The 70,600-nt window shown below is 41.6% G+C and overlaps 6 protein-coding genes across 6 annotated transcripts in view; 5 read left to right on the top strand and 1 right to left on the bottom strand.

Annotated features, from left to right (window-relative positions):
- Nucleotides 1–8,635, bottom strand: part of e2f7 (E2F transcription factor 7) — a 9,748-nt gene extending 1,113 nt beyond the window's left edge. Inside the window, exons 1-12 of the mRNA XM_061080348.1 lie at nt 8,585–8,635; nt 7,950–8,054; nt 6,663–6,959; nt 6,028–6,187; nt 5,470–5,703; nt 4,542–4,697; nt 4,292–4,435; nt 3,986–4,159; nt 3,792–3,876; nt 2,136–2,477; nt 1,821–1,972; nt 1–305 (exon numbers count right to left, since the gene is read on the bottom strand). The exon at nt 1–305 is cut by the window's left edge and continues 93 nt beyond it. Coding sequence (XP_060936331.1) covers nt 1–305; nt 1,821–1,972; nt 2,136–2,477; nt 3,792–3,876; nt 3,986–4,159; nt 4,292–4,435; nt 4,542–4,697; nt 5,470–5,703; nt 6,028–6,187; nt 6,663–6,959; nt 7,950–8,045 — 2,145 coding nt within the window. The 5' untranslated portion in view covers nt 8,046–8,054; nt 8,585–8,635. The remainder of the gene's footprint in view (nt 306–1,820; nt 1,973–2,135; nt 2,478–3,791; nt 3,877–3,985; nt 4,160–4,291; nt 4,436–4,541; nt 4,698–5,469; nt 5,704–6,027; nt 6,188–6,662; nt 6,960–7,949; nt 8,055–8,584) is intronic.
- A 24,124-nt stretch (nt 8,636–32,759) lies between these two features.
- On the top strand, nt 32,760–34,298 carry LOC133012929 (fish-egg lectin-like). Its single transcript, XM_061080357.1, has 5 exons — nt 32,760–32,814; nt 32,978–33,214; nt 33,398–33,621; nt 33,720–33,847; nt 34,139–34,298. Exons 1-5 carry the CDS (start codon nt 32,760–32,762, stop codon nt 34,296–34,298), a joined length of 804 nt encoding a protein of 267 aa, XP_060936340.1.
- A 3,168-nt stretch (nt 34,299–37,466) lies between these two features.
- LOC133012913 (fish-egg lectin-like) lies at nt 37,467–39,629 on the top strand. Its single transcript, XM_061080356.1, has 5 exons — nt 37,467–37,530; nt 38,380–38,616; nt 38,795–39,018; nt 39,112–39,239; nt 39,488–39,629. The coding sequence occupies exons 1-5, from the start codon at nt 37,467–37,469 to the stop codon at nt 39,627–39,629; spliced, it is 795 nt and encodes a 264-aa protein (XP_060936339.1).
- Nucleotides 39,630–43,354: 3,725 nt separating this feature from the next.
- LOC133012897 (fish-egg lectin-like) lies at nt 43,355–45,008 on the top strand. The gene is made up of 5 exons (XM_061080355.1): nt 43,355–43,415; nt 43,587–43,823; nt 43,993–44,216; nt 44,315–44,442; nt 44,867–45,008. Exons 1-5 carry the CDS (start codon nt 43,361–43,363, stop codon nt 45,006–45,008), a joined length of 786 nt encoding a protein of 261 aa, XP_060936338.1. The 5' UTR covers nt 43,355–43,360.
- A 2,477-nt stretch (nt 45,009–47,485) lies between these two features.
- LOC133011842 (fish-egg lectin-like) lies at nt 47,486–49,261 on the top strand. The gene is made up of 5 exons (XM_061079758.1): nt 47,486–47,590; nt 47,693–47,929; nt 48,093–48,316; nt 48,407–48,531; nt 48,927–49,261. The coding sequence occupies exons 1-5, from the start codon at nt 47,536–47,538 to the stop codon at nt 49,066–49,068; spliced, it is 783 nt and encodes a 260-aa protein (XP_060935741.1). The 5' UTR covers nt 47,486–47,535; the 3' UTR covers nt 49,069–49,261.
- Nucleotides 49,262–52,976: 3,715 nt separating this feature from the next.
- LOC133012881 (uncharacterized) lies at nt 52,977–59,322 on the top strand. Its single transcript, XM_061080354.1, has 9 exons — nt 52,977–53,031; nt 53,134–53,370; nt 53,539–53,759; nt 53,850–53,977; nt 57,845–57,957; nt 58,093–58,329; nt 58,509–58,732; nt 58,823–58,950; nt 59,181–59,322. Exons 1-9 carry the CDS (start codon nt 52,977–52,979, stop codon nt 59,320–59,322), a joined length of 1,485 nt encoding a protein of 494 aa, XP_060936337.1.
- Nucleotides 59,323–70,600: the final 11,278 nt, after the last annotated feature.

Raw genomic sequence — 70,600 nt, 5'->3', positions numbered from 1 at the left:
CGGAGTGGACGGCGATGGAACCGGCGACCAGCTAATGTCTGGTGCGGCTGCCGGCGCCAGGCTGTAAGGCGCCGCCCCTACTGTAAAGTGGGCAGGTGACATCACTGCGGGTAGACTGAAGCTTAGTTTGGCGTGGCTGTCCGAGCCTTGCTGCTGTAGCCCGCCGGCCACCAGGGGGTAGTGGGAGAGGGCGGAGGAGGGCACCAGGACGTAGGGCAGCGCCAGGGTGGGAACACCGCCGGAAGGAAGTGCTAGACTGGCCGGGTTCTGGCCCGCAGAGAGGAAGAAGTTGAGGCTGTTCAGACCTGGAGACAGAGGAGGAGAAAATGTAAATAAAAGTGCTCCAAGGTTATGTTTTCATCTGTGTTTGTTGGAAGGATTACACTGAAACTACTCAACTGGTTTTCGGAAATTTCTTTCTTTTATATTATAGGACAGATCATTCATGGATCTTGATGAAAACAATCATGTTCAGGGTACTGATACTTTAGCGTCTTTGGCGGAAGTATGTTCTGTCCTTCTAGTTTTATCAATAAACTGACATGGTGATTAAATCAAGTCATGTGATAGAAGTCACATGACCTACAATGAGACAGGGTGATGGAATTCAAGTGCTCTTAGCACACAGGTGTCTTGATTCAGTGTTTGTCTCCTGTGAAGTGGATAATTTGTTCATATCTGAATGAATTTAAGTGAGTATTTACTTAATTCAGTGAAATTGCTGATTGTTGATCATCTCAGTATATGGTTAAACAAAGAGATAATCCAATCAACAATCGTTCTTCTCTTTTCATTGTAACTGATATCAACATATTGGTTTGTAGTTGTATATTTAGCGACAGAGTGGCTTAAATTACTCCTCTACCCATTGTAACATTTGTTCAAACTGAATTTGGCAGTTTCAGCAACTTTCACTCATTATAATCCTCATTGCTGGAAGGTCATGACCATTAGTGGGTGGGGAAAAAATCGATTCTGTTCAGTATCGCGTTGTTATTTTTTTTTTTTATTAAATATTTATTTACAATTATATATGTAACAGCCCCTGGCTGGCATAGCATGACGAGGAGAGTTTCAGAGTTTAAAAGATACCTAGTGTGTATGCGTAAAGGATGTTCTCCACTGCACGAGATATAGTAACGGCCCAGGAGCACTTTACATCTTAGCAGGTTGACCAACTCCTTTTTCTGAACAAAAATGCCAATATTCCCAAATTAATTTAACATTTTGGGTCATGACCTTGCAGGTCTCAATTTGATTGAAGCTCTAGGTTACTCTTATTTATATGATTGAGCTCAGTGTTCATGTGAGAGGTCTCCTATTCAGAAAATAATTACAAAGATCCTGTGTCCTGAATGTTCAAGGACAAAGTTTTTGCACTTCAGTTAATGTGTAGAAGACAATGTTGTTCACAGAATTAAATGTGACATTTGAAGTGAGTTGAGCAGTCTTTTTTTCCTCATTTTTTGTAATGCCTTTGAATAATATTGGGGACATGAATCGCAATAAATTGCAGAATCGCAATACTATTGAGTCGTGGCCCAAATATCGCAATACAATTGAATCGTCACATTTTTGCCAATTCCCACCCCTAATGACCATAGAAACCTGTTTACCACATATTCTTACAGTGTGTCAGCTTTAATACAATCTCTATAGGACAAGAACTCCAACTACTCCCTCAGGTTTATGATCATCTATGTACAAAGAGCACATTCGTAATGAAATTGTAATTTCCCTTACTTGGTCAAGTTTCATTTTAAGGAGGGCAGATTCCACCCCTTCCCAAAAGATCATAGTTTTCAAAAATCTGTATATACCTGCATTGTTGGGCACGTAGAGGTAGTGTGACGGTTGGGGGGGCTCACTGCTGCTGTCACAGAGACCCTCATCAGATGCTCTGCCGGGGCCTGTGGGGCGACTCGTTGAGGTTCTGGTGGAACGCTCCTCTGCTTCCCTCCGAGCTTCACCTCTCAGCTGGAAGGAAATTTTACATCACATACTTTAAATTAAAAATCCAATTCTGCATAACAGAACTTATTAATGCCGTGCAATCATATAAGTGCACTGAACCAACAATAATCCTGTTGTTCTCAGTGAACTTTAACAGAGAACCAAAACATATCAAGTTTCACCTCACCTTGTCACATTCCTCTAATCCAGACATTCCCTTCTTTTTCACCACTGCATCCTCCTCCTCCTCTCGTTCCTTCCTCCGCCTCTTCCTCCCTTCCTCAGACTCCAACCCGGGTGATCTCTGACCTTCGGGCATCTGGTGGGGCTTGTCTAACGGCCCATACAGCATCACCACCGACGGCTGCGACAGGCTGGGCAGGTAGGCCAAGCAGTGGGGAGAGGAGGTGGAGGTGAAGTGGTACTCGGGCTGGAGGGAAGGTGTCAGCCGGGTGGACTGGGTGGAGGACGGAGGTTGATGGCTGCTGTGGGTGTGAGGCTGCAATGCCAAACTGGGACGGTTACTGAGGAGAAACGAAGAAAAAAAGCCTGTTAAAGATTTTTTGGGAATATTATTTGACTTGATTGAGCAATGCAGGCTTCACCATCCAATACAGCGGTGGTTTAGGCTTAGGTCCCCATTTCTCTTATGTCTAAATGACAACTGGGTTAGAGCAACGGTTTCCACAGTTGAGGGAACAAGAGTTATGTCTTCTTTGTATTTACTGTGGCGTGTTTTTTCAAATGTGTTGGTATGTGACAGACTAAAATGCTCCCCTGGATTGAGATTGTTTTAGTCTTCAGCCATTTTAAAAACAAAATGTCTTTGTATGGCTGTAGCTTTAGTGCCTGCTTCCTCCAGTAAAATCCCAGGCTACTTCCCTGCAGCATTGCAGAGTTCCTGGTGGTGGAGATGGAAGCAGAAGCTCCTCTGATCTCTCTTGCTGATGTGCAGATTTCTAACTGTCCTGTGGGCTGCCACTGCCCCTGGTGGATTTTACCCAGCCCTTGTGTATTAAATATCCTCTTTCAACACTCACTTGCCTGTCTTATTTCCCTCCCCCCAAAAAACACTTAAGCAGCCACAGCCTTGGGCACTACTGTGTCTGAAGAAGCCAACATATACATTCATGAGACCATAACTATTCATATCCTCAGCAGCCAGCTCCTGTTACACGCAGCCTAAAGCTAAGCTCATCAGCCAATGCAAACATATGGAGTGTGTTGTGTTATGTATGAGCGATTGAGATTACTTCTCACCTTCTAATAACTAAAACAGTAGATAGCTATTAAAGCCTGATGTGAAAATGGAAACCGAGTTTATCCATTTGAAAGTAATTGTGGCGCCTCGCTCTGACAGCGGATACATTCTGAGATGAACCGTTTCTATAAACAGCTCCAGCACAGTTCCTTTCCTGACAAAGGTTAGAAATACTGTGTGCTGTAAATTCTTCGGCAGTTAATCTGAAGTGCACGATATAAATCTATACCAAGGGAAGGACAGGGCCATTACAGATCTGTGTGTGTGTGTGTGTTGTGGGCACCTAAATCTGTTTACACGGTCACATTCTGGGGACAAAAAGCTGGTCCTTTATGTAAATTGATACATTTTAAGGTGACGTGTGTCTTACGGTTAGGTAAAGTTTACGGTTAGGTTGGCAAGATATGTCCTCTGACGTCATGGACACTATGTGTGTATGTACTTGTACAGACATCCGAGTCTAGACAGTGAAGATATGGGTGAAGGTATGGGCTAGGAAATAAATCAGAGTAAGGATGCATTCTGTCAATGAGTGTCAAGCTAGGGTGTGTGTGTGTGTGTGTGTTTTCTAACTCACTCTGAGCTGTTTCCAAACTGCAGTCGACAAACTGCGTTGAGGCCTGCAGTCTTCCTGGAATAATCCACAGGCTGATTTGGCAGACCTGAGTTTTGAGAAATCAAGTTGTTTTATTAAACAGGAAAATACAAATGCTCAACTTTAAGTGACTTTTCTGTATTTCTGACTATATTGTAAAATTCAGCGCCTCTTACCCGATAGCTCTGGTCGTGGGCTGCTGGGGGCGGAGTTGACCAGCCGCTGAACGGTCACAGACCTTGGCGTGATGTTGAAGGAGGCGTGGCGTGCCATCTTGGCTCTTCTGAGGTCCTGCCCTGCTATTGGCTGTGTGGCGTCAGGAGTGACCGCTGCCATGTTGAAAGTACTTCCTAAAGGTTAAGGTCTGAGTTAGCATGACGGCAATAATGACCAACAGCAGGATGACAGTGATGTGAACTCAGGGGTATCTAAATTAATTAAATTTTTTCACGTGGATATCAGAACGTGACTTTGATTCTTACCGCCATTTCCAGAGTTGTTGAATTCAACCTGGCCGAGCCACTTGAAGGCCGGTTTCCTGCCTCTCTCCTCCCGGACATGCACCTTCTTTATGAGGCCCAGGCTGGTCAGGACATTGGCGATATCGTACAGTCGCCGCACCTTGGCTAAAGATACATGGAGGTTTGGTTAATACAAGAGACGGAAGGAGTCCTTATGCCACATTTCAGATTTCTGATCACTGCGCATGTTTGGTTATGTTGGATTTCTTACTTTTGTACTTGCTGTGACTGGACGAGTCTTGACTCTCCTCAATCAGGATCTTTGCTGCTGCATCCAGAGTGACAGTCTGAGTTTTGGAAACCAGGAACAGCATGACAAACTTCTGGCTCATGATCCGCAGAGACTTGTCTTTCCTGTTGCCACCAGCTGTGAACGACATGGGTGCATATAGTATGTAAGACCAGGCAATCAGGTAGAAGATTAACATTAATTCACCATGCAAAACCAACTCATTCCAGCAATAGAACGAACATATCAAACAATTGACTGCAAATAAGATCTCCATCGACTACCAAATACGAATATCTATTTGTTATCACCCATGAGCCTGACTTTTTATATTAACTTATCATACACACCCATAAGCAAAATAGAGACATGACGAAATCTTGAAGATGGCAGACGTAGTGGCAGTAAATACAACCACAGGAATATAAACATGAAATCTCACTATCAGACTTGTTAAAGCTCTATTGGTGATGTGATTAGACCTGAAATTATGGCCTTTATTAGAATTTTTATGATAAAAATATTGGATAATTTGTGTTGTTATAAAATGGTTTCCATCAGAGCCTCTTTAAAGGTTAGAGGCTGTAATGAGCTCATATTAAATTGCACCAGCTAAAACTGAATATCAGCAGCTATGCTATACTCACAGGAGGTGCACCATTATCTTGAGGTATGCTTTTTAATTGTTTCCATAGGAAATACAGAAACCTCAATCAAAGCAGGTATGCTAATGTATACGTGATCACATTCTGGGCCAAAGTAGAATGATTTGAAGTAATAAATCATGACATTATGAATGCCTAAATATAACAATCAAATCCAGTCACCAGGGTTTACCTTCACAAACTACCTTTTGTCAATAGTGACACTGTTATCAGGTCATTTAACGTTGTATAGGTCAGTCCATTACCGTTGCCAACGTCCCCTCCCTCATCCTCGCGCCCCGGCCCGGCCTCCCTGGGCTCTGCAGCCAGCTCCATCTGGAGGTGGTAGCCCTGCTGCCGGCCCCTCCGCTGCAGCTCCTCCAGCGTGGCCTCCAGCTGCTGGCGCCCATACCAGGTGTAGCTGTTTTTGGCGATGCGGCCGACGATGGTCAGAGACTCCAGCACGTTGACGATGTCATAAATACGCCGCCTTTCCACTCCTGACAGAGTGCAAGATGGGAAACATTAACTTAATTATGATCAAATTCCTCACTGAACAGTCAGTATTGCGATTAAAAATGAATAAAAGCCGCATTCTTGATTTAAATAGTGATGTGCATTTGAATCAAAGGGACCACCTTAGCAACCGCATCTAATTCCAATAACATAAAACCCTTATAACGCCCATGAAATGAACATTAGCTGCCTCCATTACCATTAAGCTCTGGTTAGTGTTCACAAACAGCACAGGAATGAGCAGGGACGAGACGCAGCCGCCAATCTCCCCTGTCAACACATTCTTTTGTTATGTTTCTGGCTCTTACCCAGACTGGTCGCCACCTCGTCCAGGGAGATCCAGATGGGGCTGTCAGGTGGTGGATAATCGGGGTAAAGGGCCAGGAACTTTTGGCACAGAAGACCCAGACTCTTCTGCTTCCTGCTCGGCTTTTTCTCGGCCTCATCCTCTTCATCCACAGCTTCAAACTGAACAGAAGAAACACAGATAAATATTGGGGATGATTCCTAAAATACATTTTGGTTACGCTTTGTGCATTCCCATTATCCTGTTACAGTAAGATAACACACATCTTAAATTTGATTTTCTGCAACAAGCCTCCAGGGGCTCACAGAATCAATTCTTAAAATCCATAGAAAGGTATTAAAACTGGAAAGATATTCACATTTCGGATTAAACTAACAACTGTAAAGCTTGGGGTGATTTAGGCTCCATCTGCTGCTTGTATACCAAATTACTCCATTGGTCATGGCTAAGAAATTGTAGTTGTACTTACAGGGTAAAAAGTGTTTACTCTTTCAAATATGGAAATTCTGGCTTCATTGGAGAGCATTTATCTAATTAAAACAATAACCGTGATAAACTTCTTCTCCTCAGTAAACTATCAAGAGTTAAGACAATATTAAAGTGGTTATTGATTTACTCTGGAGACATTTCACGTACTTGACAGGAGTCTTCCACCTCCATGTCCTCCGTCACGGTATCTGGACTCGCCGGCTTCTCCTTCTCGTTCTCGATGGGCCTGAACAGCACCTTCCTCATCTCTCGGTCCCTGATGTCCGGGCTCGCCGCGCTGATCAGCATCTTGAGATTGGCCGTGGGGGACCAGGGCTCGGCCAGGGCGCCGTGCTTGATGGGGGTGATGTGATGTGCCAGGTCACATGCGGCCCCTCTTCTGTGGGTCAGCAGGGGAGGGACGGAGGACTCTGGGGATCTCCTTCTCTCTGTGCAGATGTTTTCCTGTGACGGAGACAGATGTGTGGTTAAAAACAAACTCACCACATGGAAATTAGACTTGGAAAGAGGCCTAAATGTCCTCTGATAGCCTCCTCTGGAGCTGCATTGTATAGCGGCGTAATATTAGGATTATAAAAACCTTTATATTACAAGATAAACAGGGTTCCTTCACATTTTGACCAATGCATTTCCATGACTTTTCAATAACTTTAAACCAAAATTCCATGACCAAACATTTTGTGAAATCTCTGTGTATACATGAAAAGGTGACATTTTGTATTTAAGCTAATAATGAGAATTTCAGAGCATACAGTAAACCTCAAATCACACAAATGAATGAGAGACAATAGTTTGATTGAGGTCTTTGTCTGTTGTAACCCATAGCATGTACTTTTGTAGCCAAGCATGGTTGAATCTACACTTCCCTGTCATAGTGCTTTATCCTGCCTGCTTCCCCACCGAACTTTTCAATAAGTATGAGACCGTATGCCTGCTTATATTTTAAGCGTGTTTCTTTTAAAAGCATATAAAATTCAGCGTTAATGAACGACATGAAAATATGAATATAACAAATTTCCATGACTTCTCCAAAGCTGTTGGGATTATATTGTTTTCAGGCCTGGAAATACACATTTTACATTTCCATGACTTTTCCAGGTTTTGCATGACTGTAGGAACCCTGGATAAAAGTTTAAACTTTAGTAGAATAAAGTTGTCATCTCATTTAAAAGGCGGGTACCAGAAGTTCAGCCGGTTGCCTGTATATTAAATGAGGAATATTGAGCTTCTTGTTACGTGCCCTCCACCCCCCCTCATAACTGAGCCCACATCAGATAACCACTTGGGATGCCATCACACTCTCCAGCCTGACTCCTGCAGCTCGCCCTCGGTCGGGTGATCTGAAACCTGGCCACCGGTCCAGACGACCGGACCCTCACAGAACCCGAGGATCCAGCTGTAAACCACCTTTTTTTTTGGGGGGGGGGGGGTTACCTTCTGCTCGGCCCGGTCTCCCTCCTCCACCGTCACCACCGCGAAACTTTTCCTCGGACTGGTGAGGTCTCTCAGGGCGAGACATTCCGCTTCCATGGGGGAAACCTGTGGATCCACAAGAGAAGGGAAACAGCGAGGATGTGTAAGAAAGGTAAAAGCAAAGGCTGATCGGAGGACTGATACATTTGGCGGCGGCGGGGGAGTAGGGGGGGGTGGGGGGAGTTAAGGAAGTTTCAGTCTGGACAGAAAACGCGAAGAGGAGTGGGCAGCTGGATTTGGCGCAAAGAACATCGGCTAACTAGCCCTTAGCACGCTAGCACCTGGAACTAAGCTAACAACCAGTGTGTTTTACTTTGCAGTTTGGTTAGTAACTAACACAACTTTAGCCATTCCACTGGAGCAGATGTGAAGGACTCATTAGTGTGTGTGTGTGTGTGTGGGGGGGGGTCGCTGCCAGACATTAACACCCAGGTAAATAACGGGCTGTTACCCAAGATGGCTCGTCACCGCTGTGACACAACAGGCTCCACACTGGTTCCCACTGACACACTGGCACTGGGTTTATACTGAAATGAGCTGCTAACGGGACTAGCTCAGCTGACCAGACAGGAAACCGCTGGAGGGAAGAGCCTTACCTCGGTGCTCCCTGCTGAACGGACGCGTGTCTCCTGTGATGGCTCCGTGTCACACACTTGTCAGCACGTACAGTTCCTCCACACGGACATGTCCTGTAAGAAAGAAGCGGGTAGTCCTCCGTGTGTCCGGTCTTGTGGAGGTTGTGTCCTGCGGAGGGGACACTTGTGATCTGTCCTCTGCAGACAGCATCACCCGCTCAAGCTTGTTTTCTGGCGCTCTCCGGCGTCTGGCCCGCTCCGGCCAATCAGCGCCAGGGCAGTGGGCGGTGGCCGTCGGCTCCAGCCAATCGGCGTTGTTGTGCTCGGGTGCGCGCCTCGGCTTCGACCAATCAGCGTGAAAAGACACCACGCCCCCAAAGTGGTGTTGGCGGGGCAACAGGCGCGCTCCGTCCAGGATTCCGGGGGAAAACTTAAAAGAGTGGAGGAGGAGACAGAGGTGTCACTCTGCGGGTATTTTCCGGTGCAGGATCAGAAACGGGGGAAAAGCAGTTTTCAGAAGTTGTTTTTGAAAGCAATTCCACATATAATGCGCAATGATAAAACTATATGCTACATTTGAACATAATATACCGTAATATAACCACCACAGAAAGCTTTATAGATCAGAAACTGGGCTTTTCTTTAAATATGTAGTAATCTGAAAAACAATCCGACAAAGATAGTTCAAAAAAACATAACGGGTAATGTGTTTTTACTGATGCATATGGAATAACTATAATACTCAGGGCGATGCAGAAGGAAAGTAATATGTGAATAAAATCAGGTTGTAAGAATAAAGTCGTAATGTCATTTAACATCAGGATATCAAAAGTTCAGCCTGGTGTCTGCATTAAAGTAAGGAATATTTAGCATCTTGTTATGTTATGGTTTAGCCTATGTCTCACAAATAATGTAATACTTCATATTTTGGCAAATCAGCCTGTAACAAGTATCAGGACTTTGAAAGGATTGTGTAGTAAACTGTCTATTCCCCAAAAAACAAAGCCACACAGACCTGTGGAGGAGACTGTACATCATTGGTGACATGTGTGTGAGATTTAAAGAAGTTTCATAGTTCCACAATATGTTTTCACTTACGCATATGGAATAACTAATACTTTTGATATCACTTCACTTTGGGTGCGGAGAACGGGACGACAGACGGGGCCCTACATGTTCATGATTGTCTCTTGAAATCTTTAAAGTCGATAATTGTCCCCACATTAATGCTTTTAAGTCCATTCTGTTGGTCTTGGTGCAGATGAAGATGCAACAAAATGTTCCAACATAATATCCAAAAGAGGAGAGGGAAGAAATAGGGTATAAAAAATTCTTGAACTATTTCAGCCCACACTGGACTGTACTACCTACTTTTATTATTTGTGATTTCTAGCTATCATGCAAAATTCTATATTGAATGTTAGCCATGCTGACTTTCACTTTTAGAAAAGTAAAGATAGATTTATTCAAACGAGTGACTCCTTCTTCCTTAAGGAAGCTGTGTGTAACTTCCAGCTGAGGCCTGTCCCCTGCGTCCTCTCCCACAGTGACACCTTGAAACAGCACTGGGAATATAAATCTACCTTGAAGCTAATCACCGGGGCCTTTGTCTCCAGTATAATGCAGAATTAGCTCTGCGGCTGGAGCAGACAGATTGGAGGCCCCAGGGAGATGTGGGAGGGGGGTGTTAAAAGCAGTGGCGCTAATATCACCTGGTCCTCAGCGCGAAAACTTATGGTGGGTGGAAGAGAGTCGGGGGAGGGAGGGAGGGAGACCGACAGACAGACCCGCTCTGCGTGTAAACAGAGAGCCGCAGGTTTTGGCCCCAAATCCACCAAATCTCCCGCCAAATGTTATTTAGATCTGGAGGATTAGGGTTAGTATTCATATAAGATATCTGCGATTAACTTCAGGAGGCTTCATCCAGATTCCTTTCTTCATTGCATTGACTTCTAATTATACAATCCAATACCTTTTTATAATAAAACCAAATGTCCACTATAACCTCTGGGAAGGGGATGCCCCCCAAAAAAGGAGGAATAATTATGCAAGATGCTTTATTTTTTACTAGTGTAATTAGTATTCTAATGTTTTTGCTTGAGTTTCAGCTAATATTAACAATTTCGTACCCATGTTTAATAGTTTAATCTCTTTCAATGTATAATATATTATCAGAAACATGTTTTGCAGTTTAATTTTCATAATTCATTCTACTCATTTAATCTTTAAAATTACTATTTCTATCTGAAATGTAGCAGAGGAGAAATACAGAGGTGCAGGACAATTAAAGTTAAAACACTTTTGTAGTGCAGGTAAAGATTTCACATACTTTGTAAATGTATTTACTTTCCATGTCACAAAGTTTGTGTATCAATATTGTAAAAATGTCTAAGCACCTTTTAACCAGTTCATTTTTTGATTAATGTGAATCAGATCTTGATGGATTTGCAAATGGTGACATTAATTTCATTCTTTCATTCATAATCTATGCAGTCACAACACATTAATTCGAGCATCACATCCAACGAAACGGTGGCATCATGTATTGGAAATGTTTCAGTGCAGCACTTGTGAGCACGTTACTTTATGTTAATAGCTGGTGATCCCTCTGTGTGAGTCGTTATATGAGTGCATCAGAAAGGAGCAAAGAGATTCATGTTTACATTTTATTGAACCCTCACTGTTAAATCTAATCTGTTTGTCTTCGCTTTGCTTCTCTGTATTTGAGCTCATAAAGCCTTTGGTGTCATTACACTTCCCATTAGCCACTTAACTGACTGTTGGCCAAAAAGTACCCGCGTGTCGGATTAGAAACGAATAATATTAACCCAAACAGATACGCTTTTTGAACTTATTTTCAAGAGTTGCCTTTGGCATAGTAGGAACAGCCTGCATCTGCAAAATGTGACATATTTATAGTATGTAGGAGTCAGTTTCCATAGCATTGTTTTAATCTGCATGGTCCTCGATGCACAAGCCAAACCGACCTGCTGAGTGATCTCCTTTAAACACAGGCTGCTGTCTTAACACTGAGGAAAACACTCAGTCACACGCTCTCCACTCAGAATACACATCACTCACAGCCCAGTTTCTGGGTGCAGCATTTCTCCTGATGTTAGTGAGTAGGTTACTGATGTAAATGTAAATTACACTGCTGCCCAACATTTCACGTAATAAAGGAGACGAAAGGATAAACTTAAAAAGTTTATTTCCTTTTGATTATTGCATTAACTCAAGAATGTGTTACTGTATCAAAATCTTATAATTATAGTCTTTTCCGCATTACAGTCGCACGGTTGTTTAATGTATTAGTGAGGTTTGATTTTTTGGATAAAACACTTGTTGATACAGAGCAGGAAAAATAATCATCAGTTTGTCTTGTATGAATATCAGGCAATCTAGATTTTAATATTGATATTTGCCTCATTAATCAGAATAAAACCACATTATCCCATGAATTGAGAGGCCCTTTGATGATCTCCTGCCTGATGAGCAGGTCCTGCTGCTGCTGGTTTTATTCCCCCATTTAAAAAAACACCACTCTTGGATTATTAGCATACAGTGGCGACCCTCACCGGGTTAATCTTGCTCGGCTCTTCAGTTTGCAGTCTCTTCATTGTGTTTCTTCTCAACCTGAAGGTGCTGATCTACCTGTCTTGTTGCTTCTGTTATCACCATCATTTCCCCTATTAATACCATAGATAGTTTCTAATGCGTATTTGCTTATTTATTGTCAATAAGATAACAAACCGAACAGATGTGCGGTCCTTAATAAAACCAACAAAAGCAGGTATACACAAAGAATCCACAGCTACGACTTCTCATGTGTGTGTCTTCTGGTTTTACAGTCGGCTTATAACACAGAAGTTTGAAATTATAAGGTGAGATTAATAAGATAAGATAAAAATTCAGTTGTTACAGCAGCAGGCCGAAGATGATTTCTGTTGTGATTTGGCCCCATACAACTGACTTGACTCTGTGTGTTTGTTTGCGTGTGTGTTGTGTTTGTTTGTGTGTGCCGGGCATGTTGCGACTTGTCAGGTTGTTAGGGAGTCAGCTGAAGCTTCTTTGCCCCCCCCCAGCTGCTTTCACTGGTCTCTAACATTTGAATGGCACAACAGAGCTTTGTTGACTGCTCACCTCTGATAGGTCACTGACGCTTTGTGAGTCCTAAGATACCAATCTGTCAAACAGTGCTGGTGGCGGCTTTGACTGTTGATTTATTTTAACATGCGCTGGTTGTAGACCTCTGAACTGAATATCGGGTATTTTGAGTATTGGGTGTGGTGCACCTCCCAGACCACAACACAGGTCGGTATCACCACCAGTTCAGCTATATAAAGCTGATAGATGAATTATTCCTATTTAATTAATTCCAAGATGAACAGAAGGTTAGACGGCTGAAGGATAAATGGCATTGTTTATACAGCTCAGCTGTAACCATGGCAGTGGAGGAAGTATTTGCATCCTTCTCCTAGTAGAATTTATTAGACTCAGAAAATACACCATGATATTATAAGAAGTACAAGTCTTGAAGCCAAAATGTTAAGAATGGAAGAAGAATCATAAAAAAATCAATCAAAAGTAAAAATGTATATATCCAAGTATTTATATGCAGGCAAAATCTTTTATACCTTTTTTTAAATATTTAAATATTTTTGCTTTTGGTTTTTAAAAGAATAATTTACATGCTACAAATGTGATATATATCCTGTGTTAGTGTGTTACTATTACCATAGTCTTGTAGTTGAACTATCTTTACCAGTGTGACCAGAATTGTAATGTTGCTTGACATTGAGCTAATAACAATTTAATACACTGTTAAGTAGTTCAATCAGTATCAGTGCATCGTTATTTAATAGAAAACATGTGTTGGAATTGAATTTTCTTCATTTTTGTGAGCAGCAAATTAAAATACTTGTCAAGTACAGATTACACATGCGCAGAGTTCATGACTCGATGATTTCCACAACTAAAATTCATTCATGTTTGATGTGCGTAACAGAGGTTTATACACTAATGTGAAAGAGGGCACCAAGGGCCATCAGAGAATCACATTCTAGATTATTGTTTATGTATTCAAAAATATCTCAAACCATTTTTGTCAGACAATTAAAATGAATCCTAGAAAACACTCTTTAGACTGTTGTATGTTTTAAAGTTATAGAGCAGCAAGGATTCATGGTGATTGGATCTTGATCCTCCTTGCCTACATTTATACTCCCATGCAGTCACCGTAGCAACTGAAGTATAGCTTCACATCATGGGTCAGAGTTGAGAACGGGAGAGCACGTTGCTATGTTGGCAAACAACGTAAAGCACAACTCTGCCCCCCCACAGAGCATCAGTCAGGGTCATAGGTCACGATAATGTATATTTATAATTGTGACTCCAGTGCCTCTTTTGATTGTCTGACAGAACAAAAATGAATTTCCACACGGCTCATTGCTGTATGAGTAGTGTTTCAGTGTTGGCTGACTTTACCGGTACATAAGGCAGCAGATCAATAGGGAGGCAACTGAAAGAAAGTGGGGCCACAGGTCAGGAATACCTCACAGCCCATTTGAAAGGATGCTTGCTGCAGCAGACCGGGTTTGATATTCATGGGACGAGAAGCTCTCCAGGCCTAAGCAGCAACGTGAGCACACACATTTTTTTATTTTCTTACATCTGTAAACATCCAATTATTTTTTTTACTACACTTTTCTGAAACTGAAGCTGCACTCATCCGACAGAAAGTTGAATGAAGCGAGTCAATCTATTGAATGGGTTTTATGTCATGGACGTGGATGTTTGATCCCGAGTGTCTCCGCCCTCTTTCCTCTTTCTTGACCCTCCAAAGCTTGTTTTCTAATGTAGCAGACGGAAGATCAATAACTCCAAGAAGCTTTTGATGATGTTTTGATGTCGTGTTCCATTACTCGTAGACGGATACTTGATGAAATCAACTTGAAATGCTTTTGTATAGGTTTCAATGAAAAGGACGGCTGCTCATCTCTTCTCTTATTCAATCAACTTTGATTGATTGAATTAGATTATTCTTTCTTTCTAATTAAAAACAACAGGGCGGATATTTTCGGGGTATTTTGAAAATTCCTAAAATGTTCTATCGCGCTGATTAGCTGACTTGGTTTGTAGCCGGCCGACCAGTCAGGGCAGGCTTTATTATATGTATTGGATATTCTAATATACATATATATTGGTTAGTTAACAAACTGACATTATCAGACAGAAGCCTGACGAGCTCTCAGACAAACTGCTGAGACATAAAGAACATGTGAGTTTTACCTTGTTGCCCACAAGGTAACACAGATTGCTTTTGGGGCATCATTTACATTAATCTGGCATCATAGACAAACTTTGAACTTGTTAATGATGAAATGAAAAATGTAATTGTAGAGACATAGCGCACAGTACTTCTCAATACTGGTTTGTACTTACTGTACTATAGGGAAATAAATAGACCAGCTCGGATTTCCAATCTAAAACATTAAGTATTTGCGAAATGAGTTAACTCTTTCAGGTGATTTGGGCAAATTTTGTGCGGTGGTGCTTTGTACAAATGTCAATGCTTGACTTTTTTAGTGTTGTGACGTGTCACTGTCCCATGTGAAATGCTGTTAATGCACATAAAACACACACAAAACAAAAACTGAGATAATTGTTAATTAAATAAAGAGTAAAGTTGTCTTGATAATAATGATAAAAACTGATTTTGACATTGATTACCGTGGCAACAATCGAAGCTTTAATGCTTTAGAACCAGCCCTGAAATGACAGAAAATATAAATATGAGATGATGAAAAGATGAGAGGCCGCCCTGCTCTCCCCAGAAGAGAGTAACACACCCTTCTTTCAGCAAAGACAAACAAATCCCCCGTCCCTATCATTCACCCCCCCACCATAATTTCCACGCAGGACCTTATATCACCTAAAGCCAGCCTTTCATATCTAAAAAAAAAAAAAAGAAATGTAAATTGTCTCTCAAACCCCAAACAAGCCCCAAATGTAAATCTATTGATTGGACGTATTGTGAGAGGTAAACAAACACACTTTCTACACAACGGGGAGATGAGCATTGATTGGAGGGTGGTGGTGGAATGATTATCCCTCCGGTGTCACGGCAGCGCATTGAAAAAGATGCCGTGCAGAGGGAGGACAGGCACGGTGGGAGCTGTCCCTGTGACCACGGCTGACGGTAAAATGGGGGGGATGTAATTTCACCTTTTGTCTAGATATTTTGTTCCATCAAGCATAAAGGGGCGTCTGCACAAGCTCAACATCAGATGCTGCTGCTGCTGTCTATAAATTACACTCAAACTGTATAAGGAGGTACTAACCTATAATTATTAATTCGGAAAAATTCTGTAAATAAGCTTTTGTTGTTAGGAGAAAAAAAATACAAAACTCTAAATACCACAATGTTTCTATGGAAACCTCCATCTTCAAATTGCGGAATAACCTCAGTTATATTCATTTTTGGAGATGCAACCGTGTATTCCTGGCACTAGCATGTATTTCCCAGGAATAAAACTGTTGTGAGCTTTTACATTCATGGGCCTGATGCTTCCCTGATTGTTAGAAAGTCGTATAAACACACCCACATTGCAAATCACGGGAGACCACAAATGTTAGGTACGGCCACATTGGCACCAGATGCATTTTCACATCCATTTCTCTGACTGAAAACACCAAGAGGCTGGACGCCCGAGAGATGCTACATTCACACACACATGAATCATCACAGATAAATACCTCGGATGTGAAATAAACCTGTTTATATCTGAGAGGCGTCCTCCATCAAATGATTTGATCGGGATGATGCCGCTGCCGCATCCTCTCGTCCGCGGTGCGACGTGATTTGATTTCACCTGGCAAGCAAACGACATCGGAGGAAAACAATTTGGTGCAATTTTGGCGTCAAGCTGGCCAGCCAGCTGCTTGTTAGGGTTCATGTGTGCGATGTGCAGCTGATGGAGAGAGAGAGAGCTGGAAGCCTGCAGGACGCCAAACTCAACACATTTACTCAACATGGTCTCCATGCTGCATCCCAAACACCGGCAGCTGCTGCGGCGTGGTCCTGAAATGTGACATGACCAAGACAGAACTTACTACAATAAGACAGCACAGGATGATATATACAATGCAAACAAACAGCACCGCAGGAGATACAAAGTAAATACATTTGATTTGTGTATAAGAGAGGGTGTTTGGTTGTGTAGAATTGATGATTCACATTTGTTGACCTCATTAGCCTCGGGTGTTGACATATTTCTGTTATACCAATCAATTAGAAACTAATTTATTCTTAAATGTAGATTTTCTGAGGGCTGAAGGTTGCAATATGTGACCTATTGTGAACTATTCTGCCCTCTAGTGTTTATTGGTCATACAACTTTATGGATGGAAGCCTTTAAAAAGTTTTACTCAACCAATAGTTGAATAATCTCCTGACTAATCAAAACCTACAGGGAGGCATCAGGGTTCTGAGTTCTCCTGACGGGAATGGATCTATATTCTGATGCCAGTGAGGATGGACTAGAGGGGCCACTGTGACCCTTGACCTTCGTTCAAATTCAAATATAATGTTATATTGAAAATGAGATTCTACAGTATGTGTACGTACTTGTTATTGTTACACCTTGAGGACCTTTTCCAGCATAAACACGGACTTTGTCAAGACCAGAAGACCTCATGGGGACCAACGGGCTCTAATGAGGCAAAACATAATTTCTGAGCTCCTGGTTAAAGGGATAGTTCACGAAAAAATGAAAATTGTAGAGCCGGGTGAAGTGTTTGAGACAACAAAACACTTTTGATGTATAGAACTGAGAATAGCCGTTAATAACTCTAGTTTAGTGGCTCATTGTCATGTTAACCCTGCTCTACCAGTGACAGTCACCAGGGACTGTCGGTGTTGCAGGTATGAGACTGAAGAGCTTTCATTTAACACAGCTCAACTTGAATCCTTGCTCCTGTATGTTAACTAATGTAGATTAAAGCAGCAGTTAAAGCGTAGCTGATGAGGTAGCAGCTGCAGAGACACAAGTTCACACCAACACTTGGAAGCAGTTCTTCTTACTACTTAGAGGATTGTTCTAAATCAAGTGCTTTGTAAATAATACAAACTTTTATTTTGATGTGATGGATATATATATATATATATACATATATAGTTTTGGAAATTTGTGCAACTTGGTGTTGATATAATTGTCAATTGTCTGTTCATATGTTGGGTTGAAAAAAACGCATTGGCATGGTAAGCCTTTATTATTGTGGCATTTAAAGGCAACATCTATTCAAGAGAAGCAGCTATAGTCCAGGTTAAGATGTGTGCAAGGTTAAGATGCAAGGTTTTATTTCTGTTTTATTTGCGATCCACTGACACTTTAGTGTGTCAGGAGGAGGAGAGGAAATACAATTGCATCCCTTTCCCTTCAGAGGAGTCAGATTAGAGGTTGTTAGAATAAAATGAATATGTCGGTGATGCCTTGAGCCAATAAGGGCAAAGATCTGTTATCACAGAGATGGATCTCAGTCAGTGCAGTTGTCTGATTCAGAAAAAACTGCAGCCAGTTTATTCCCCGGTTCATTTCTAAATTACACTGAAGGATAAAAGTACATCAACATCCTACTGTGAGTTTGTCTTTGTTTTCATTGGCCTGTGTTTGTCTGAAGATGTTTGGATGGGACAGGGAAAAACAGGGGATGGATCTAGGATTGTTTGAAATATTTTTTTGTTTTGCGAGATGTTATGCTTTTCAACATTGTTCTCTCTATTTCATTTTTCAGGGAATAATTCATGTATCTTGATGAAAAACACATTTTTATGGGACTCGCAATTTAGTGCAGATCCAAATAGAAATCTAGAGCTAGTGAAAATACATGTACTTTCATTAGGGGACTGTTGAGCCTTTTGCAGAGGTTTGTACTCAGCCTCCGATGTAAAACCAGTTTGACATCTGAAGCTGAAGCACCACTGGGGGGCTCTCTCGCACACTTGCTCTCACCAATCTACTGCAAACCTGTCCGGTTTTCAAACTCAGTAAAGGTGGTTGTTTGGAACTTTGCTGTATATGTGTGACATTCTGTAGATGCAGTGTTAAGGAGGAGAAAACAAGCTGAGCCGACACCACAGAGTTGGGTTGAAACATGACACTGGAAAAGAAGCAGCAGCACTGAAGAAATCAGGCCATAAACTGTAGAGAACTGAGTGTTTGAAATCAGCAAGAAATGAGATCAGCTTATTCTTAGAATTAGAATGACACGGACTGATACGGTGCACTTAGCTGCACGCTACTTTATAAATGTCTTTATGCAGTAAAGTGAAGCCAAGATAATTAGACATTTTTAATGTGCACTAAAGTTGAAATGAACCCAAGCTGTGGCTTGGGAAGCAAATGTTTTATTTGTATGTTTTTTTAAAATTGTTTATCAGGTTCACAAGGTCAAGAACAGAGAACTTCCAGTCAGTCTCCACCCACGAGGAATGCGGCCACTCGACTTTTAACGTGAAAAATCCCTCTGGGTGAGTTCACAAGGGGAATTCACACAACCAGGTGGATTTCATAGTTCAAATGTTGAGCCGATTTGAAATGTTCAAATATTTAGTAGCAGTTTAATATCAAATGTTTCTTTCTTTTCTTCCATTGGCTTTTTTTTCCAGCACAGAGCGTCCACTTGTGATTTGGCCCTTCAGTGGAAATGTAACTGAATATTAGGCAGAAGTAGTTGGGTTGTGACGTTTGATAAAAATCTTTGCCCGCCTGCCAGGCCGTGGTTATGAGGCTATGGTTTCAGAAAATTAACATATCATTGAGCTGAGCTGTATATTATTGACACAGTTGTTTTTATGTTACACCAGAGCACAGATACAACTGTTTATGTGCGACAAATGTAGGTCACTCTCTCTCTCTTTGTGAAAGAAATGGTGCAATGACAACAAGAGCTTCACTTGTCATCAACAGGCTTAGGAAAAGCAAAAAAACACAAGTTGAAGTCAACATCTATCCATCAACACGGAAACCAGAAAGACACTGTTCTTTGTTTTGAATGCCAAGTGTCAGTTGAGGAATTCAATCATAGCCTGAAGGCACAAAACTCAGACGCGGACAAGTTCATGTGTGTGTGGGTGTGTCTATCATTAGGGGAAGAAGGGTGAAGTTGATGGGAATTAAATGATCCTATTGTAACTCTAGGGTGTTTCATTTCCTCTTTGTTCTGAGCATTTATTTTAAATTTTGGCAGATGATTTAATTATCATCTCTTTCCTCGTTCATATAGACATACTAACACACACACACCCACACACCCACACACACACACACACACACACAAAGAGCCTGACTGCATTAAATCTGTGTTTGGTCTTACAACTTATTTCACGCTTAAGCACAAAATTATTTCCAAGTGATAAAGGATGGTAGAGATTACATTCACAAACGTGTGAAATCTCCAAACAAATTTTGGAACATGTATGACAGCAGGTATATGAAAAGCATTGAGCCCATACATCAATAGACACAAGTGTAATATTGTCCTGATTGTGATTAAATAACGCGGTGAACAAAAATTAATAAAGGAGAAAACAGCAGGTGACATTTAGGTAAAAGTAACAAGGTACAATGCAATGATAAAATATAAACTCATTTAAATATGTAAATAAGTTCTGTATTTCTATAAAATTAAATAGAAGTCCACATAAATTGAAGTAAATGAAATGAAATTCGAATTTAGAGAATTTGAATATGTTTTGCTACAGCTGTCTTCTTAAATCAATAGAAAGACTTTCAGGAAAATGTCTATTTCAAATCTCACATGCGATTCTATTATGTTTCAATCCGTTGATTTGGGCCAAATTATTCAAGCGTTTCATGACATTGGGGAAAAAAACATTATTTTATTCTTGTGTCGTCTTGATGCATGAAATGGAGTTGACCAACATAACATTTTGGGCTGTTCTTAGCTCTACAATGTACATTTCATAAACCTATGACAGCACACATGCAACATTGATTTTGATTATGTTTTCCGACTTGTAAATTAATTTTATGACATATCATGAATCAAATGCAAATTTGAAGGGCCTGACGGGAACTGCCTTGGCGTGGCCTTTCTCAGAAGTGAGTTGCAAATCCAGTCCTGCTGACCGAGATATGCTCAAGCAATGAAAGTATTTTACTTCTGTGACTTCCTCCTCCTTTGTAATAGTTGTCAAGCAGCTTCACAGAGTTATGTCGGGGACAAAAACAAAACAGTCATCTCTCAAGGTCAGCGAGTGTGTTAAAAAAAAGTTCAAGAAAACCTTGACGTGTTCAAGTGCAGTAAAACACAAGAGTCGCATCCAAGAAGTTTCTCTGCAAACACACTTTTGTCCTTTTCTGAACCAAAAGCAGAAGAATGACCAGTATTTAATTTAACTTAGCAATGCTCCATGTACAATAGATACTAAATGAAATAGAAATGATCATGATCGATCATCCATCTTTACCCTCTCTCTCTCTGTGTGTGTGTGTGTGAAAATATCTGTTATGAAAAAGGATCCCTTACTTTAAAATATTAATAGTTAAAATAGTGTTGTTTGTGCTTTTAAATCTTTAATCCTAGAATAAAAATCCAACATTTATCAGTAAACCCGACAGAATCTGTTCATTGTATTGAATCTTTGTTTCATCCTCTGCAAGAGCTTTACCGTTTTACTTAAAGAAATCAGTTTCCCTCTGTTCCCGATTAGACTCGTTCTCTGCTAGAGAAGTTTTCACCCAAACCACTTGGTGGCAGTATCATTTCCCACAGTAGGAGAGTGCACCCTTTAAACTTTTATCCTAAATGGGTCGCCAAGTTATCATCTCGGAATGTAAACTTTTATGCTCTCCATTCTTTGCCTTTCTGACAAATATTATAATTATGAAAAGTTGATTTGCCTGCTATAGATACGTCATTATGTTGGACTTTAAAGTTTGTATCAGTGGTTTTGATCACGTATAGAAACTCCAAATTATAAGGCTGTTATTGAATAGTTCTCTACATGAATGTCCAGTTAAATCAGGAAGCGTTGGGAAACACGTAAAGAAAATCAAACTGTATCACAATCTGTATCAATCTGAAGGGAAGAGAGGTATGGACAGCTTATTGCTTTTATAATACATAAGAAAAAACAAATAGATAATCATTCCAGAATGTTTGTCTTTAAGAGCCTCCTTCCTATATGAAACTCTGTATAATAATTGTCATTCCACCTCTCTACAGTGAACCTTCTGTTTGTTACACAGTAAAAAGTTTCCCAGCCTCGCCTCCTGACTTTCCGTGAGCCAAGACGTGTAAGCTAAGAATTAAATTCGCACCTTTACTGAGAAGTCACTGTTTCCTTGTTGTTTCAGTCTAATGACAAGTGGTTCAGATGCTATGAGGAACTGTGAGGAGTTTCTTGTGCAGAGACACACCCTTTCACAAAGAGCCTGATTCTTTATTTGAAGAGAAAGTTTACTTCGAGGACGTGTGGCCTAAACGATTTAGTTTTTTATTTAAAATGTGCACTTCTCAAATTCAGGGACACTGTCAGGGACTTCCCTTCATGTCATATCTCTCAGCTCGACAGATAAACAGGAGCTCTGTGGCAAGGGTTCGGATTATTTACACATTCACAGCTAAGGCCCCAAAAGATGCTGTGGAGAATTTGATCTGATGAAAAAAGTGTGGCATTCCTCAACATGTGATTTAGCATAGATTTCACAGGTTGCGGTGACGTGCTTTATCAAAATGATAATGCATAATTGTACTTCAATTCGGAGAAACTTATGGAGAAACAAATGAATCAGTGGATGGTGCTTAGACCCCAGCGGGAAGTAGAAGACCATGGAAGCAGCTCCTACGAATGGGGTCCTCTGGAGACTAGACGCTGATGGTGGGGATGAGGGATGGAGCACAAAGGTAGGCAACTGATGAAGGTTTCTGATTGGATGGTTAAAGGGAGATGACAGAGCACACGGTGGTGAGGTGGTGCAGGGATGGAGGTGGGCCACTCACTGATCGGGGTACTGAGCTGACAGCTGAAACGACAGGAGGAAGACTTACTTTAAAGATTGACGACTTACAGGCGATTGGCATCAGGTTGTGGTTGGATGAAAAGAGAGAATGAGCTGGTGGAAGGAGGTGTGTACAAGAAGATTACCTCATGATGTTGGTATTAATAAAGACAATAAGCAGTGTCTGACATCCCCTCGCCTTTTCTCTGACAAAATCTTTATTCTGCTTTTGTCAATTTTTGTGTATATAATTGAGGGAAAACATAACTCTGTGCACTGTTGTCCCGTTTTCTGTGATCTTCATGAATAGAGTGAGAATAAAAAAATGATAGGCATTTGTTCGCTCAACCCTTTTAAACCCTCTGTTTATCACCGGCCTGGATACAATCAACCTCTTGTAGTTGTGCCAGGTTAGACTATCTAAGTGACAGCAGCAGAACAAACATGACATTGTTGTAAGACTGCTGTCAGAAATCCTAGACACACATTCATACATTCATCTATGTGTAGCACTTTCTCTATAACAGATCAGTCTGTCAGGGGCAACTTAGGGTTCAGTATCTTGGCCAATGAATGCAGCATGTGTGGTGGGGGAGACCAAACTGCCGTCCTTCTGGTTAGAAGATGACCTGCTAAACTCCCTTAACCGCTCTACCTCCCGAGCCACAGCTGCTCCAGTGATAAAGCAAATTTAGTTTCATATTGTAAAAACATTGACTCTAAAATCATCATCTTCTAAACCAGGTAGGATGAGCACAACGTTTGCTAACTTCACTCTGCACCATAGAGAGTTCATAAATAGCTGTGTGCACAATGACCAGCACATAAAACATAAAAAGTGACTGTATATTGCAGAACTGTTTGAGGAGGAGTCACTATTGAATGAAGGAGTAATCCTCAAATGGCTCAGGACGATTAACACAGGCCAAACAAACAGGTTTAGAATGGCCACTGCCCTAGTTCACACAATTGCTAACTTTAATTTGAAAAGACATGATTCATTTGTGTGTAACCAAACTATTTTTTATTGGGTATGTTTTGTGGTTAATAAATATTCTTTCTTCAGTGTGTTTAGAATAAATGGAAAGATAAAGGTAAGACGAATTGTAAATGTGTAGGTGTGTGAGTTACAGAGGTGGCTGACAAAGAAGCGGTGCATGGGCACAGTTACATACTTGGCACAGTTAGACCTTTGCTGCTGTGATAGATGGCCTCTGACAGCAGAAGGCGCCTGGAGACTCGCGGGACAGGGACAAACAGCCTGTATGCAGGTATTTGTTATGTCCCCCGAGGATCTTAGCTGAGCCTAAAGTCACGTAGGCCCCTTCCATCAGCCTCTGTCCCCTCCCAGGACACCAGCATCGTCCGGGGCTCGACAATTCTTCAGGCGTCTGCCACCTCGAACCATCAGTCTTAAGCCGGGGCTGTCAGAGACCTATGATTGACCTCCGAGCTTCATGGAGAGAGAGAGAGAGAGAGAGAGAGAGCGGGAAGGAAGTTTACGCACTCAGTCTATGTATACACTGAATCTCTACAGCACACTTTCTAATAACTTTTAGGATTTATGCTTTTACGCCTAATACATACAAGCCGAGAAGTTCATAAAACGTGAGGCTGTTCACCAATAAAACAGGACGGAGCCATGTCTTGTGCCATTTAGGTTCAAGGAGAGAGGACAAGAATGACAGGAGATTCGTTGTATCTAATCCAAATGGAAGAAACCAATTATCTGAAAGGTGCAGTTCAAGTCCACTGTTTTAGTGAAGTCACTAAACCTCGAGTCTGAATTGAGTCTCAATGATGTTAGATCGCAAATGCAGACATTCAATCAGAGAAGTACGTGTAACAAAATGGCTCTGGGCTTCTGACTCTCCCTGTATCCCAGACGCTCCTGTTCACACATTTTACAGTGTGTGATTCCTGCCGTGTGTAAAAGGGACGAGTAAAACGACGATCTATAGCGAAGTGGAATCGTATGCTGTATGAACCCGGTAGAAGGGTAAAGGCAAAAAAAATTGCTATTACCACATCACACTCTTTCAAATGTTAAAAAACATGAGGAAACAAAGATCCAGTGTACTAACACATGACACATGATATGAATCACCACTGATAAATAGTTTGGAACAGGTTTATATCGGAGAGGTGTCCTCTATCAAACAGCCTTTCTCTGTTTGAGTGAAAATGATAATGCTTCACGTTTTCATCCACAATGTGATGTGATTGAATTCCAGCACCAGCACGAGAAAGCAATCTGGTGCAATTTGGCTCGGGCCGGCCAGCCAGCTGTTTGAGGGGGTTCACCTCTGTGATGCATGGCTAATGGGGGGAGTGGGAGGCCTGCAGGAGGCTGAGCTCAGTGACTGCTGCCTAATGTCACCGTGAAATGGATCTGCCCCGGTCGGACATAAACGGGAATCACCAGAATTTCGAATGCTCGCATCATCCAGAGGGGACTGAAGAAATAATTCTTCACTAGGATTCATTTATGATTTTGAAGTAGCTCCAGAGCATTAGCACAGGCCAAGTAAACAGCCAATTCCAATCAGGCAGGTTTAGAATGGGCACTGCACTAGTAAGGGTGAACATGGCCGGTGGTAAAGGGGGATGAGCAGAAACTCCAGCATGAAACCACATGTAGGACTTGGATGCAGAAGAGGAGGAAGAGCGGTGAGGAGGGAAAATGAGAAAGAAAGGAGAGTAAACATCTTCTTTTTGTCTTTGCCCACATCATTTTTTTTTATATAATTGGAAGTTTGTGCAGATCACTCCCTAAATGCCTGAACAAGCTGTGCTCATGAATGTTTATGGCCACAACAAAACCAGTCAAACCTGCATAGCGATCATTCAGGTAATTAATCAGGTGATCGGGAACAATTAAGTCGTATGATAGTGATGTCACAGCTCTGCACCTGTAACCTTTTCCGACACGAAGATCCTGCTACACTGCCTTTAAGAGCTGTGGTTGGTTTTTGGACAGCATGTTGGCATCCCTGAGTCACAGACAAAACTCAGGACACAGTAAGGTGGCGCTCCTGCCAAGCTAGCGCGGAGCAACTGCTGCATGTGGGGTTGTTACCACCTTCAGAGTCACTGTCACGGGCATCACCTGGGTCAGTTGGGTCACAGGAGTTATGGGTTTATTAGGTGTTGAGCTGTCTGGGGAGGGATCCAATGATTTGGGTTAGGGTGAGAGTGGCTGATGACAAGTGGCGTCTTGGACCTAGTGGTAATGTCTGTCCTGAGAGATCCAACCAAATGATATTGTTTTTCTGTCCGACTGAATAGATGTGTGTGTGTTGGCAATATGTTTGTGTGTTAGTGTGAGAAGGAGACTGGAGGGGCGTAAACTTATTTTATGTTCAGTATGAAACTGTAGTACGAAATGATCAAATGTAGAAAACTGAAATGACCATAACTGTCCACAAGGTGCATTCCCTAAGGATTAGATTTAGATTTTTCACTAAACTGGTTTTTGAACCTAGATTTATTTTCAAAATTTGTGGCTCCTGATCTTTGTCGATAACAAATTAAAGACGGTCAGAGCTTCTGTGGTCTAGCATAAGGAAGATGGTAAGATTGACATCACTTTGTTGTTGTTAAATCTATGTTCATTCACCAAACATGAACTAAATCAACCACTTATATGAACATATGCTCTGACAAAAGATAACACGGGAGAAGTTTAATTCAGATTACAGTTTGCTTACCCTGCAGTTACCCTGTGATAAAACAAAACACTGTTTTATCCTGTGCTATATCCATATTCCCTGAAATGCAAGAAGGTCTCACAGAGCTGTAAAAAGCTAAGCTTGCAGCCTGAGGGGGGGGGGGGGGGGGGGTGTAATGCTAACTATGGTAATGCTTAATGCTCAAAACCATATTTACTGTTAATGGAGTGACATCAGGTTTGGGTGTTCATTATAAAAGAGTGTCCTTCTGTTGGTGATAGAATTTCTTAAGCTTAAGTTATTGTTTAGAAGGTTGCATACATACCCTTAGATAAAAGAATGACCAGCTGTTAAAAATGAACTACAGTACATCATTGTATGTGATGATATGCAAATTAGTTGATTATAACATGACAACTATCAGTGGGAATCTTTAAAGCCGTTATATCGGATCTTAAAATGGCCCTATAGAGATGACACTAAAGCCCGGCATTAGCGAAATGGAGTTAGTCAATATGTGTTGCGTGGTTATGGTGTGACAGTCAGCATACTCTTACTTGGGTGGGGGTGAGTGGTTGTTTAAGTTTGTGGGAGTGGGTGGGTTGGTGGGGTTGGGTAGAAATTTTTCCCCAGTTCTACCATGTATTGATACACTGGCATAAAGTTCCCACATAAGTTAACACCCTAACTCCAGAGTCATTAGTCCATCAATTATGGGCTGTAATTATACTGTAGTCAGCTGGTACCTGTTGTTCCATTTCTGGCAATTAATGGGTGGAAAATTGTTGATTGAGCTAGTGTTTAATTTAAATGAGGATTATTTTATAATGACAGTGTAAACTCTTCCCAGATGAAACACACTTGCCAGTGTGGGTGTGTCATTTTAAATGAACTGCTAATAATAGTCTGCAACGTATGATAAACATTAAGAATCTAAACCAGGCAATGGACAGTGCTACACAAGAAATTATCTTCATCTCTCTCTTGGTCCATTTATACTGGAATAGTATATATACCTCCTAGCCATTGCTTGTAGCAAAGTAAACACAGTTAATTTAAAGCAGTTTTATTTTTTCAAAGCGGCACACCAAGAGGCAGATGATAAAAAGAGCCTGAAATGTCCTGACTGCCATTCACTTGTATGGACCAAGCCACAATAGATGCAGTGTAGATCCACAATAAAGGAACTTGAGATCATCTTTCATCAGCCTCACCCCAAACTTTTCCAGCTTCCTAAGCAGGCTCAGTATCTGAGGTCATCTGGGTTATTTAGTGCAGCTCTGTTGAGAGCCATGGACAATGTTTTATAGTTGTTTCCACAAAACACTGCTCAACACTGATAAACTGAACTACCTGTGTTAAACCAGTGGAGGGTCTTGTGGAGCGGTCATATGCTCTTGTCCATGTTAACAAAAGGTCATTGGCTCAATCCCAGAGTTCCCCCTTCCCCATGCTGAAGTGTCCTTTAGCAAGGTACTGAATCCCAAAGCAAAAGTGCTGCACATACTGTAGATTCACTGTGTGTGTGTGTGTGTGTGTGTGTGTGTGTGAATGAGAAAATTGCAAAAACTTTACTCTGAAGTGTTTTGAGTGGTCATCAAGACTAGAAAAGTGAAGTGCTATATAATTACCATTTAAAAAATGGAACCATTGTGGTAAATGGGAACAATCATGGATTGGTCTCAATAAAATCTTAGCTTGTATATTTTAGCTATGATGGTATACCTGCGAACCCATATATACTTGTGAGATGAATGGGTTCAATCGAATAACCATTATGACCATCAACCAACGGTCTTGATATCTACTATCGAAAGGTCAAGACCTGTAAGATAACCCTTGCCACAGGTCCTTAGTGAATTTGAGCAAATTATCATGGCAAAATTGATTTTTTTTCCTTCGATGTAAATACAACCTTGCTTCTAAATTGCAAAAGTATTTTAAGAATATGATACAGGCATATCTAACTTCTTCCACTAAGGAGGTTATGTTTTCAGTGCTCTTTGTCTGTCAGCAGGATTATGTAAAAATTATGTCATTGAATTTTGGTGGAAGGGTGGAGTGTCGGAAAAGTAAGAACCTGTTCACTTATGGAGTGAATTTTGATTAAGACTTGATATCCTGGATCTCTTTTTATATTGTTTAGCATTGCGAGACGGGGTGTAATGACATTTTTGCTCAGATCTGGTTTGGGGGAAAAAAGGCTTATTTAGACAATTGATATCTAAGAGTGTGTGCGATTTCATGCGTGTTGATTGAATTTAAGGGGACTCTTGAGCCTTGGCACAGGTACGCACTCTGCTGAGTGACACAAGTTTGTGCTGAAATCATTCCTCCAGTGCACTCCATGACGAGATCCCTCCGAGGATCCCTGTTTTTTGTGTGGCGCACACACATTCCCCTAATGACATGGCAATGTGTCTCCGAAGGCAGTGAAGATGATCAAAGATGAATGCAGTGGTTTTTAAAATAAGCTTTACAAATGTTTTGACTTGTCACTTTTGTCAGGTCTTAGTGACAATCATAATTTACTTTAATTCAATGAAGATATTTGGGTGTGAGGGGATTTAGTAGCGTTACTATTGTACTAATATGGAGTTTCAAAAGGAAGTCAGGGTAAAGAGAAGGTGCAACAAGCCAGTAGTGCAACAACAAGCATTGGTGTGGATGTATTGTCTTTCACCTCTTGCATTTGACAGTACTTTCCCTGATGCATCCACCCAGTTCTTGCAACAAGTGCTCAAATAATTACCAAACTTAAGAGGAGCTGAATACCTGAGATGGGCTGAGCTCCCTCAAATAAAACACCATGCAATGTTCTCTGTTCAGAACTAGACTGGTAGCAGAAATCTTTGTCTTTTTAATGAAAGTCAACAGCTGGGATAAATGCATGATTCATGTTTTGTAGTCTATTTATATGTGATCAAGCATTTCATGTTTCAGTGTAGCCTATTAAACAGAGCAGGCATCAGTGTGAACCCGTTTACACCTAGTATCAGTATCTTGATATCTTATGTTCATAAGTGAAAACGTATTAGTTAAGGATCATAAATAGATGCGGAAAACGTGAAACTTCTCGGGTCACTTAAAAATCTAAAATGTTGGCTTTTTAAAACTAAAAGTGATGCTGGCATTGGTACTGAAAGGAAGTCCGCCAGCCTCTTCCACATTATTTGCAGATTGAGATTCAATCACTATGGGATTGAATTTAAGGGGAACGCATATCTGACGAACCCGCGTTCTTGTTATCTACTTCACACTACCTAGTATTGCACTAAAGATTAATTTGTTTAGAGAGCAAATTAACTTTCAAGGTTTTGGTTCAATAATCCGATGGCCCATGGATTAAAAACTATTTTTCTGTCTGTTTGTCTGTGATTTAATGCTCCTTTACCTCCTACCTGAGGGCAGGAGAGTCAACAGTTGGTGTGCAGGGTGAGATCAGTCTCTGGGGATTTCCTGGCTCTGCTGAGGCACTGGATGGAAATGTCTTCCGGGGAGGGCAGCGAACAGCAGATGATTTTTTTCTCCTTGTTTTAATTACTTTCTGCGGAGCTCTCCTGTTTTGGAATACCACTGTGATGCAGTATGCCAGCAGTCTCAGGAGGTGTAGCTGCTGCTGGGCCTTCCTCACCACTGCCCATGTGTTTGCTGACCAGGAGAAGTCCTCGGAAATCTGGGTTCCTAGGAACTTGAAGTTGGAGAACCACTCCACTCTGTCCCCATTGATGAAGAGGGGTGCAGGTTCTGGTCTTTTTTTTTCTCGCCAGTATTGGCGTTCGAATACTGTGGTGTCATCCGCAAATTTGAAGATTGTATGCATGTTAACTGCACTGAAGTGACTAAAGACTAATTTGAGGTTGCTGCATCTGCCTACCCCCAAGGGTCTGTGTGTTGTAAATAACATCAGCCTTCCTACAAGTGTGTAATGGCTGACATCTGAAAACCAGACACTTGTTTCTTTCTGTCCTCTTTGTTTCTGCTCTGTCATTGCCCGTGTTTAGATAAGCTTTGTTTCATTTTTGGGAAGTACTTGCTGAGCAAGATGTTTCAAATTCTTGAGGACTTAATGGGACTCAGCTTGCAGTTGTTTTAAAGTAGTGCACCAAGTATGAAATATCCTTTCATGCAAGTCAAAAAAAAGAACAAGTTGTTCCAATGTCACACCAACGGTGTCCATGAAAATGTAGAATGCAGCATCAGGGTCAGGACCTTGACCACGGACCACTGAGTTCTTTGTCACTATTTCTAAGAAGGCAAACATTTGGCTGACTAATACTTGGGTCTTCAAAACATATTTCTTGACCATAGATGCCTCTGAATGTTAAAGGACACTGGTTTGATGAGTATGATAACATTTATTGTATTGTATTGAGGAGTTTCAATCCTTTCCTGGAGGCGTCACTTCCTATAAGGTCCATGTTGTCCCTCTTGTTCAGACTGTCGATGTCAAATCAGCATTTTAAAATCGACTGTGCAGCAGACATCCCTGGTCTGACTCCAGGCCCCACTGAGCCAAGACGTGGAAAACTAGATCCAATGATTTGCAGGTTGATCTCTGCCCAATCCCTGGACCCCAAAACCTCTATTCTGGACAGGGAACCAAAAACAAGAGTGGCTGTTCATCAGAACAAAGTATCGTTAACCTTACAAACAGATATATGACTGGCACTGTGTAATAATTTGACGGAACTGGAACTGCCCAAGCTACTCCTTTCCTCTGTTGCCCCTTCAGAGCGAGACAGTTTTCCCCATCTGGACATGAAATACAGATAAAGGCCAAAAAACCAACATCCCACTCTGACATGAGATCCAGCTCATTTTATTGAATGTCCGAAGCAATGTGAGAATAATGTTTAAAATGTCTGTGATGTGTTTAATATTGTTTTCTAATTTATTTCAGCTAATTTAATAAAATTTCCCATACTGTACAGATTAAAAGAAAGCTAATTTGAGATTTCAGAGGTCTGTATTCTAACGGGCATCTACACATTTGCCATTTAAACATACTAATGTTTTATTTCTCATACCATGTAACTGCATGCATTTCTGAATGTTAGTAATGTTTATTTATGTTATAATAGTTTATTAAACTCTGATTCAAATAACTTCTAATGTTGTTTATACTGATCCTTCAGTGGTTACGTACAGATGATCTACATTCGTGTTATTGACTTTGTGTCTTGCATTGTTTAATCTTTTGGGTTTCCATACAGTGAATGTTATTGGGTCATGATGGAGATAGAATATGTGACCTCACCCTCTGGACATTATGTTCCACAAATAGACAAAGCAGAATAACTACTTCTCCAAAAGAGAAGATCACAGTGTGACCGCCCCCAGGCACATCCGCCCACCCTCCCGGCTGAAAAACAGTGGTCACACACAGTCAGGACACTTTCATACTTCATCAATTCTTGTGACCTTCACTTCATCCTCATTATTTTTATATATTGTCTTATAGAGATAGTTCACCCAAAAATGTAAATTCCCTAATTATCTACTAACCCCTATGCCGACAGAGTTGGTGGTTGAAGTGTTTAAGTCAACAAAACACATTTTGAGTTTCAGGGGTAAAACAGCGTTGCTGCCAAATCCAAAACGACTGAAGTAAATGGCCACCACTCCTTCAAACGTAAAAAAACAGATGGTGTCACCCAAGTGTCAACAAGCCCGACCATTCAAATTTGACCCGAAATTGCATCATTTACACTGTTTTTGGCCTAAGTGTCCGACTCCGCTCTGATCCTCCTCCTAGTAACTGCTGCAGTAACTGCAGTTATCGTGACTTCTGTCGATACTTACGAGTTCTCACGAGACGACATCGGCGACAACTGCAGGAGGAGAATGTGTGTGCGACACGAACACGTTCACACACACAAACAAACTACATATCTTGCAAGAGCACGCATACATAATGTGTTACTTATGTGGTACAATTTGTTTTACAGGTGCAGGTGAATGAACAGATTCAGACTAGCTGATGCCGCCTTCCCTCCTTCCAGTCTTATAGTAAGCAAGGCTAATCAGCTGCTGGCTTATATTCCGTGGATGACATTAGAAAAAGGTTTTCTTCGGTGACAATTCATCGTACATTTGATGTAAAAAATAATATCCTAGACATGAAAGCAGTTATGTTATTGGCTTTGAACTAACCAAACTGAATTATGGTTGAAAGTTGATTGCATTAATTGCGTTTGACACATTATAAGAAAGCAAACAAGACTGACACCTCATTATTTTAATTAGCATGATAAAAAACACCGTCCGCCATAACATAGAGGCTTTCATAATGTCAACACCCATGAATGTTGGTATCTGGATGATTATGTTAAGGGAACACTTGCCAATGATTTTTCCTGCTGAACAAGATTTTAGTGTAATTAAGCCTTGGTTAAGAGTATATAAGCCACAGAGACCAGATGGGATGTAGGACAGCAGCTCCGCTGAGATATTATACAGAAGTTCAGTTCTGCAGAGTCTCACAAGCTCTGAGACAAGATGAGAGCTGTCGTAGCTTTGTTGCTGCTGCTGTGTAGCCTGGCTGTCAGTCATGGTATGACGCGTAAGTCTGGTCGTGGACCTCCTCTTCGTCCTCGTCCTCGTCCTCGTCCTGGTCCAGTCCGTAAGTCACTATCAGATGATTTTATGTCACAGTCGTTGAAACAGTGTTTGTGAGATTTTTTGTCTTAAAATAAATACAATGTTTCCACACACAGGATGGAACTGCAGGGAGGGTCCTCGGCTGTATGGCGCCATGCAGATTGATGCTGGAATGGGACAAGTGGTTGTAGCAGACAAGTACAAACGGACGTACTTCCTTAGTGGACTTTCCTTCTACAGACTGGGCAGACTGGGCATGAAGCATGTCACAGTGGGAGCTGGGGGATTGTGGGGAAGTTGCCATGCCAACAAGGTGTACAAATATGTAGCTGGAGACTTCAAACTTGCCAAAGGTAACTAGAATCATTATTCATTTCACATTAGTAAATACAGTGTGTGTGACATTGATGTTCTTACTGTATAATGCATTGCAGTGGTGGTTCAGTACAATAATTATTGTTGGACAATAAAATAAAAACACAACTGATTTCCAATGTTTGCATTGATCTTCTTCTTCTTCTTGGACCCGTCTTCAGGTCTGTCTATGCACCAGGTGGATGCTGGCGGTGATGGTCAGATTGTTGGAGTAGGAACTGGCAAACATAACGCCTACTGTCTGAAAGAGAAGACAGCTTTGGGCTTCTGTGGACGACGCACCCTGAGCTTGACTTACCTCTCAAGACAGATGAAGTACTACAGCTGTGGCCCAAGGATGGGATGCTGGGGAGTCGACAAACGTTACAGGATCTGGGTCACAAAGGTTAGCTCCTGAAGCGTCAGTGAAATCTCAATTTGGCATCTACCCATTTACTCATTGATCATGACAACATCTCCATGTATGTGTGCTTCTTCTGACAGAATATATCACCAACCAGCTGCCGCACCAGTGGCTGGACAGCCGTGCCAGGGCCAAGAATGAAAATGATTGAAGTGTCATCAGACGGAGAAGTTTTTGGCGTGACTACAACTGGCAAGATCTACAAAAGGTAAATCAGTGGTCCTCACAGTCTTATATATTACAACCGGGTATGTATTTTACACCAAATTCAAGTATTTATACCATAAACAACAATAATTATAGCAGCAAAGTCCGAATCTGGAGAAAAGAAAATTCGAAGTCTGAAGTTGATACATTAACATTGGTGTTATTGAACATAGTCTTTCCAGGATTTATGGCTCCTATTAAAATCAGTGTAAAGCTTATAAACGGTGTTAGCGTTGCCTGTAATTACAGCTCTCTGTTCATGTCGATTCATAAACGACTTTTCTCTAAACAGAGCTGGCATCACCAACGGTCGCAGAGAAGGCAAACGCTGGGTTCACGTCCCAATGTGCATGGCCGTCAGACACGTGTCCTTCGACCAGTGCAATCTTTGGGTTGTGACCACCTCTGATTTGATCATGAAGTGCTCACGCAAATTCATCAGTCCGGCTTAGCTGTCATTCATTAAAAGTTCTTCATTTTCTATCAAATCCTTCAGTGCACACAGTTAATAAATGATTAGAATTGATTTTTTTTTCTACACTGTTAAATCTCTGCTGTAAGTGCACTCATCTTTTCTTTATTATGCAGTTTATTTGTGAATCAGTGAAAAATATGGCTGCAAGAACTGATTAATTTATAAATAAATTGTTCTTCTTTCTTAAACGATCCAGCATAAATGCACAATATCTTGGATAAACATTTAAAATAATTAAAAGATAACTGCCCGTTAAAAAAACGGATCCTGTAAATGATCAAGAAACAGTCAGTAAAGGAAAAGTCAAAAAAATAAATGGCAAAAACAAATGTACATGTTGAACATTTGGTTGAATGGATTATGTCTGACGATTCTCACACATGTTTATCTTCTTCCTGCCAGTTGGTGGACTTTCTATTAAATGATTCTTAATAAATGATAATTCAAGCAATTTCATCTGACTTTTGTCATGCTGCATCTATAATTATAATGTACTTTTGCTGTTGAGGATGTTATCTCGAAGTAAGAAAGAAGTGAAGCATTGTTGATTCTGCCAAACAAAATGTGCCGAAGAGTAACTTTGCTGAAAACCTTTCTTTTTGGTTACAGTGTGGTTTTAACGTTCCTTAAAGTAAATGTTCAAAATTAGCAAATTTTATAAAATTTGATAGCAGAATTACTTCCAAGTGTTTCCTCAATCACGAAAAAATGAATTAATAATAAACTTCAACCATCACAGACTATGATATATAAACTGATGTCATACCATTACAAAGTTTATTTGTGATGGCTTTCATCATTTGTTCTTTGACAATGTCCTCACCACAACTTCACAATAATCCAGAAGATTTATGTAAAATTCTATAAATGTAATTTCATTTTCACCCTGCCTTGTACATCATGTTAAAAACTGATAGGAACAACTGAGGGTTTTCTCTTAAACATGGACGGTAACCTTAGATGTCAATTGCCCTTACTCACAGTAAGAGATTAAAAAAATGTTTTCTCTGAGAGATCCAAAAAAATCCAGTGTAAATCATCCTGGCTCAGGTGTTAAAAATCCTTTTAGTTATCTATTGCACTTCTGCCCTGCAAACATGCCTCAATGCTGCTCCTATGGTGTCATCCAAGTGTCCGCAAGCCCTGACATTCAAATTAGACCAAAAACACAATTGGCCTGATCCACTAAAGGTTTATGCGGGTTAAAACGTGTGCAAACTAATATTTCACCCGCAACAAACATGCAAGATGATCTACTAAATGTGAGCACTGAGGACTGCATAAAGAATTAACTGGCTGTCCATTTAGTACGTTTGCTTCAATGAATATGCATTATCTGGCGTTTCTACCTGAGTGCGCATTATTTTGGGAGGAGTAGATGCAAATACATTAATTTAGCACACGCATTGTGATTTACAAGCCTGAAAATAATCGTTGGGATTGTGACTAAGTCTATATTTAATAAGTTTGAAAGGAAGGTGCTAATCGGCACAGCATTAGGCACAGATGGATGCAGCCAAACAAAACTGAGCATTCACAGCCACTAAACAAAAGAAAATAGACCTCAAGCCGAAATAAACATTTACATTGACTTTCATTTTGTCTTCTTGTTTCCTTCTTTTTGCCAACATTACATTTTTAACTGGGGCTGTTCTTTTTCGTAAATTGTGCTTGTCTCAAGTGCGTTCATCTCCTCCGGTGCGCTCCTACTTCTCCTGTCCCTGGCTGCTTTTTGTGGGACCGCTTGTATGAAGAGACCTCACCACTGCCTGTATCCCATCTTCCATCCCTCTTGCCAGGGTCCTGATGGCCATCGTCAGACCAGATATGGCGCTGACCAACTGCCTGCTGTGTGCTCCGTGTGCACTACAATGGTCCGAGTTTCACGCCTGAACCCCGGTGCCACAGAAAGCAAACTGCACTTGCTGCTTTATATTGGTCAGAGGCATCTCTTCCACCGGCCCCCCTGTTTGATTTGCAGAGGTTTTCTTATGACCTTTTTTTTCCTTTTGTTTTTCTCTTTATGTCCTGCCATCTTCTCCTCATTTCATTGGCTGTTCTTTTTGTTTTACCCACAGCATTTACCTTCTCGCGGATACTCTCCCATATCGGGTTTCTTTGTGTTGTATTAATATTTCTTTGCTGTAGGTCAACAACATGTTTGTTTGCCTCCTCCACTAACACCTCCAATTCCATGGCATTCAATTTTCGCTTTGTGCTTGTGGTCACTCTGCTCTCCGTGATGCTCCATGGGCGGACGCCAGTAACGCATGCAAAACACTCATTTAAATACTACTGCCTTTTCCATGTTTGCACCTGTTATCATTTGTGCAATTATTTCAGTAGATCCCCCGCAAAAACGCCCACCAGCCAAACGTGCAATCTGTTGTAATGCACACGCAATTTGGCAGTCTTTATTTCGGATCTTAGTAGATCAGGCGTAAGGCGTGTTACATATGTGGTGAAAAGGATGTCTTAATGATCAAACCTTTTCTTAGAGGTGGGATTCCAAAAAATATCCAAATTTTTACAGGTGCAGTTGAGTGGACAGATCCTGACTAGCTGATGCCCCCTTCCTTCCTTCCTTCCAGTCTTAATGTTAAGCGAGGCTAATCAGCTGCTGGCTCATATTCCCAGATGACATTAGAGAGTTATCAGTTGTTTCATCTGACTTTAGGTAAAAAAACACATTTCCACAAAAAGTTGAAATATTCCTTTCATGACACATCATCATCATCCAGTTGATGTAAAAACCAATAACCAGTAAAATAATATCCTACATTCGAAAGTAGAGTTATTTTAAGCTGGGAAATACCCAAACGAATTTATGGTTAAGGGTGGAAAGTATGAATTGCTATTGGCCCATTTTAAAAAAGCAAAGAAAACTGTCAAGTCATTGTTCTAATTTGCATGACAACAAACACTGTCCTCCACAACATAGGGGCTTTCATAGTGTCATCTCTTCTCTCATGACTTGTTTTTATCTGGATGACTATTGTAAATGAATCACATCCTGCTGAACCTGTTTTGGTGTAGATACGCCTTGGTTGAGAGTATATAAGCCACACAGACCAGATGGGATGTAAGACAGCGGCTTCACTGAGATATTATTTCAGTTCTGCAGTCTCACGAACTTGGAGGCAACATGAAAGCTGTCGTAGCCTTGTTGCTGCTGCTTTGTAGCCTGGCTGTCAGTCTTGCTGACCGCCGTGGGCCTACTACTACTCCTGCTACTACTACTCCTACTACTACTCCTACTTCTACTCCTACTACTACTCCTGCTACTACTACTACTCCTGCTACTACTACTCCTAGTCCTACTACTACTCCTGCTACTACTACTCCTGCTCCTACTACTACTCCGACTACTACTCCTGCTACTACTCCTACTACTCCTGCTCCTACTACTACTCCTACTACTACTCCTGCTACTACTACTACTCCTACTACTACTCGTATTACTACTCCTGGTGGTCCTCGTCGTACCACTCGTCCTACTACTCGTCGTACCACTCGTCCCCATACTCGTCCTACTACGCGTCCTACCACCCGTCCTACTACTCGTCCCTCCTCTCGGCCTACCTCTCGTCCTACCACTCGTCCTACCACTCGTCCCTATACTCATCCTACTACTCGTCCTACCACCCGTCCTACTACTCGTCCTACCTCTCGTCCTAATACTCGGCCTACCGCTCGTTCTACCACTCGTCCCCATACTCATCCTACTACTCGTCCTACCACCCGTCCTACCTCTCGTCCTACCTCTCGTCCTACCACTCGTCCCCATACTCATCCTACTTCTCGTCCTACCACCCGTCCTAGTACTCGTCCTACCTCTCGTCCTACCACTCGTCCTACCTCTCGTCCTACCATTCGTCCCCATACTTATCCTACTATTCGTCCTACCACCCGTCCTACTACTCGTCCCTATACTCGTCCTACCGGTCGTCCTCGTCCAGACCGTAAGTCGCTGTCAGAGCATTTTATGTCACAGCTGTTGAAATGTGTTTAGTGAGATTGGTTTAATCTTAAAAGAAATACAATGTTTTCACACACAGGATGGACCTGCAGGGAGGGTCCTCGGCTGTATGGCGCCATCCAGATTGATGCTGGAATGGGACAAGTGGTTGTAGCAGACAAGTACAAACGGACGTACCTCCTCAGTGGACTTGCCTTCTACAGACTGGGCAGACTGGGCATGAAGCATGTCACAGTGGGAGCTGGGGGATTGTGGGGAAGTTGCCTTGCCAACAAGGTGTACAAATATGTAGCTGGAGACTTCAAACTTGCCAAAGGTAACTAGAATCATTATTCATTTCACATTAGTAAATACAGTGTGTGTGACATTGATTTTGGTTTTCTTACTGTATAATGCAGTGGTGGTTCAGTACAATAATTATACTTGAACAATATAATAAAAACACAACAGATTCCCAATGTTTGCATTGAACTTCTTCTTGGACCCGTCTTCAGGTCTGTCTATGTACCAGGTGGATGCTGGCGGTGATGGTCAGATTGTTGGAGTAGGATCCGGCAGCTATAACGCCTACTGTCTGAAAGAGAAGGAAGCTTTGGGCTACTGTGGACGACGCACCTTGAGCTGGACTTACCTCTCAAGAAAGATGAAGTACTACAGCTGTGGCCCAAGGATGGGATGCTGGGGAGTCGACAAACGTTTCAGGATCTGGGTCACAAAGGTTAGCCACTGAAGCGTCACTGAAATCTCATTTTCTACCCATTAACTCATTGATCATGACAACATCTCCATGTATGTGTGCTTCTTCTGACAGAATATATCACCAACCAACTGCCGCACTAGTGGCTGGACAGCCGTGCCAGGGCCAAGAATGAAAATGATTGAAGTGTCATCAGACGGAAAAGTTTTTGGTGTGACTACAACTGGCAGGATCTACCAAAGGTAAATCAGTCGTCCTCACAGTCTTATATATTACAACAAAATTCAAGTATTTATACCATAAACAACAAACATAATAGCAGCAAAGTCAGAATCCGAAGAAAAGAAAATCTGAAGTCAGCATGTTGATACATTACATTGGTGTTATTGAACATAGTCTTTCCAGGATTTAGCTTACAAACATTGTTAGTGTTGCCTGTAATTACAGCTCTCAGTTCATGTCAATTCATAAATGACTTTTCTCTCAACAGAGCTGGCATCACCAACCATCGCAGACAAGGCACACGCTGGGTTTACGTCCCAATGTGCATGGCCGTCAGACACGTGTCCTACGACCTGTTGAATCTTTGGGTTGTGACCACCTCTGGTTTGATCATGAAGTGCTCATGTTAATGTCATCAGTTTGTCTCGGCTGTCATCCATTCAAAGTTCTTAATTTTCTTTTAAATCATTCAGTGCACACAGTTAATAAATTATTAGCATTTTTTTCTTCAGTGTTAAATCTCTGCTGTAACTGTAATGTCTGAATAATCGCATGCATGTTTCACATCTTCCTGCCAGTTGGCAGCTTTCTACTTAATTATTCTCAATAAATGATAATAATTAATAATAATTAAAGCAATTTCATCTGTCTTTTGTGATGCTGCATCTATACTAATCAGAGGGGAAAGTTTGCTGAAAACCTTTCTCTTTGGTTTCAGTGTGGTTTTAACTTTCCTTCAGGTAAATTATTAAAAATCAGCTGATTTAATAAAGTTTGATGGCAGAATCACGTCCAAGTGTTTCCCGTATCAAGACAAATTTATGTTTATAAACTTTAACCGTCACAGACCATGATATATAAACTGATTTCATACCGTGTTATTTCATTTTCACCCTGCGTTGTACATCATGGTAAAACTGATAGGAAACGACTAGGTTTTTTTCTTGAACATGGCATTAACCTTAGATGCCAATTGCCCTCAGTCACAGTAAGAAATCAAAAAAATCCACAGTGTAAATCATCCCAGCTCAGGTGTTAAAAATCCTTTTAGTTATCTGTTGAACTTCTGCCCTTCCTGTGAGAGCTTTGTTTAAGGCAGAAGGTTTTTATTTATTTTACTTTCCTAACTCTCGTTGAGGATTAAGGGCAGAGAATTTCACACCTGGTTATCCCCAATTAGGCAGCTTGTCATTTGTGACTATGGGATGTACAAATAAAATTGTATTCTTTGATGATAAAAACAATTCGAATGGCAGTCAGTAGGGAGCATACCTTCATGAAGGCCCAGCAGTCCCCAAAAGCTAGGGTTGGTAATCCTGGAAAAGCTAGAAAGAACAGGCTACACTTTTTATAATACAACCACACCCATCTGGATCATTCTACCTTGCCAACTGCATGGAATATGATCCTGTTAAAAACAGTCACATTAATCATAAATAGAATATTTGTCCACCTTTATGTAGTTCTGTAAAGGCGATGCCTTACTGGGTTTAAATGCCATGAGCAAAAAACGAATTTATCGATATACGTCTCCTGATTTGTGTCTGCACCAATTCTTATGTGGATGGTGAATTTTTTTGTAAAAATGTTTCAACACTTTGCCTGAATTGGCTTGTCATACATAGTCTTGTTGATTCAAATAACTGGAAGTCGGTCAACAAATGGTGTTTTCTTTAATGCTTTACCCATTATGTTGAAGCTTAACACTGTTACGACCCCTGGTCTTCCAGAGCTACAGGTGGAGTGGGCGTCAGGGGGAATCAGAGCACACCACGGCCAGGTGTGCTCTGCCCTTAAAAGGCCTGGCCGATCCGTCTCGCGGTCTCTTTCACACTGCCTCTGGGACGAGGTGGTCTCTTCCAGACGCTTCCATCCCTTTCTGTTTGTCTTGTGGAGACTTGGTTGTTGGTTCTTTGGTTAATAAATATTCTGTAAAACGCAACAGTTCACCCGTTTCGTCTCCTCCTTGTCACAGTCGCGAGCCGGGCTGTGAGAACACCAAGATTTAAGGTAAAAGATATTCAGCTCCAATTAAAAACATCAGGATGCAAACAAAAAGAGAATCAAACAAAGAATGAAAGAAATTTTTTTTGTTGGTAATACCACATATTGGAAAAACAACATTACAATTTTTCAATTATTTTGCAAGCTAGCACGTTAATTTAGCAATCGAAGAAAACTAACGTCACCAGGAGCCTGTGGCCACTACTGGAGCTAGCTAACCAGGTTCCTTCTCCTGATTATTCGCCTCCCTTTATCACACCAAGCAAAAAAGTTTGAGTAATGCGTGGACAATGAGTGGACACTTCACCAGCTTTGGCGGCTTGGATGTGGATACTATTGACATACACCACTGTACATTACACACATTCGCCCCGTAGCCATTGCACTTCACACACACACACACACACGGTACATCATGTAGTTCTTCTTCTCAACTTCAGATGATTCATGCACTTCACGCACACACATTCGCAGACCTCAGCCAAACCCTAAGCTTCACATCAGTAGACAAACATAATGAGCAGACCTCGGCAAAACCCTCTCCCCCACAACACACACTGCTTTGAGGCCGGAACACTATGACCTCTGGTAACCATAACAATGGCGCGCACGTGCAGTATCTTTATCACGCGACATTCCAGGAGGATAAGGCACTGCTCCGTGTAGATGCAGCAAGCTTCCATCTAGTCTCGACCAATCCAAGAAGAACCTCTGTCAGGCCAAGTATATCGATATATAACCTGTGTGCGCACTTTGTATAAGCGCCTTTTTTCCTGTGCAGCCTACTGCGTAGAACTAGGGGCCCATGCATGATCAATTGCTGGACACTGCATTTTCCTGACCTGTGACCTCTGAATAAACTTGCTTAATTTTAACTTGAGAACGACGACTCCTGCCTTTGATTTCCACCCGCAACAATACTTTCAGGCCACGTAGCAGTGGACTTGTTTGTGTCAGGGGACAATGTGCAGTGCCCACTTTTCTTGTCCCTGCACGATCTGAGCACCAGAGGGAGTTGATGCTTTCATGAACGAATGGCCGCAAGTTCCATTATATGCATTTCCCTGGGTTTGATTCCCCGACATTGATCAGGGTGAGGATGACTTGTGGGTCACTGGTTTGAGTGGCTCCTCCGTGGCTGTCCGTGCATTGGCTGACGGAAGAGTAGCAGCTACTCCGTGGTTAAACTTGATCCCTCCAACAAACTTAATAACCCCCACAGTCAACTTCTATGTTTTTTATGGGACGTGGTTTGTCTGTCAAATCTAAGCTGCTGCATCAATGTTCAATCACGAAAGGGAATCTGTAGTTTGTCTGTTCACTACTACTATAGAAACATGGCGATGCAACATGGCAATGACCAGAGAAGCGTGAGCCACTCCCTATGTAAATATATTGGCGACCTGCCAATAAACCAAACAAAGGAGTAGAAGAAGAAGAACAAGTACAACTAATAGTTCCGGCCTATTACCACAGGACAAGAGAACAGCCCATTAGAGCGGGCACGGCACTAGTTCTATCTAAATTGCAGGTGTAGTCAATACATTCTGCTCTTAATACTGTGGAACTTCCATTAATGACACATGTGTCATTAGTTCACTGACGTTTTACTCAAACACACAAACTTCTTGACCTTAGAACAATAACGTTGGGTGATTTTCACCCACGCGAGTGTGGTCATGGGATTTTCATTTTGTTGCTGCTGTCTGAGTGGCGTGGGTCCTTGGGTAGCTTCATACCAATGTATTGTTATACATTAATATATTTTGATGAGAAGTATTTTTTATCGGGTATATTTTATCAGGTAAAATGTACCCGACGTTAGTGATGGTGTTACTAATTGTATGTTAGTGTTCTAGGGTTAGGCGTATCTTATGTGAGCACAAACAAAACGTACATAATGTTGCCAAATATTGTCATTCATGGCTTTCATAATGTCTTGTTAAGACATTATGTTCTTATCAAGATAATTGTCATAAATGCAACACTTATTTCCTGCTGAACCAGATTTTATTGTAATTAAGCCTTGGTTAAGAGTATATAAGCCACACAGACCAGAGGGGATGTAGGACAGCAGCTCCGCGGAGATATTATATAGAAGTTCAGTTCTGCAGAGTCTCACAAACTCAGAGACAACATGAAAGCTGCCGTAGCCTTCTTGCTGCTGCTGTGTAGCCTGGCTGTCAGTCATGGCTCTAGTCCTGCTCGTACTTCCCAACCTCGTCCTCGACCTCGTCCTCGTCCTCGTCCTCTTCCTCGTCCTGTCGGTAAGTCGCTGTCAGATGATTTTATGACACAGTTGTTGAAATGTTTTTAGTGAGATTTTTTTAATCTAAAAGGAAATTCAATGTTTCCAACCACAGGATGGAACTGCAGGGAGGGTCCTCGGCTGTATGGCGCCATGCAGATTGATGCTGGAATGGGCAAAGTAGTTGTAGCAGACAAGTACAAACGGACGTACTTCCTTAGTGGACTTTCCTTCTACAGACTGGGCAGACTGGGCATGAAGCATGTCACAGTGGGAGCTGGGGGATTGTGGGGAAGTTGCCATGCCAATAAGGTGTACAAATATGTAGCTGGAGACTTCAAACTTGCCAGAGGTAACTCAAATTATTATTCATTTCACATAAGTAAATACAGTGTGTGTGACATTGATTTTGGTTTTCTTACTGTATAATGCATTGTAGTGGTGATACAGTACATAATTATACTTGGACAGATTCCCAATGTTTGCATTGATCTTCTTCTTCTTCTTGGACTCGTCTTCAGGTCTGTCTATGTACCAAGTGGATGCTGGCGGTGATGGTCAGATTGTTGGAGTAGGAACCGGCAAACATAACGCCTACTGTCTGAAAGAGAAGACAGCTTTGGGCTTCTGTGGACGACGCACCCTGAGCTGGACTTACCTCTCAAGACAGATGAAGTACTACAGCTGTGGCCCAAGGATGGGATGCTGGGGAGTCGACAAACGTTACAGGATCTGGGTCACAAAGGTTAGCTCCTGAAGCGTCACTGAAATCTCAATTTGGCATCTACCCATTTACTCATTGATCATGACAACATTCCTATGTATGTGTGCTTCTTCTGACAGAATATATCACCAACCAACTGCCGCACTAGTGGCTGGACAGTCGTGTCAGGGCCAAGAATGAAAATGATTGAAGTGTCATCAGACGGAAAAGTTTTTGGCGTGACTACAACTGGCAGGATCTACCAAAGGTAAGTCAGTGGTCCTCACAGTCTTATATATTACTACCAAACGTATATTTTACTTTGTGCACGTCATTGTAGTTTTTATAACTTAAACAACAAAAGCACAGTGTTCCAAAAACGTCTCTGTGTTTAACAGCACCATATCTGGCACAACATGAAAATCTGAATTCAACATGTTGATAACTTTATAGTGGTGTAATTGGCCATTGTCTTTCAAAGAAAGAAACAATTGAACCCAAATTGAAGGCTGCTCCTTCAGTCAGTGTCAATCTAACAAGCAGCAGGGTGTTGTGGTAAAATGCAGCATTATTCCTCATTCTACAGCTTGTGCCTTAGATATAAAGAATTAATTTGTAAAGTGTTGCCTGTAAATACAGCTCTCAGTTCACGTCAATTCATAAACACTTGTGGATGACTTTTCTCTCAACAGAGCTGGCATCACCAACGGTTGCAGACAAGGCAGACGCTGGGTTTACGTCCCAATGTGCATGGCCGTCAGACACGTGTCCTACGACCTGTTGAATCTTTGGGTTGTGACCACCTCTGGTTTGATCATGAAGTGCTCATGCTAATGTCATCAGTTTGTCTCGGCTGTCATCCATTCAAGTGCTCACACTAATGTCATCAGTTTGGCAGATCTTTAATGGGCATCAATCTCTGCCTTGGCTTTCATCCCTTTTAACTTCTATCCTTTCTCTGGTGTAACTTCATTCATCCTCTCTTCATTAGACTACTGTTTATTTGGGATTCAGTGAAAACTACTGCTGCAAGTATTTGATTCTTAAATATATTGTGGTTCTTTCTTAAAGGATTCAGCATCACTGCACACAATCTCTGATAAGCATTTAAATGACAGTAACATGTGTATTGAATGGATTATTCTTAGCATGGATAACTTTTTCCTGTACTTTCTTCTATCTTAATAAATGATAATTGAAGCAATTTCATCTGACGTTGTGTCCAAATATTATTGCTGTGAATGAGGTCTTAAATAAGTTAAGCACTGTTGGCTATTCCAAGCTAAATGTACTGAAGACGTGTTAATTCCCCGCAAACCTTTTTTGTTCTGGATTCAATGTGGTTTTAACGTTCCCTCAACTCAATGTTCAAATCAAGAACTAAAATAGGTTTGATGATAGAACCATTATTGCATGTTTTGTGTCTGCCCGTATTTGTGTAGCCAGTATGTACTTTTGAATACTTCTTCAATTCTAAGGCACATAGAGCATATCAAAACACAAGTCAAAACTAAAACTAAAACATTGATGATCAGTGCAATATCCACAGTTATTTAATAAAGTGACAGCTGTGTATATGAATGTAAAAGGGCGGTGAACAGATTAACACATCAGCTGTCCTACGTGTAGTGAGAATACACTCAACCATGTTTACACACCTTTCTGGAATGCAGAAAGGTGTGTAAACATGGTAAATCAGATCATGCCAAACTTACAGTATTGACCAACGCCTACAACTTAGGTGATCTAGAGAAGGACAGGAAGTCCAGGTACGCGCTCCGGAGGGCTGCATGCAGTGCAAAGAGACAGTAGAGGGAAAAAGTGGAGTCTCACCTCCAGCGCTCCAACACTAACACATGGGCTGGACTAAAAAACCATCACAGACCACAAAAGGAAGACCAGCAGTGAGGAGGTAGTGTCTTCATCTGTCCCAGATGAACTGACACCTTCTATGATCGCTTTAAGATGAAGTCCCCGTCTGTAATGCTTTCACAGCATTCGAAACGCTGACAAATGTGTTTTAATATTTAAGGATAATGATCAAATGTTCATTGTGCAAGCATTATAAACAGTTTCTCTCTCTCTCTCTCTCTCTTTCTCTCAGAGCGATGTTATCTCAGTGTTTACCGACTTCCATTATAAATGGCAGGTCAAGAGTAAACTAAAAACAAAAGGTGTGTCTGACACGTTGCTTTAACTCTCAGGAAAAACACATTTGCATGAATCAGTCTCACAGTTGAATCTTGAATCTAACCTGGGCCACCTTGGTACGTGCAGCTACGCCTTCTACAGCTCATGTTAGAAAGGAGGTCAATCCCTATTGTTCACTACTCTTCAAGTTTTTTTCATGGTTGCAAAGGTCAGATGTGTATATATGACACAGAATGCTTGGTTACATTAAAACTCATACAAAAATATGTGGTTTGTTTTGGATGATAATGTAGATATTGTTCTATAATATTTAAAAATAACTTACCCCAAACAATTAGGTTTTAGGTGCATTATTTTCTCTTGCACGTAAAATGGCTGCCATGGTGCATTTTTCTGTATCACTTTGGAAATAAATCAAGTCTTCATGGATCGGGCTTCATAATGTTTTGAACTTTTACACTTTTTCTTCTTTAGGAAAACTAAATCTAATGTCCATATACTTTATGCCCATTTTTTGGTAAAGGCAACTCGGAGAGAGGAGCTGGGCACTGCCGGAAAGGAGGAGGAGACGAGTGGAACGCGGCTACCAGTAAATATCTGCGAGTGCACAAGAGGGCGAGATGAGTAAACATAAAGAGAAGAAAGAGGCATGGCAGAGACTTATGTATTTCTTTGAATAAATCCACCAAAGCACCGCTGTTATTTTCTAGATCTGGAAAAAGACATTCGATATTGCACTCATTATTTTTACAAAGTATAGGTCCCTATTTTTCACGTAATTGCAACCAAGATTTTTACAATTGCAAGTGGCCTCTTTTATTTGTGGCTCGTCTTGTGTTTCCACACCCTTTTCAACAACTGCACAACTGCATTCATGAGAAAAGATGACATCTCATTATTGTTTAATGATCACCTGTGACTCAAGTGCCACGAAATGTTATGACATTCCTGGTTTTGTGTTGATCAAGTCCAACTGGCTAAACATTTGAAATGAATGAAAACATACTTGCAAACTTTCCAAAATAAAACATTTCCTTCTTGATTCCCCGCACAGCCAGCAGAACCAGTTTTGGGGATTTTTGGTATCAGTCCAGATAAAGTATAAAAGGCACAAAAAACTGATCGACTGAAGGACAGCAGCTCCACAGAGAACAGAGCGGTTCATCCATTGTTGCATTGCAGAGGACAGACTCACAAACACAGAGACAACATGAAAGCTGCTGCAGCCTTCTTGCTGGTGCTGGGTTGCCTGGCAGTCAGTCATGGTAAGTCAAGATTCACATTTGACTTATCACAGTCTTAATCGTTGAAACGTCATTTTATTCCATTTTTCTACCTTCATATAAATCATGATTTTGTCTTCACAGCATGGAGATGCACCGAGGGTCCGCGGCTGAATTACGCCAGACAGGTTGACGCTGGAATGGGAATGGTGGTTGGAACAGACATTTACAAGCGGGCCTATTTCCTGAGTGGACGGTCCTGGTACAGACTTGGCACTACCGCCCTCAAGCATGTCTCAGTGGGACCTGCAGGAACGTGGGGAACTGACGCCGCAAACAGGGTCCACAAATTGGTCGCTGGAAACTTTGGACGAGCCTCTGGTAACTATTAATATTATTGTGTTTGTATGATCATCATGTTGTTTGTTTACGGTTTAATGCATTGTCGCTACGGCATTCTCCACATTTATATTATATATTTATATTGTATATTTGTATTATTGTACTGTAATGGTAATATAATAACCTATGTGTTGGTGTTCAGGTCTGACCATGCAGCAGGTAGATGCTGGTGGTGCTGGGCAGGTCGTCGGATCAAGGCCCTCCAACTTTCTTGCCTACTGTCTGAGAGAGGTTTATGCTTCCCGGTACTATGGAGCCGGTGGTCTCGGCTGGTCTTACCAATCAAGAAGGCTGAAGTACATCAGCTGTGGCCCACTGTACGGATGCTGGGGCGTTGACACAACTTCCCGTGTTTATTTCTCTAGGGTGAGTCGCTGTAGCATCTCATATTGTCATTTACTGTACTCACTAACAGATCATGGTAACATCACCATACATGTGTTCTTCTTATGACAGGGACCGACATCATCCTGCACAAACAGAGGCTGGAGTGCCGTGTCAGGGACAGGAATGAAAATGGTTGAAGTGGGGACAGACGGAAGCGTTTTTGCAGTGACTACAAGGGGCCAGCTCTACCAAAGGTAAGTCAACAGTCCTCAGAGTCTCATATATTACACACAAATATGTGTTTTACTGTGCACACATCATTGCAGTACGTGTAATTTAAAAACAAGAGACACAGGTGCGCAGTATTCTCAACATGTCCCTGTCTTTAATGGAATTACATCTGGCATCGAAAGAGCAAAAAATGAAAAGTCAACATATAATTACAGTGATGTAATTGACAATTGTCTTTCAATACTGTAAAGATTTTGGCCGAGACTTGAGTCATCTCCTTCACTTAGTGTCAAGCTTACAAACAACAAAGTGCAGCCTTCCTCATGTAACACTTGTACCTTAGATATGAAGAGTGAGAATCACAGCACTCAGTTCATGTCTTTTCATAAAAACATGTGTTTGACTTCCCTCTCATCAGAGTTGGCATCAGCGCACGTCGCCCACAAGGCACAACTTGGCGTTTAATCCCGATGTGCATGACCGTCCAGCACGTGTCCTATGACCTGCGCCAGCTCTGGGTCGTCACCACCTCTCGCTTGCTCATGAAATGCGTCCACTAATGTCATGAGTGTGGCAGATGATAGATGAGCACCAATCACTGTTTGTCTCGGCTATCATCCGTTTACAAGTCTTTCTTTTCTTCAGATGATTTGATTTTTTTCCCGAAATATACAAATCTGTGGTGTAAGTTCTTATTTTTCTTAAATATATTGTGGTTCTTTCTTAAAGGATTCAGCATCACTGCACACAATCTCTGATAAGCATTTAAATGACAGTAACATGTGTATTGAATGGATTATTCCCAGCTTGGATAACTTTTTCCTGTACTTTCTTCTATCTTAATAAATGATAATTGAAGCAATTTCATCTGACGTTGTGTCCAAATATTATTGCTGTGAATGAGGTCTTAAATAAGTAAAGCACTGTTGGCTATTCCAAGCTAAATGTACTGAAGACGTGTAACTTCCCCGCAAACCTTTTTTCTTCTGGATTCAGTGTGGTTTTAACGTTCCCTCAACTCAATGTTTAAATCAAGAACAAAATAGGTTTGATGGTAGAACCATTACTTAATGTTCTGTGTCTGCCCGTACTATTTGTGTAGCCAGTATGTACTTTTAAACACTTCTTCAATTCTAAGGCACATAGAGCATGTCAAAACACAAGTCAAATCAAGAAATAAAACAACGATGATCATTGCAATATCCACAGTTATTTAATAAAGTGACAGCTGTGTATATGAATAATCCGGCAAAAGATTTAAAAAAACGCCAAGCAGAAGAAAATTCCTGCTGAGATACTATTAACACATCAGCTGTCCTACCTGTGGTGAGAATACACTTAACCATGTTTACACACCTTTCTGGAATGCATGTAAGGCTCTACCTCGCCCCCCCCAATCGGCAAATCAGATCATGCCAAACTTACAGCATTGACCAACGCCTACAACTCAGATGATCTAGAGCAGTGGTCCCCAACCTTTTTTGCACCACGGACCGGTTGGATGTCAGACAATATTTTCACGGACCGGCCTTTAAGTAGTGGCTACGGAGCCTCACTACGGAGTCCCTCTGGTACGGCCTCTGGTGACATCGGTAGATTTTTTTTTAATTTAACGAAATTAAAGAATTGTTAATACGCGGCCTCAAATTAATTTTTTGCAATGTTTTTACATGTATTTACCATGCATGGACACAAATTACTACTACTACTAATATTAATTCATATTTCACACCAATCACAATATAATTATTAAACGAATGAACGAGATGACGCCTGTGCGCGTCTGGAGACAGACCGTGTGTGGCGGATAAATACGACAGAATAAAATGATATACGACTAGCATTAAATCTGGGGTATTTTCTAAATATAATAATAATAAATGTGAAACTGATGTGTATTCTTATGCAACTTTATTAGCAGCGTCCTCGTAACATGGCACCAACAACACAACAGTGAGTAACAATGAATAAATCACAAATAAAAAACAAATATAAAGTGCATGAAACATATAACTAACCACAATGCTGAATCAGTGGAAGCCCTGAGCCTGTTTCTCTGCAACAAGGCGGTCCCATCTAGGGCTAATAGTGACAATGACACCCGAAGTGTGTTGCTGATGTCCAGTCTACTCGTAATTTCTTTTTGGTTGCCGTCGTAATGTCGGAAATGGCAACAGAGTTTTTAGTGCTGTTGTGGCGATCTCAGGGTATTCTGCCGTGACTTTCATCCAGGACACTGGCAGAGATGTTTTCTCAAACATACTTTTAAGGCCGCCGTCATTTGCAATCTCCAGCAGCTTATGTTCTCCTTGCACAGACATGCTGGATTCACCTGGTTGGTTGACAAATGGTTCCGACAAATACCATGTGCGTTTGTGTTTAGCGAAAAAATCACGTGACCGAGACAAGAGTCTTGACATATGTAAAGCATGAGTCATAACGGAGAGGATCCGGTCATTTTTCAAAAATAAAACACCGTTCAGAATTAGATAATGAATAAAACAGAAATAATGTAAGTTGTTTATTCTTTCTGTGCGGCCCGGTACCAAATGACCCACGGCCCGGTACCGGTCCGCAGCCCGGGGATGGGGACCACTGATCTAGAGGAGTACAGGAAGTCCAGGTACGCGCTCCAGAGGGCTGCATGCAGTGCAAAGAGACAGTAGAGGGACAAAGTGGAGTCTCACGTCCAGGGCTCCAACACTAACACATGGGCTGGACTAAGAAACCATCACAGACCGCAAAAGGAAGACCAGCAGTGCGGATGTAGTGTCTTCATCTCTCCCAGATGAACTGAACACCTTCTGTGCTCGCTTTGAGTTGAAGTCCCTGTCTGTAATGCTTACACAGCATTAGAAACGTTGACAAATGTGTTTTAATATTTAAGGATAAGATCAAATGTTCATTGTGCAAGCATTATAAGCAGTTTCTCTCTCTCTCTCTCTCTCTCTCTCTCTCTCTCTCTCTCTCTCTCTCTCTCTCTCTCTCTCTCTCTCTCTCTCTCTCTCTCTCTCTCTCTCTCTCTCTCTCTCTCTCTCTCTCTCTCTCTCTCTCTCAGAGTGATGTAATCTCAGTGTTTACCGACTTCCATTATAAGTGGCAGCTCAAGAGTTAACTAAAAACAAAGGGTGTGTCTGACACGTTGCTTTAACTCTCAGTATAAACACATTTGCATGAATCAGTCTGCCCACTGTGTGTTTTTATCTCACAGTTAAATCTTGAATCTAACCTGGGCCAGCTTGGTACGTGCAGCTACGCCTTCTACAGCTCATGTAAGAAAGGAGGTCAATCCCTATTGTTCACTACTCTTCAAGTTGTTTTCATGGTTGCAAACGTCAGATGTGTATATATGACACAGAATGCTTGGTTACATTAAAACGCATAAAAAAATATGTGGGTTGTTTTGGATGATAATGTAGATACGTTTCTATAATATTTAAAAATATTTACCCCAAACAATTAGGTTTTAGGTGCATTATTTTCTCTTGCATGTAAAATGGCTGCCATGGTGCATTTTTCTGTATCACTTTGGAGATAAATTAAGTCTTCATGGATCGGGCTTCATAATCATTTAAACTTATACACTTCTGCTTCTTTAGGAAAACTAATTCTAATGTGCATATACTTTAGGCCCATTTTTAGATTTTTGTGTGTTGCTTCTCTACTAGAGCTGTTACTAACCTGTGAAGAAAAAATATCCAATATATGTTCACTGCACCAAAACAACAAGTATAAGGACCCCAGTGAATTTTTGTGAAAGTTGATACAAGAAAGTAATGAAGTGCTATTCTAGATGTTTCACAAATGTGTCATCAGTAAAGGCAACTCTGAGAGAGGAGCTGGGCACTGCCAGAAAGGAGGAGGAGACGAGTGGAACCCGGGTGCCAGTAAATATCTGCGAGTGCACGAGAGGGCGAGATGAGTTAACATAATGAAGAGAAAGAGTCATGGCTGAGACTTATGTATTTCTTTGATAAGTCCACACAAGCACCGCTGTCATTTTCTGGATCTGGAAAAAGACATTCGACATTGCACTCATTATTTTTACAAAGTATAGGTCCCTATTTTTCGCGTAATTGCATCCGAGATTTTTACAATTGCAAGTGGCCTTTTGTATTTGTGGCTCGTCTTGTGTTTCCACACCCTTTTCCATTAGAAAAAATGGCATCTCATTATTGTTTAATGACAACCTCTGACTCGAGTGCCACGAAATGTAATGAAATTCCTGGCTATGTGTTGATCAAGTCCAACTGGCAATACATTTGAAATGAATGAAAACATACTTGTAAACGTTCCAAAATAAAAAAAACAGCCTGCAGAACCAGTTTTGGGGATTTTTGGTATCAGTCCAGATAAGGTATATAAGGCACACAAAACTGATCGACTGAAGGACAGCAGCTCCACAGAGAAGAGAGCGGTTCATCCATTGTTGCATTGCAGAGGACAGACTCACTAACACAGAGACAACATGAAAGCTGCTGCAGCCTTCTTGCTGGTGCTGGGTTGCCTGGCCGTCAGTCATGGTAAGTCAAGATTCACATTTGACTTATCACAGTCTTAATCGTTGAATCGTCGTTCTATTCCATTTTTCTACCTTCAGATAAATCATGATTTTGTCTTCACAGCATGGAGATGCAGCGAGGGTCCGCGGCTGAATTACGCCAGACAGGTTGATGCTGGAATGGGAAAAGTGGTTGGAACAGACATTTACAAGCGGGCCTATTTCCTGAGTGGACGGTCCTGGTACAGACTCGGCACTACCGCCCTCAAGCATGTCTCAGTGGGACCTTCAGGAACGTGGGGGACTGACGCCGCCAACAGGGTCCACAAATTGGTAGCTGGAAACTTCAAACGAGTCAATGGTAACTATTCTTATTATGATCATCATGTTGTTTGTTTACGGTTTAATGTATTGTAGCTACGGCACTCTCCACATTTACAGTTCACACAGTGCTCGACGACTAATTGACCTGTACCAATGTATAATTGTACTGTAATGGTAATATAATAACCCATGTGTTGGTCTTCAGGTCTGACCATGCAGCAGGTAGATGCTGGTGGTGATGGGCAGGTCGTCGGGGTAAGCCCCTCCTATCGCATCTACTGTATGAGAGAGGCTTATGCTTTGCCATACTATGGAGCGGGCAATGGCAGGTGGACAAACATTGCTGGAGGCCTGAAGTACTTCAGCTGCAGCCCAAAGAGCGGATGCTGGGGAATTAACCGACAATCCAGAGTTTATGCCACTGCGGTTAGTAGCTGTTGCATCTCATATTGTCATTTACTGTACTCACTCAGAGATCGTGGCAACATCACCATGTATGTGTTCTTCTTATGACAGGGAATATCACCAACCACCTGCAGGAATAGTGGCTGGAGATACGTGTCAGGGCTAGCAATGACAATGATTGAAGTGGGGACAGACGGAAGCGTTTTTGGAGTGAGTACAACGAGGAAGCTCTACCAAAGGTAAGTCAGCAGTCCTCAGAGACTCATTTATTACATACAAATATGTGTTTTACTGTGCACACATCATTGCAGTAGGTATAATTTTAGAACAAGAGACACAAGTGCGCAGTATTCTAAACATGTCTCTGTCTTTAATGGAATTACATCTGGCATCGAAAGAGCAAAAAAATGAAAATCTGAAGTCAACATATAATAACAGTGATGTAATTGACAATTGTCTTTCAATACTGTAAGCCGAGACTTGAGTCTCTCCTTCACTTAGTGTCAAGCTTACAAACAGCAAAGTGCAGCGCTCCTCATGCAACACTTGTACCTTAGATATGAAGAGTGAGAATCACAGCACTCAGTTCATGTCTATTCATAAAAACACGTGTTTGACTTTCCTCTCATCAGAGTTGGCATCAGCGCAAGTCGCCCACAAGGCTCAGGTTGGCGTTTAATCCCGATGTGCATGACCGTCCAGCACGTGTCCTATGACCTGCGCCAGCTCTGGGTCGTCACCACCTCTCGCTTGCTCATGAAATGCGTCCACTAATGTCATGAGTATGGCAGATGATAGATGAGCACCAATCACTGTTTGTCTCAGCTGTCATCCGTTTACATGTCTTTCTTTTCTTCAGATGATTTGATTTTTTTCCCGAAATATACAAATCTTTGGTATAACTCATTTTTCTCCTCTGCTTATCTCAGTATCAATACAGAAAATCTCTTATCAGTATTTTAAAAAAAATTGTAGGTTATGAGCACATTTAAAAAGTGACAAAAACAAGTATGCAATGTAAATTGCATCAAGCAAAATGTTATTTGAAAAACTAAATTAATTTAATTGCAAGACAAACAAATCTTCCTGCCAGTTATTGTACTCTTTACAATGTTAATTAGTGATCATTTGAAGCCATCTCATCAGATATTTGCCCTGCAATTAAATATTTGTGCTGTAGTGAATGTGGTATTTTAAAGAAAGAAAAATGTAAACATTGTTGGATCCTCCTAACAAAATGTACCAAAGAACTGTAACTTTGCTGAAAAGCTCTCTTTTGGGGTCTGTGTGGTTTAAATATTTCTTCAAATCAATGTTCAAATTGCAAAATCAAATAAAAATTTCATAGCAGAACAATTACTGTGTCTGTCTGTTCTTCGAAGCCAGTCTGAATGCAAAACACACAGCTGCCAGTGAGTCGAGGAAAACACACCGTGCGTTGCAATCTCAGAATACCTGTGTATGCAAAACACCACGAGGGTTATCATTAACTGCTGATTTACTATTCCATCCCTGTCAAGAGTGAGATTTTTTGACTGTTACAAAAAAATGCTTTTAACCAGTAAACTTAGATCCATTAGCAAGGTCACAGCCCAACCACACCTTTAACCTGCCATGGAGCCAACCTGGTTAACCGCCTGTGTTGGCAGGTCAACCGGCCTTGGCCTTGGCCTTTTTGGAAACGGAGGGCTCTACTTCCTACTTCTACTTCATACGACATTTCTGTTGAAAAGTGTTTGCGACGCCGCTGGAGCTGCCACTCCTGGCAAACGACCTAGATAACTGAGGTTTAGCAACCTAACTGGTATGTTGTATGGGTGGGGATCTTAGCCCAGCCTCCACGCACTGCATTCTCAAGACTTTTTTTTTTTTAATATTTAATTTTCAGGGAGAGACACGTCAGCCAAAACTTAGGGGAAGAACTTAGAGAAGTAACACTTTAAGACTTGGGGAAGATCTTTTTACCACATGTTCCAGCAGACAATCCCCCCCCTTACACTTCCCAGCTCCTAATAGGCCAGATGGGACATTTAGTCCCTCCACCAAATTCTTGGTCTAACGCTGTAATCCATGATCTCCTCCCAGTTGGGTTTGTCTGGAAACCGTCCGTAGAGGGCACCTCTTGCTGAGATGCCCAGACCACCTCAACTGTAAAACTGGAATTGAACTGTATAGAAAGTTAGATTCGCTTTTTGGGGTTTGTATGAAATAAAAAAAACCCTTATTTCAAAAATCACCAATAAGAATATTTGTTACTGATTAAGCTAAATCACTATAAACTGCAGCACTACAGTGTAAACTGAAAAGTTGGATGGTCACATTGATATCATTTTATATCAAATGTAAACTTGATTTCTGCAACTCCTTTTTAATTTTACGTTATTTAATTAGTTGTCCATTAAGGGGGGAATCACAATTTACAATTACAAATACTTTGAACACCTTTAAACAATCAAAACACTTTTATTTTGTCCAGGTTAATTGGTTTACCAGGTTAGCAAGACTTTTTCCACTGTTAATCATCCTCGACCAACTTGACCATCGTAGCCAGTGTATGAGCAACACATGCTCTTTGTAGCTTTCATGGCCAGTCTGAAAATAAAATAAAAATAGAAAGTGACAGAAAAACTTTAACCTCTGAAGTCTTTTTGTTTTCTTTCATAGAAATGTCGGTATGAGATGAGTGGGGATGGTAAAACTAAATGTTCTCTTTTCGCTTCTTTAACAGCCTGCAGAACCTGTTCGGGCTCTGACTTAACACCTGGTTCGTGTGTTACTGGAATATGAATGTTAGGAGCATGACAGCATACCGAGTGGCCGCAGGTGAAAGGGGAGGGGGAAAGAGAATGAATTTCAAACAAAATACATGTGTACAATGTAGACAAGCAGAAAAGAATAAATTAGAATTATAAATGACAAATACCTTTTGACCGCATGTTACAGACAGGCTGGTCATGCAAACACCAAATCTTTGAAGGCCATGGCTGTTGAGGTCCCTAGCGCTCAGAGGGGGAGTGGGCTCGTCTCACACACCATGTGTGAGGAAGTGTCTTCTTGTCTCTGTCATGTAATGCACAGATCTGTACATGTTTTAGCTGTATCTTTCCTTTAATTTGAGTCCAATGCACCTGTCTGTCTTGATGATAAGCTTTGAAGTCATTTCCTGATATCTCCCAGGCCCATATACAGTATGTCATCTTCAATCCTCACTTTCTTTATCGTTTCCATATATAAGCCACACTAATATGTGCCTTTACATTTTTTCTTCAAGGTTTATTTCCCTTTTGGGGTTAAAGTTGTACATTTTTATTTCAAAACTTTTAATTATTATCAGACATCATAAAGTGATACAAAATAATGAATATTCTCATTCTAGAGTGGCAAGATAATGAGATTTTGAACATCAGGAACTACAACACAGTTGACAGGTAAAAAGACACCGCTTGTTACATCCATGTGTGAAGTCGATTTTTCTCTTTAATTTAGTTTCTGAATGCTCTTTATTTCCTTGAGCTTCAGAATTGCCTCCTTTATTTTGTATATCTGTCTTTTGGACTCCTGCCGAGCTCACCATACAACACAGCTCTCCATGCATTTGGGTTCCCCCATTTAAACAAATATTTCCTTATTACAAAATTGAATTCAACAACAAATTTATTTAGGGCATCCACTGCAGGTGAATGTGTGCCAAAATCAAATGCTACTTGTTTGCATATCTATGACTTCATAATCAAAATTCATATATATATTTTTAAAGCTACTCATACTTTGGTGGAAGTCTAGCTCCTTTTATGTATACGCAGCCAGTTTAAAAACTGCAGCACTGCTTTCAACCAAAAAGAGGGTTCTTGGGTCGTCACGTGGGACTAGACTGCGGCAAATTGTGACAACATTCCTGTTTTTTTGGAAAGTCAAGGTTTGAAAACAACGAAAACAAGCCTAGAGCAACTATATTTAATTGTACCTCAGCAGCATTTCTTCCAAAGATGTCACACCGGTTAAACATTTCCCGACAAACTTCCTGGAAAACCTGTTTTGGAGGGAATTTAGAAAGGGTTAGGGTATATATAGAGGCTACTCTAAACAGGTGGGTGTCAGGACAACAGCTCCACAGAGAGAAGCCAGAAGTTGATCCACAGTTGCACTGCAGAGCACAGAGACAACATGAAAGCTGTTGCGGTCTTATTCCTGCTGCTGTCTTGCCTGGCAGTCAGTCATGGTAAGTTGAGATTCAAATCTTGTTTGTTTCCTAATCGTTCGTTGAAACTGTTTATGGCGATATTCATTTGATTTTTCTCCCATTGAACAAACAATAATGGTTCCACTCACATGAAACCGAACTCTGTCTTCACAGCATGGAACTGCACCGAGGCTCCGCGGCTGTACAACGCCAAACAGGTTGACGCTGGAATGGGAAAGGTGGTTGCAACAGACATTCACAAGCGGGCCTTTTTCCTGAGTGGACGGTACTGGTACAGACTGGGCACAGTCTCTCTCGTACATGTCTCAGTGGGACCTTCAGGAACATGGGGGACTGACGCTTTAAGCAGGGCCCACAAATTGGTCGCTGGAAACTTCAATCTAGCCAATGGTAACTATTAATATTATTGTGTTTGTATGATCATCATGCTGTTTGTTTACGGTTTAATGTATTGTAGCTACAGCATTCTCCACATTTTCAGTTCACACAGTGCTCGACAACTAATTGACCTGTACCTATGTATTGTAGTACTGTAATGGTGATATAATAACCCATGTTTTGGTCTTCAGGTCTGACCATGCAGCAGGTAGATGCTGGTGGTGATGGGCAGGTCGTCGGATCAAGGCCCTCCAACTATCTCGCCTACTGTCTGAGAGAGGCTTATGCTTTGCCCTTCTATGGAGCGGGCGGTATCGGCTGGTCTTACCTTGCAAAAGCCCTGAAGTACATCAGCTGTGGCCCACTGTACGGATGCTGGGGCGTTGACTCAAGTTCCCGTGTTTATCTCACTAGGGTGAGTTGCTGTAGCATCTCATATTGTCATTTACTGTACTCACTCAGAGATCATGTAAACATCACCATGCATGTGTTCTTCTTATGACAGGCAATGTCACCAACCTCCTGCGGCACAAGTGGCTGGTTATACGTGTCAGGGATGGCAATGACAATGATTGAAGTGGCGACAGACGGAAGCGTTTTTGGAGTGAGTACAAGGGGCCAGGTCTACCAAAGGTAAGTCTCCAGTCCTCAGAGTCTCATATATTACATACAAATGTGTGTTTTACTGTGCACACATCATTGCAGTTCGTGTTCGTTAAGAACAAGAAACACAAGGGCACAGTATTCTCAACATGTCTTTAATTTGGCATCAAAAGAGCAAAACATAAAAATCTGAATCTCAATTTTTCATTGTCAGTTCATGTCGATTCTGAAACACTTGTGTATGACTTTCCTCCAATCAGAGTTGGCATCAGCAGTTCTCGCAGAGAAGGCACAGGTTGGAGTTTAGTCTCAATGTGCATGCCTGTCAAACACGTGAGCTACGACCTGCGCCAGCTTTGGGTCGTCACCACCTCTGGTTTGCTCATGAGATGCACCCACTAATGTCATGAGTGTGGCAGATGTTTAATGTGCACCGATCTGGAAAATGTTATCCTGTCTTCAGATTATTCAGTGCACACAATTCATAAATGATTAGCATTTAAAAAAAAATCCTTAAGGTTGAATCTTTGGTGTAAGTTTTCCTTTACCTCCTCTGCTTAGTATGTTGTGATTCTCTCCTAAATGTTTCTGTATTAATGTACACAATGTCTGATTGGCATTTTAAAGAACTTAAAGATAAAGACTGTAAATGTCATTAAACAAAAGGTTCAACGTTACGTTAAATGAATCATTTCTGAAGAATCCCCAGCATGTTTAATTTCTTCCTGCCAGTTGGTGTAATTCTTTTCTTCTCAATAAATGATAAAGGAAACAATTGAATCTTAACTTTTGTCATGCTTCGTCTTAATATTTGTGATGTTGTGAATGTGTAAGAAAGCATGCAGAAGAAAGCATTTTTGGTTCATGTTTTTTTAACTTCAGTGGGGTTTGGAATTTTCCTTCAATTAATTTGATCAAATCCAGGAATTAAATGAAAGTTTGATAGTAGAACTATTACTTCAAAAATCAAATAGTATTGTTGTGATTTCTGCAACTATGAGAAATCCATTTGACGGATGCCAGGCAGGTAAACCGATTGAGATTGAAAAGGACATTGCAAAACTAGATTAGTCTAAATTACAAATGTATTAAGCATCACAGGTGTCGGATTGAGCAGAAGCCATTTTCATTTTGGAGCATTTTAGATAAGCCTCCTCTCATGAAAGTCCTGCGCAGACATATTCTTGCCATTTCGTGGGGATTTGGCTGATTGTAAGCCAACAACTCGATGACCTTGACACTTGTCCTTTGTCCGACCCACTGGAACTATCTCAACGATCGACATTCATTATCATCAAAGGCGCTCGTCTTTTTGCAGGTCACATATCACATGTCAGGAAACAGTTGCTAACGTAACAAGTATACGTCAATTAGTGTCATATACCTGTCAAAATAAAAGTGATCCCATTCCTGTCTAAATAGATTTTAACTCTCTGTTAAGATCTACTGAAATCACACACATTGTCACTCGCTCGCTCACTCACTCACTCACACACTCTCTCACTCACTCACTCACTCACTCACTCACTCACTCACTCACTCACTCACTCACTCACTCACTCACTCACTCACTCACTCACTCACTCACTCACTCACTCACTCACTCACTCACTTAGGTGCCCGGACAACAATCCTAAACACACATGCACACAAACATGCACAACCGATTTACACTAACCATGTTTACAGAGGCAGAAATTGTTTCTTTAATTTGGTTCCCTCTGCTGGTGGGATTTCGTCAGTTACACTGGAATGCTTGAGCAGGCCAGATAGATGTGTGTGTGTGTGTGTGTGTGTGTGTGTGTGTGTGTGTGTGTGTGTGTGTGTGTGTGTGTGTGTGTGTGTGTGTGTGTGTGTGTGTGCTTGTGCGTGTGTGTGTGTCTGTTTTCAGATTCAGTATTCAGGTGTAGAGGAAAATACAGTCTTCTAAAATAATACAATTTCACAACATTATTAACATCAAGGTGGTCTCCATGGAAACCTCACACACTCAAGAGTATATCGAACATTTTTATCAGCGCCTTGTTTTGAACTAGTAAACTAACACTAGCGTATGTTCGGCTTTTCCCCTCCTTTAATCCAATGACTGTTTAAACCTGGAACAATAAGACTTAGTAAAAACACAACCTGACACCTTTAATTTCTCAGTCTAACGACAGATTTTTGCTTTTTTTTAATTAGAAGAGGAAGCATGTAGTCTGAAGGTTGAATTCATAAATTCAATCCCTAAACTACTCAATGTGAGTAACATGAGTAACACTGTTCTCATATTTTGAAATCAAACATGACTGTAGAGTGTTTGTCAGGCTGAGTGCTGATCTTGTAAAAACATTTACGTCTTCCCAGCATGCACTGGGGTTAACCTTGCTCTATGTCTATTGCTGCTGTTCCATGTGTCATTTTGCTTTACGTCTACCTTAGTTTTTCCGTTGTTTCTATACTTTGATTACAACAGGATTTTCTTTACCATCAGTTAAAAACAATGCATGTCGTAATATTTTGGTATGACAGACAGACAGACAGACAGACAGACAGACAGACAGACAGACAGACAGACAGACAGACAGACAGACAGACAGACAGACAGACAGACAGACAGACAGACAGACAGACAGACAGACAGACAGACAGACAGACAGACAGACAGACAGATAGACAGATAGACAGATAGATAGATAGATAGATAGATAGATAGATAGATAGATAGATAGATAGATAGATAGATAGATAGATAGATAGATAGATAGATAGATAGATAGATAGATAGATGTATAGATAGATAGATAGATAGATAGATAGATAGATAGATAGATAGATAGATAGATAGATAGATAGATAGATAGATAGATAGATAGATAGATAGATAGATAGATAGATAGATAGATAGATAGATAGATAGATAGATAGATAGATAGATAGATAGGTAGGTAGGTAGGTAGGTAGGTAGGTAGGTAGGTAGGTAGATAGATAGATAGATAGATAGATAGATAGATAGATAGATAGATAGATAGATAGATAGATAGATAGATAGATAGATAGATAGATAGATAGATAGATAGATAGATAGATAGATAGATAGATAGATAGATAGATAGATAGATAGATGTATAGATAGATAGATAGATAGATAGATAGATAGATAGATAGATAGATAGATAGATAGATAGATAGATAGATAGATAGATAGATAGATAGATAGATAGATAGATAGATAGATAGATAGATAGGTAGGTAGGTAGGTAGGTAGATAGATAGATAGATAGATAGATAGATAGATAGATAGATAGATAGATAGATAGATAGATAGATAGATAGATAGATAGATAGATAGATAGATAGATAGATAGATAGATAGATAGATAGATAGATAGATAGATAGATAGATAGATAGATAGATAGATAGATAGATAGATAGATAGATAGATAGATAGATAGATAGATAGATAGATAGATAGATAGATAGATAGATAGATAGATAAATGGATGGATCGATAGATAGCACCCTCCCCACATGCCTCTACTGCCGGCTATCTGACGTGCAACACTGCCCCCTCGTGTCGGCCCGAGCAGCTGCACTCTCCCGGCTGAGCGCACAGACGGGCTTGGCGCTCCGGGGTCTCGCAGGCTGCTGCCCCCCCCCCTCTCAGCCTGAGCACAGAGCCTCTCCTCCCGCAGACAGCCGGGCTGACCGCCGCCTCACCAGCCTTCCAGGAGAGGAGCAGCTTTAATTCCTTCTTCTTCTTCATCTTCTTCTCCCCCCCCCCCCGGACGCTGCGCCTCCTCTCTAAACCTGCCTGGGTCCGCATGTGTGGATAAAGAGGAGAGAGCCTCCCTCCGTCTGCAGCTCCACGAACCAGGTGAGAGCATCCATCAGCAGTCTGCTGCGAGGACCGGCAGACTGGGCCACTTGGGGCTGTTCGGTTCCACAGTGATTTGCACCTGATGCGTGTGAGTGTGGCCGGTTGTTGGGTGTCAATACACCAAAGCTCTTGTGCAGAAGGTTCCTGCCCTGATCAACACGCAGGGGTTTTGGGGCTGCTGGTGCTTTATTCCTGAAGCCATGCGTAAAATGCGTGATCCCAGACTGGAGTTGGGAAAAAAGTGGGAATGAGAGGTGAGGATAATCCCAACAGAAACCACCTGCTTCATGTTCATCTCATTTTCGTGGATGCTGCCGAGTCCTCGCAGCTGCCGAGTCTCCACAATGTTTGTCATGTGGAGAAAGTGAAGCTGCTGCGAACCGAGGGCAGAGAATGTCGCCCTCCATCACCAGGCGGTGTCCCCGGTATCAATGTGGTGCCTCCCTCCCTAATAACAAACTTTACTGCTGATGTGCTGTGGACATGCCCTCCTCCAGCTCCATCCATCATTCTGCTCCCTCCGCTTCCTTCATAACATCTGCGAGGTACCTCCAGGGGTTGTGCGTGCTCCTTGGTTTCTCATTGAAGTGACTGAAATTACCCCCTGAGGAAAAAGCATTGTCTGAGGTCTGCGTTTATGAGACACACGCGTGGATTAGGGCTCATCCTAATCTATTTAGCATCACTGGCAGTCCGCTCTCCCGAATGCCTGGAACGGTTTTAATAATGGATGGCGGAACAGATTCACTGGCTTGCAGCATCGATTTTTTTCCTCCTCTGTATGAGGCTGTAAAAAAAGTTTTCTGATAAGAAACCAATCGGGGCATTTATTCCTTTACTAAAAAAAAATCCATAGTTAATCATATTGCAAATTCTAAAATGGATCGCATAGCAAACCCAGGTACCCTTGGGGATGTATACGCCACACAACATGAAATAAGTGTAAACTATCTTGTAATCACTGGGATTTGTCATTTTGTCATGATCTGATGAAGTCCACATTTTTTTCTTGAAGTGGCCCATGAGTGTGTTTCTCAAGATTCTTCTGATTTGCTCTGGTCATGTTGTACCCTTCGTATTGGTTCCAGACAACAATAACTGCTTCTTTCTTGCCCTAATTGAATCACACGCCCATGTCAGGCGCAGCAATTAGTTCCTTGACTAGTGCAACAAGTGAGAAGCGGGCAGCATCCGGTGCCCCCCCCCCCACACAGGAGCGGTGTGAGGCCAGAGCTGGCTGTGGGGCCGCTGGTGGTGTTAACCCCCTCATTCATTCATCCAGGAGCAGGAGAATCCAGAGGGCTCAGGATTTGATCCCCCAGGGAATACTAATAACCCCACCAAAGAGATTTGTCTAAGCCTCGCTCGCTAGCAGCCCAGTGGGCAGGCGTGACGGCGTGCCAGCACTCTGCGGTCGTGTGTGGGGGGGGGGTTAGACGTAGTCTGGAAGGGTGAATGGGGCTGCTTAAGTAAGCACTTTAAGGAGCCCAGGAGAAGTCATTAACCGGTGAATGCTTCCTCTGAAGAGCGGCAGGTAGGCTGTGCAGTTGCCAAGTCAGGTGATGGTCTTTGTGTCCACAGTGTTTGGTCTTTTGAGATGCTACACCGCCTCGTTCAGGTCGTCAGCCGGCGTCCGAAACGTGAGGAGCGATAAGACGATCGGTTCTCGAGATATGCGTTCCCCAGACAGACAGAGATTTCTGGAATAATTCAATATTTGGCTTTTCTGTGCATATTTTCGGCTAATTTCTAATGTTTTAACTCTTACTAAGTTACTTTGTTGTGCTTCCTCTCCAGCTTTAATGCCGCATATTTATCTTCAACACTTCCTGGCACCTACTGTCCATAGGTGTGACTCCTTAAAGTTTCAATGAGTAGTCACATTCTGAACAAAAGGAGGAAACCTCATGTTTTGTTCATGCATTAGTATTGACAAATGTAACTCAGCATTCTCGGTGGCGTAAGGAGCTAAATGCAAATCTCATTTGTGTCCCCACTTGTTAGAAAGGAGCAGAGCATTCACGTGCAGGGAGGCTGTGGAGGTATGTGTTTGGGTTGCACAGTGGATTTGGGGTTGATTGTAAGCAGTCAGCTGTGCTGCATGAAGCCGACAGAGGCGGCAGTGAGCCCCCCCCGAAGGGCTCGACCCCCATCTCCAGCCTCGGCCCCTCCGTTCAGCTCTCCATTGAGGCTGTCGCTCCCATACTCTGCTCCTTTCCGCCCTCCTGCACGGCTTTGATCAGACTGTCGCTCTCCTCTTTCTCTCCCTTTTCCTTTATTCCTCTTCGACTGACTTTTCTCGACTCTCTTTGCATTCCTCACCAGACACAAGGACGCTCTTTCTCCCCTCTCATCTCCTCGCTTCCCTTCCTTCCCTCGCTTTCATGTCACAGCTTTCCTTTTACAACCTCTTCCAGTGTTCTTGTGTCATGTCTCCGTTGGATCACGAGGGAAGCTCCCCACTGAGATCAATGGCGGCTGAAGATATTTCAATTAAAGTGGCAGATTGAATTAGATTCGGACGAACCTCCGCAGACGAGGGTTTAACTGCTTTGATAGAAAGCAGTGACACGCTCTCATCAGCATCGATTAGCTCAGTTGCCTTTTTAGGGAGGAGGCTCGTTTGAGTAATCAAACCCTAAGTAGAACCTGAAGGCAGCCGCTCATGGATAAATGATTTGCTCCTCTCAAAGCTGACTGATCAATAGGTGACCATTCTTCTGCCACGCCAAGCACCGCTGTCTGACCAGCAGTGAAACAGTAGTGATAAACCAAAAAAAAACCTGTTGGCAAACTATACTTGATCGAGAAGCAGTGTGGAAACCAGCAGAGGATTCAGTGTCTTCAGACAGAGAGAATATAAGGAATAATGAGAGACACAAAGGAGGCTGTGAAGGGGGGGGGGTCATTTGTCACCAGTGAGCGTTCAGGGCAGAGAGCTTCATGACACTGATGGCCTGTGAAGCTGCTCTTTGAGGATGCTGAATTAACTTGTCATGACAGATAGTGCGCTGCGTCCCAGAGCTGCCGGGAGCCGAGGATAGATTCTCCACTACAACGGGAAATTGTAAGGGTGGTGTCGAAAATGAAAGATTTAGGTTTCTTGAAGTCAGGACTGGATCCTCATCCTCCCTGTGGGTAGGAGGCAAAAAACAGGTGGTTGAAACAAATCCAACTTATCAAGTCAGGTTTTGTCACCAGTTTAGAAAAAAAACCTCCAAAAGCAATTACATAATGACTTTTTTCTCTGGGATTGCTGTCGACACGGTTGCTGGTGTGGCATCACTACTCATGCTAAAGACAAAGTTTGTTCCCTGTCTTTAGAAGTATGCAGAGTGGGGATTATGCCCCGGTACAGTATAGCTGTTTCGTGTGTCAAATGTCCATGGTCCATACGACATTCACTTATTTGTAGGACCATCTTCTTTTGTTTTTTAATGTTAATGAAATTAATGTTCCAATCAGTGCTACAAGAAGAGGTGAAAAAATGGGATAAAGATGTAACTTTTAGTAAGTAAAGGAACTGTGCAAACTCAAAGCAAGTCAGATGCTTGTATGTGTTCTGTCTCATTATTGATGTATATTCAAATGCAAACTAATATTGAGACAGAACGCTAGAAGGGATGCAAGAGAACCAAAGTTACTGAAAACCTTTAGCACTTTTTCAAACATGCTGCAACAGATTGGGGTTTGAGGGAATAGTTACTTCATAGAAAACCATCTTTCAAGGATACCTGGATCAAGTTATATCCGATTTACAGTTATGACCTGTTACATAAGCTCTGGACAGCTCTTAAAGGGACAGTTCACCCCCAAAATTTAAATCCACTCATTATCTACTCACCACTGGACTTTTGGACCGACTACAGGAAGTTAAGTTAGCGTTAAACAATAGATCTAACGTTTGAATGACAACGCAGAGTCCTGAAGTTGGTCGTATGCTATGATGATATTACAGTATACGACCTAGAAAAAGTGGATTTGGACTTGCACTAATTTGCATTTGTCCCATGACTAAAATGAGCCTGTTTTAAAAGAAGCTCTCTAGTCATGTAACAGTTTCAGGGAAATACTTGCATGTTTTAAATATCCATGAACTATTGAAGGGTACACTTGATATCCAATCATAAGAGGACTAAAGTGGTTCTTCTGGAGCCAGTCTTTTAGGTAGAGAGATAATCATGAAAGAGATGTGTTGAAGGACTCCTGCATATCCCTCAGAGTCACCTGCTATTAAAACAAGGGTACGAGATGAGACGATACTCTGACTCACATAGGTGAGGAGTCTCCTTCCTGCGTCCTTGTCCCTGTCTCAGCTTCCATTGCCCTGTGTCTCTTTTGACTTGTAATGATCCACAGCAAGTCAACCGAGTGCATGTTTTTCCTCACCAGCAACATCCCACTTCAGCTTCACACATTGTCAGTCTGCTGAAAGCTGCTGAGTGCAAACATGCTCTTCAACATTCAGTGAGCTCATACGCAGATAGTTGAGCAGTGGCTTGTTTTTCCTTTTTACCCTTTTGTTACATTTCCACTGCTAATCTGGGGATTTAAACTGCCACCCCTTCGATTTTGTTTATTCCTTCTCAAAACGGAGAACGGGGGGGAAGTAGTGTGGTGCCCTGTGGCAGGCGGCAACGCGTGTGATTCAGATTAACTGTAGCTGTAGTGAAGATTTATTTCTCTTTCGGTTTAAAGTGTCAAACGCTCTAAACGCCTCCATCCTTCAACGGCAAACCGCAGTTGTGATCCAGACCAGCTGATCCCTGAATTAATCTGATGCTAATTCATTACCGCTGTTAAAAAGTGCTGAACATTGGCTTTACAGCATCATTTACATTCCCTCTGATTATCAGAGCTGAAAACAGGATCTTCACTCTGATAAATAAAAGTGACGTGGAAGCAACAAGATACAGTTGAACAAAAGATAAAAACAAACACAAGGCTTGAACCTGCAGTGGAGGAAGAGAGAACAGAATCTGCAACTGCTTCCTCTCCTGTGCAGTAAGTGCATCTGTGGGCCGAAGGGGCATCTCTCAACCCTGGCTCATGCTAATGTGTTAATATGAAACATCGCTGTTGTGCACCACACAAATGGTGTGAATCTGCATTTTCACGTCATTTGCTGGAAGAGTGATAACGCACCGGCGTGAGCGTGGCAGGCTGAGAGCTAGGTAAGGAGAAATATCCAAGCTCGGTTATTATTTACATGAGACTCATTCGTCTCCCCACTCATTTGAAGCTGAATTCAATATTGAAATGGGTGCGTATTAGACACAGAGCAAGGCGACCTCGGACTGGATCATACAGTTTCTTTCCCCCTCCCTCTCCGAAGTGAATCAGAAATGATGTATGGCATGGCGGTTTAATGATCTTGTCGCAGAAAGGCAAGTACCGAAGTAGGCACATTACATGCTGACTGCAGGGCGATGAAGACAGACCTTTGCCAGCAGTCACATAAAAAGCCACCACCTCCATTAGAGGAGTGATCCACAAGTTAAAGGGGCTTGATACAGCAGAAGTTACACTTACAGGATCAGTGTTCAACCCATAGACTTTATATAAAGATGGACGATGCGTCTCCATTTCCTCTCTCTTTCCAAAACTGAAGCCAAAATTTATCCTGGATATGAACGCTGCCATCTTTAAGCCAGCCACCAGGTGGCAGAGGTGGAAGGAGTACACACATTCTTAACTCAAGTAGAAGTACAGATACTTGTGTTAAAAACGACTCAAGTAAAAGTATAAGTACTGATTCCACCTCTTTATTCAAGTAAAAGTATAAAAGTACAGGTTCTGGAATGTACTCCAAGTATAAAAGTCAAAGGTTTTCTTACGGCTGTATCTGTGCAAAGCCAAACTGAGACCAAAGTCCCATTAACAAAGTTCAAAGACTATTTCACTTGAGCAACGCTTACTTCAAATAAATTTTAAAAAACTATTTAATTTGACTGTGTCTTGATGTTGGCAAGGAGACAGGCAATCGATCATGCAAAATAAAAAATGACTGATAATTCCCCTCAAATGCATCAAACAAAAGTAACAAACCTGTTTGAAAATGTAAGCAGTGAAAAAGTACGGTTATAAAATGTAGGGAGTAAAAGGTTCTCAGAAACATGTACTAGTAAAGTATAGATCAAAAATCTACCGAAGTATTGTAATACAAAGTATTTTTACTTTAGTACTTAGCCAAGTGGCAATCTTGACTTCACTTTTGAACAGCAGTCATATCGTCCATCTTTATATATAATCTACTGTACAAATACAAAAACAAAACTCCCAGACCCTCCCTTACTATCACATCTGTTACAAACTGGCTGGTACTTCCTCAGAGTCGCACTTGTACACACATTTACAGCACATGGCCTGTGTATCCATATACCTGTCTACACCTTGGAGATCAAGAGAGCTCATTTCCATTTTACAGGGCCCTCTTTGTTTCCGCAGTCTCCATCATAAAGCGCTGCGCTATCCTCTCAAGGCACAACTCCTTGACATCACAAGCTTTCCTGACGTGTCACCTGGGAACTTCGGTCCCAATTAGAGTTACATCTCCATCCGGAGGCTGAACCTGGCTGTTGGTGGCGTTCAAGGCGCGGACACGTTCCTTTAACCTAGTTGCCTCATTGTGCCGTCTGTCTTTCACAGAATGTAAAGGTAGCAAAGCCCCAACGACTTCTGGCAACGCTGACCTGCCCCCACTTTATTTGCCTGCTGCACAATACGACATGTTATTATGAGAGATTAAATCCTCTCTGTGCCCCCGAGGTGTCCTCACAGCTCCGGCTTTGGGATTGTATTGTTTAGTGCTTGGATTCAAGTCTGCTCAGTGTGTGTCACTCTCCCTGCGTAACCACTTGTGGTGTTTGTGTGCTTGCGTGTCTTGGCGGAGGTTTGGCTCCGGCTGGGGAATGTTGCTGACACACAGGGAAGGGAACCGCTTTTTCTCCTCGTACAACAATCAGCGTGGCATCTATCGCACCATCAAAGCGGTGGTGGGTTAGCGCTCGGGGTTAGCGGCGTCTAAACCCGAGAGGGCTCCTATGAGTCATGAGGTTTTCGGAGGGGTTACGCGAGTTCACTTTCGCTCAGTGAAGCCACATGTTAATATTTCAATGTACATTTCAAAGCGTGAGATGCTCCGTCGATGCCAGAGGATGCAAACCACTCGATCTGTGTTAAGTATTGAACAGCTGGAGGCAGCACAGACAACCACTGATCTCAGTGCACATTTCATAATCTCACTGTATAACACACACTCGAGCAGTAATATGTTTTTTTCGACTGGTTTATTGGAGAAGGCTACATCTTTTTCCAGCGTGGAGTAAATGGAGGTAGATGAAATGTAGACTGCCACCCATGAGACAAGGGTTGATGGGAAAATGGCCTTATTTTTAGTAAAGGACTTTGAAGCAGGCAGAATTTAAAATGCATTCCTCAGTAACTTTAGACACGATGAACACTTCATTCTGAAAGGAAAGAGGAGCTTTGTTTATGGTCAGCTACACTGGTGCTTTTTGTGGAGTTTTACTGGGGAGGCTCACCTAAAAAGAGAGAAGGTCCATGGAGGTCAGTAGAAATTTGTCTGCTTATTTTGATCATTAATAATGATGGACTTAAGTAATAATGTAAGAAACGTTTATTTAGTACAGCACCTTTCACAGAGGAAAGTCGGAGACATAGCTAAAGGCCAGTTTGCATAAATTAGTTTTCAGCTGCTTTTTAGAGGCATATGAAGTCTATGTAATGCAAAAAGGTGTTCGACAGCCATGACAAATGCACGATCACCTTTCTTTTTTTTAATCAAATGTCAGGGAAGA

The sequence above is a fragment of the Limanda limanda genome, chromosome 1, assembly GCF_963576545.1.
Source record: "Limanda limanda chromosome 1, fLimLim1.1, whole genome shotgun sequence".
In the NCBI taxonomy this organism is placed as follows: Eukaryota; Metazoa; Chordata; class Actinopteri; order Pleuronectiformes; family Pleuronectidae; genus Limanda; species Limanda limanda.
The sequence above is the reverse complement of the archived record's forward strand: the minus strand, read 5'-3'. Positions and strand labels throughout refer to the sequence as shown.

What these genes read in the sequence shown, in the direction of transcription:
- LOC133012929 (XM_061080357.1), top strand. Translation starts at nt 32,760, where the DNA reads ATGAGAGCTGTCGTAGCTTTGTTGCTGCTGCTGTGTAGCCTGGCTGTC. An exon ending in TAGCCTGGCTGTCAGTCATG is followed by an intron (nt 32,815 to 32,977) that starts GTATGACGCGTA and finishes TTCCACACACAG; the next exon opens with GATGGAACTGCAGGGAGGGT. An exon ending in AGACTTCAAACTTGCCAAAG is followed by an intron (nt 33,215 to 33,397) that starts GTAACTAGAATC and finishes ACCCGTCTTCAG; the next exon opens with GTCTGTCTATGCACCAGGTG.
- LOC133012913 (XM_061080356.1), top strand. Translation starts at nt 37,467, where the DNA reads ATGAAAGCTGTCGTAGCCTTGTTGCTGCTGCTTTGTAGCCTGGCTGTC. An exon ending in AGACTTCAAACTTGCCAAAG is followed by an intron (nt 38,617 to 38,794) that starts GTAACTAGAATC and finishes ACCCGTCTTCAG; the next exon opens with GTCTGTCTATGTACCAGGTG. An exon ending in ACTGGCAGGATCTACCAAAG is followed by an intron (nt 39,240 to 39,487) that starts GTAAATCAGTCG and finishes TTCTCTCAACAG; the next exon opens with AGCTGGCATCACCAACCATC.
- LOC133012897 (XM_061080355.1), top strand. Translation starts at nt 43,361, where the DNA reads ATGAAAGCTGCCGTAGCCTTCTTGCTGCTGCTGTGTAGCCTGGCTGTC. An exon ending in TAGCCTGGCTGTCAGTCATG is followed by an intron (nt 43,416 to 43,586) that starts GCTCTAGTCCTG and finishes TTCCAACCACAG; the next exon opens with GATGGAACTGCAGGGAGGGT. An exon ending in AGACTTCAAACTTGCCAGAG is followed by an intron (nt 43,824 to 43,992) that starts GTAACTCAAATT and finishes ACTCGTCTTCAG; the next exon opens with GTCTGTCTATGTACCAAGTG.
- LOC133011842 (XM_061079758.1), top strand. Translation starts at nt 47,536, where the DNA reads ATGAAAGCTGCTGCAGCCTTCTTGCTGGTGCTGGGTTGCCTGGCAGTC. An exon ending in CCCGTGTTTATTTCTCTAGG is followed by an intron (nt 48,317 to 48,406) that starts GTGAGTCGCTGT and finishes TTCTTATGACAG; the next exon opens with GGACCGACATCATCCTGCAC. An exon ending in AGGGGCCAGCTCTACCAAAG is followed by an intron (nt 48,532 to 48,926) that starts GTAAGTCAACAG and finishes CCCTCTCATCAG; the next exon opens with AGTTGGCATCAGCGCACGTC.
- LOC133012881 (XM_061080354.1), top strand. Translation starts at nt 52,977, where the DNA reads ATGAAAGCTGCTGCAGCCTTCTTGCTGGTGCTGGGTTGCCTGGCCGTC. An exon ending in TTGCCTGGCAGTCAGTCATG is followed by an intron (nt 57,958 to 58,092) that starts GTAAGTTGAGAT and finishes CTGTCTTCACAG; the next exon opens with CATGGAACTGCACCGAGGCT. An exon ending in AGGGGCCAGGTCTACCAAAG is followed by an intron (nt 58,951 to 59,180) that starts GTAAGTCTCCAG and finishes TCCTCCAATCAG; the next exon opens with AGTTGGCATCAGCAGTTCTC.